Below are 58,732 nucleotides of genomic sequence, written 5' to 3'. Positions count from 1 at the left end.
AGCTCTCTTTTCACCGCTATCACACAATGTTGTATGTTTCCTAGGGTTGGGCATCGAGAATCAAGAACCGATTGGAGCCGGGGCAAACGTTCCAGTTCTCCCTGAATTGTTCAAATTAAAAAATTTCGGTTCCCAGTTTCGATGCCTAGTCTGCCGAACCCGAAGAATAGTGTGGCGAAAACCAACGAAGAAGAACGCGTACGAAGACATGCTTGTGCCCAACGGCGGCGGACAAAAGTGTCTCTTATCTTTGTTCAAATTAATGAACGAATTAATTTGAACAAAAATGAATGAATGTCGCCTCAGTGCAACATTTGGAATAAGATTATATTGTGCTAAGGAGGCTTTCATGCCGTGCTGCATCTGACGCGTGGAGCTTCAGTGAAGTCAACTATCAGTCAATTGGGTGACTGAAACAATAAAATACGTTTTATGCCAACATTGAGAAAGCTAACAAGAAAAACGGTTGGTTGCATTTCTGCACTGATTGTTTTTAGCATTTATTTTATTCTTCAAACCAACGTAAGAGCCGATGACAGAAAAAAAAAACCTTAACATTGAGCTAAAACTTCACCCTAGCAACTTTACATCACAATGAATTGGGACAAAATTCACATAAATGTCGTCTCACAGTAACTAACCTTGTGCCTCATCGTTGAGTAGAGAAAGGAATCAATGTTTTATAGCATTTGGTTCCATCCATTGAACATTTTTTTTAAATCACTGGTGCCATGTGAAGTTACTTTTCTTGCCAAAATGCTGAGTTGCGGTGCATACCCTTCAAAATAAAAGGCTACAAGCTTAAAACAGGAAGTCAAGTTAAAACTTGCACATATAAACCATTTGATGTGATAAAACAGTCCTAATTAATTATTTTAACAATGCTATATTTAACTTTTAGCTGAAACATTAATTAATTAATATTAAGTCAATTAGGTTAGTTCCACACACATTGCCTTTTAGTTCATAGGTTTGATATTGATAATGGTTATAAACAACCCAGAGTCAAATTTTAATTTTAGACCTGGGGTGCCCAAACTTTTTGGCTCAGGGGCCACATTGCCGTAAAAAAATTGTCATGCGGGCCAGCATTAATTTTACATGCTACCGACGAGAGGAATGCTTTTTTGTATTTTTATTTTACTCTTTTACTATGCTGTCTGCTGCTAGGTAGATCTGATAACTGCCTGACCTGGATAAATGAAGGTTAAAATAAAAATTAATGAAATGCAAAATAAAGTATTTTTATGAAATTTGACTCAAACTCAAACTTTTTTCATCAGAATCAACAAACATGTTTGCATAAATGTGAAGGGTGATACTGAGATCTTGACTGCAGTAAATGGGGCAGGTCTGGCTCAAAAGCGGTGGTTTTAATGCGCAAGATGTCACGCAGGTGGGAGTCACTTAGTCTTGTCCTCACGCGGTTCTTATTCATGTTCATGACTGAGAATATCTTCTCACACAAGTATGTCGAGCCAAACAAGCTCAACATTTTCTTAGCAAATGTACGAATCTCTTGGAATCTGTCTTTATCCAGCTGCTGGTAAAAGTTGAGAAGAGGGAGTTGTTGGTACCGGCTGCGACACTTTGTGTCACACTGCAGCTCAATGAGCTCCAGCTGCAGGTGGGCTGGAACGTCACTGAGATCCACGGAAACAGTTTGGCACATAGAACTTTTTGGTGAATAATACAATGGAGTTTTGTAGCTTTACCTCCTTCTTCGCTTACTTTGTTACACACTAGGGTTGATAATCCACTGTGCTCGCCAACCATGGCAGGTGCGCCATCCGTAATAATCCCCGTGATTTTATTCCACTTTAATTTTATGTCATGTACGGCGGAAGAAACAGAAGCAAATAAATCTTTCCCTCTTGTTTGGTCCTGAAGGCTCTGGAGGTCAAGTAGCTCTTCACGCATGTTCATTTCACTGTCCACTCCTCTAAAAAAAATCAGTAACTGAGCGCTGTCGGATGCATCCGTGCTTTCGTCGCAGGCTCACGAAAAAAATTCAAACTCCACTCCTTTTGCGTCCAACTGTCTCTTAATATCAGAAAAAACTTTGCAGTGCTTGGCAATCAGCGTTGCCACCTCATAGCTTGCCTTTGTTGTATTTTCATTCGACTTACTGGTTCTTGTGAAAAAATGTTGCTGTGCCGTTAAACCAGCTTCCAGTTGAAAATATATTCAGACTTCCATTTGTCCTGGAAACGTCGGCCCTCGCTATCAACTTTCCTTTTCTTACTTCCAGTTGCCATTTTAGAAATGGGCAAAAACAGATCATGAGCAAAACGGCCCCGCGAGAGTTCAGCCACAAGTTTACTGCCATCCTGTGGTGAAATATAAAATTGCGCGTGTATTTTGTACTGCTGGGCCACATATTATTGGTTTTATGACAGAGGCTTCGGGCCAGTGGAAATATGAACACGGACCGGATTTGGCCCAGGGGCCGGACTTTGGGCATGTCTGTTTTAGTCTATGCTGCACAAATTGATGTTCGTAATTTGGACAACCTTTATTTAAACCATGCAAACTTTTTTGACCCAGCCCCCTAAAAGAATCAGAATCAAGAATCGTTCAGAACTGGATTCTAAATAAGAAAACGGAATCGGAATCGCTCAAATTCAAACGATACCCAACCCTAATGTTTACATTTTAATGTGTTGATATTTTGATGTGGACATATGCCTAATAATGGCTCTCTTTGACAAATTCAATGAGTTGTTTGTTTATTTGTGTGAGCACACGTGTTTGTTGTGTTGACAGCTCTGGCTCGGGAGAAAAGAGGTAGGTGGAGATCTTCGCTAGTGATGTAGATAAGCTTAAGAAATTCAAATGACCTGATGTCAGGCCTCTCGGCAGAAAAGTGTCTGGAACTCAGGAATGCGTGGATGATTTTAATTCATATTTCACGTTTACTGTGGCACCGTAGCAACAATATTACATCCCAAATACTCGAAAAGTTTGGTTGAGGAAAATACGGGACCTTTAAACATGACCATATACAACATGTTGCCATTTGTCGCTTGGCTACATACTATTAAAAGAACATGCAGGAGACCATAAAGAATATACTTCAAATTAATTTTTAAAAGATTAGATTTTCTTTCCTCCATGCTTTCGCTGTCCGATGAAAAACATAGAAAATTTAGATTCATTTATATCATCATTCAAAAACGTCTCGTACTCACCATGTCCACATTTTGTTTGGTGTGACAGATTCAATGCATGTGTTAGTCTGTTACACACTGTATGGTTGGATTAGAGGAAGATTAAGGCCACTCTTACATGACTGATGGATCTGGATCTGGCCCCTACCCGACACCACCCGCACTCCTATTGTCTTTGCATACTAGTCAGATACTGAAAGGGGGAAAAAAGGATTCCCTACAGCAGACATCTATCTTCAAGGTTCACTCGGAGAGCCCTTTCATTTATGTGATTTATGTTAAACCCTAGGTTAGTTGTCCCAAAAGACCATCTCTGACAAAATTTGACAATTTAAGCACGGCCCTGTTCCATTTGTGTTTTTATGCAACAAGCTACAAGCTTCCTTTACACAGATGCACAAATGTATTTTCTTATTAATTTCATCTGTTTTGTAACAGCTTATGGTCATTGCTTTTACGAGAAAAAAACATATCTAATCAAACTGATCGTTTCATTAAATGGTCTTGCAGCAGATAAGTCTAATTTTTCTGTAAGTGCATGTGTGTGTGTGTGTTTGTAAGATCGTTACCAGCCCAATTTGGAAGACTAATCTTTATCTTAAAGAATCCACAAATCGCAAACGTTGCTCTGTCTGACTTCCCAATAAATATCACAATACAAACAACCAAAGAGGGAGTATTTTGAATTCATCAAAAGAGGGTGAAACACTTTGAAGAAAAGACATGACACCAGGCAACACAAAGACAGATGACATGTAGTGACAAATAAGTCAGTGAACTAATCCATTCGATGCTTGACTCATAAACCCCAGACCGATTACCTTAAAAGTTTAAATTATTAAACACGGGAGTTGAGGGTGGCACGGTGGATGACTGGTTAGCACATCTACCTTACAATTGTTCAAATCCCGGCCCCGCCTGTGTGGAGTTTGCATGTTCTCCCCGTGCCTGCATGGGTTTTTTCCAGGCACTCCGGTTTCCTCCCACATCCGAAAAAACATGCATGGACTCTAAATTGCCCGGAGGTGTAAATGTGAGTGTGAATGGTTGTTTGTTTGTATGTGCCATGTGATTGGCTGGCGACCAGTTCAGGGTGTACCCCGCCTCTCGCCCGAAGATAGCTGGGATAGGATCCAGCACGCCCGCGATCCTAGTGAGGAGAACTGGTACAGAAAATGGATAGATGGAAGAGTTGAGGTACTGCCCACCATATATATAAATATCCATCCATCCACCCATTTTCCAAACTGCTTGTCCTCACTCGGGCAGACATGTAAACACCAAAGGCATGAAAAAGGTGACAAAAATATATATATATATATTGTAGGGGGGTCTGGGTGGATTCCCCGGGCCCCCGCAGATATTTTTTTTAATTTTAACATAACTAAGCAATCTGGAAGACTCTGAAGAGTACAATAAGGCAAAATAAATTTTCTTCATGCAGAAAAACATTTATTTGCACCGCTCAAGTACAACCCCAATTCCAATTAAGTTGGGACGTCGTGTTAAACATAAATAAAAACGGAATACAGTGATTTGCAAATCATGTTCCACCTATATTTAATTGAATACACTACAAAGACAAGATATTTAATGTTCAAGCTGATAAACTTTATTGTTTTTAGCAAGTCATCATGAATTTATAATTTTACGGCTGCAACACGTTCCAAAAAAGCTGGGACAGGGTCATGTTTACAACTGTGTGACATCACCTTTTCTTTTAACAAAATTAAATAAACATTTGGGAACAAATGACACTAATTGTTGAAGCTATGTAGGTGGAATTCTTTCCCATTCTTGCTTGATGTACAGCTTCAGCTGTTCAACAGTCCGGGGTCTCCGTTGTTCGTATTTTACGCTTCATAATGCGCCACACATTTTCAATGGGAGACAGGTCTGGACTGCAGGCAGGCCAGTCTAGTACCCGCACTCTTTTACTACGAAGCCACGCTGTTTTAACATGTGCAGAATGTGGTTAGGCATTGTCTTGCTGAAATAAGCAGGGGCGTCCATGAAAAAGACATTGCTTGGATGGCAGCATATGTTTCTCCAAAACCTGTATGTACCTTTCAGCATTAATGGTGCCTTCACAGATGTGCAAGTTACCCATGCCATTGGCACGAACACAACCCCATACCATCACAGATGATGGCTTTTGAACTTTGCATCCATAACAGTCCGGATGGTTCTTTTCATCTTTGGCCCGAGGAGACGACGTCCACAATTTCAAAAAACAATTTGAAATGTGGACTCGTCGGACCACAGAACCCTTTTCCACTTTGCATCACTCAATCTTCGATGAGCTCGGGCCCAGAGAAGCCGGTGGCATTTCTGGGCATTGTTGATAAATGGCTTTTGCTTTGCATAGTAGAGTTTCAAGTTGCACTTACAGATGTAGCACCAAACTGTATTTACTGACATTGGTTTTCTGAAGTGTTTCTGAGCTCATGTGGTGATATCCTTTACAAATTGATGTCAGTTTTTGATGCGGTGCCGCTGAGGGAATCGAAGGTCACGGTCATTCAATGTTGGTTTTCGGCCTTGCCGCTAACATGCAGTGATTTCTCCAGATTCTCTGAACCTTTTGATGATATTATGGATCGTAGATGATGAAATCCCTAAATTCCTTGCAATTGTACGTTGAAGAATTGTCGTTAAACTGTTGGACTATTTTCTCACGCACTTGTTCACAAAGAGGTGATCTTTGCTTGTGAATGACTGAGCAATTCAGGTAAGCTCCTTTTATACCCAATCATGGCACCCAGCTGTTCCCAATTAGCCTTTTCACCTGTGGGATGTTCCAAACAGGTGTTTGATGAGCATTCGTGAACTTTCTTTTTTGACACCTGTCCCAGCTTTTTGGGAACGTGTTGCAGCCTATAAAATTCTAAGTTCATGATTATTTGCTAAAAACAATAAAGTTTATCAGTTTGAATATTAAATATCTTGTCTTTGTAGTGTATTCAATTAAATATAGGTTGAACATGATTTTAAAATCATTGTATTCTGTTTTTATTTATGTTTAACACAATGTCCCAACTTCATTGGAATTGGGGTTGTACATGTTGATGTAGAAATTTAGGATGAAAATAAATTTGCCTCATTTCGTTGCTTTTTTGTTCTGGCCTCCAACTTTAGCCAGGCCCATCTCCACCTCGACCTGATGCCTGCTTAAAGCTGTGCCACATGAATAGCATCCTCCTCTTTAAGCACTCTCATTCTGGAAAAGAAGTGACTAAAATCATTGTCTGTTTCACTTCATTTTTCACTATTACTAACTTCAAAAGGTAATCCCAAATGCATTCTCCAGGAAAGTAATAAGTACAATATTTTTCTGTTTTTATTGGCCATTTCTGAATTTGAAGTTAGTTCATTCTGTGTTGTGACATAATCCCTAACATCGCTGCGTCGCTTAATACATTTCACATTAACATCCGTAACCTAATTAGATAATAGTAGGCACGTTTCCTAATTCATACAAGATGTACTAGCGGATCAACTCTTGTCGCAGATGTTACGTGTGCTTCGCGCTTGTGTCGTAGTCTCGTGCACGAAATAGTTGATAAACAATAATTGATAAATAAAAGTAGCGAGCGACATTTAGATCATTGTAACGGAGTCAAAGTACCATTACTTCTTAACAGCAGAAGCGGCGGTGTCTTTTCTGGTTTCGTCAACTCCTGTGACTTATCCAAAGTAGGTCCTCAGCACACAGGCAGAACCTCAGGTCAATGCGCTCATGAAGTAATATTCACAATTACATCTGTGTGTGGCTGGTGGATGTGTGGAATTGATCTAGCCGCCAGCATTCAAGGACTACGAAACAGCCGATGACAACAGCAATATATATATATATATATATATATATATATATATATATATATATATATATATATATATATATATATATATATATATACACACACACACATATATATACACACACACAGTGGGTACGGAAATTATTCAGACCCCCTTACATTTTTCACTCTTTGTTATATTGCAGCAATTTGCGAAAATATTATTTTTTCCTCATCAATGAAAACACAGCACCCCATATTGACAGGAAAAGAAACGGAAAAAAAAAAAAAAGAGAAAAACTGAAATTATTATTAGTATTCAGACCCTTTGCTGTGACACTCATATATTTAACTCGGGTGCTGTCCATTTCTTCTGATCATCCTTGAGATGGTTCCACACCTTCATTGGAGTCCATCTGTGTTTGATGTTACTGATTGGACTTGATTAGGAAAGCCACACACCTGTCTATATAAGACCTTACAAGTCACAGTACATGTCAGAGAAAATGAGAATCATAAGGTCAAAGGAACTGCCTGAAGAGCTCAGTGACAGAATTGTGGAAAGGCACAGATCTGGCCAAGGTTACAAAAAAAATTTGAAGCACTTAAGGTTCCTAAGAGCACAGTGGTCTCCATAATCCTGAAATGGAAGATGTTTGGGACGACCAGAACCCTTCCGAGAGCTGGCCATCCGGCCAAACTGAGCAATCAGGGAAAAGAGCATTGGTGAGAGAGGTAAAGAAGAACCCAAAGATCATTGTGGCTGAGCTCCAGAGATACAGTCGGGAGAAACTTCTAGAAAGTTAACCATCACTGCAGCCCTCCGCCAGTCGGGGCTTTATGGCAGAGTTGCCCGATGGAAGCCTCTCCTCAGTGCAAGACACACGAAAGCCCGCATGCAGTTAGCTAAAAAACACCTGGACTCCAAGATGGTGATAAATAAGATTCTCTGGTCTGATGAGACCAAGATAGAACTTTTTGGCCTTAATTCTAAGGGATGTGTGTGGTGAAAACCAGACACTTCTCATCGCCTGTCCAATACAGTCCCAAAAGTGAAGTATGGTGCTGGCAGCATCATGCTGTGGGGGTGTTTTTCAGCTGCAGGGACAGGACGCCTGGTTGCAATCAAAGGAAAGATTAATCCGGCCAAGTACATGGATATCCTGGACAAAAACCTTCTCCAGAGTGCTCAGGACCTCAGACTGGGACAAAGGTTCACCTTCCAACAAGACAATGACCAGAAGCACACAGCTAAAATAACGGAGTGGCTTCAGAACAACTCCGTGACTGTTCTTGAATGGCCCAGCCAGAGCCCTGACTTAAACCCAATTGAGCATCTCTGGAGAGACCTCAAAATGGCTGTCCACCAACGTTCACCATCCAACCTGACAGAACTGGAGAGGATCTGCAAGGAGGAATGGCAGAGGATCCCCAAATCCAGGTGTGAAAAACTTCATCTTTCACACCAAGCATCATTCCCAAAAAGACTCATGGCTGTATTAGCTCAAAAGGGTGCTTCGACTAAATACTGAGCAAAGGGTCTGAATACTTATGGCTGTGTGATATTTCAGTTTTTCTATTTTAATAAATCTGCAAAAAATTCTACAATTCCCTTTTTTCCTGTCAATATGGGGTGCTGTGCTGGTTGGTTACATTAATGAGCGAAATAATTAACTGAAATGATTTTAGCAAATGGCTGCAACATAACAAAGAGTAAAGATTTAAGGGAGTCTGAATACTTTCTGTACCACTTCATATATATATATATATATATATATATATCACACAATGAATTTCTCTTGTAAAACATATTTCACTTCTGACCAACACCTCCCTAGAATCACAGAATGCGCCCCCAGAATGGTGTCCTGACAGTAGAGGTACCTGCCAGTCCAAGCAGAAAATTGAGTATGATAGTGTTTCTTACGCCTCTTCACCCAATAACCACCCCATCCACTCATCTGCCTCTTTCTCTCTCTCTCTCTCTCTCTCTCTCTGTCTCGCTCTCACTCTCTCTCTCTCTCTCTCTCTCTCACACACACACACACACTCGCGCGCAGCTACACACATACACGCGCACATGCACAAACACACACACATTTTTTTGTTCTGATTATGCGACATGATTGGATGTTTCACTAATGTTGGAAGCTCCAGGCAGCTCATTCACTGATCCTTATGTGCCAACTGAGAGCTCGGCATGTCTATTCTGAGGCAGGAAGGGGTTTTCCCATTTGTCACGTTTATATGAAAACACAAAACACCACTTACATGAGAAATAAGAATAGCATGATAACAACATGTTAGCAATACATTTAACCAACTTAATTCCCCTTCCATGTTTTAAATAATATGAGTTTATTTTGCCAATATATACAGTATGAGCTTTATATATTGTACTCCATATTGCAATAGATTGCTCAGAAGGCTGAGCATGACCTTAGAGTTGAATAAGGAATGAACAGTAATTCCCCTGCCCCACACCTGCACATGGTAGGTGCTGACTCAAGAGTCAAATCCAAATTGCTTTTTGATTGTGATAAAATACTGTTTAAGGTAGGGAGAATTTCTGCACAATTTAATTTGTATTTTTAAAAAAAATGTCGTGAAGGAATGTCTGCAGGACCAGAGCTTATCTACAACCATTGCCCATTTTGACTTGATTCCCTGATATTAGTTATTGATTGAAAATGTGTACCATCTGAATATGGTAGCCAAGTCCAGCCAAGGAGATCATGAAGGAAGTAGAACTGGATTAAAGAATAGACATGAAAAACGGGAAAGTACATTCCTGTAGCAAAGGTTACACCAAAGGTCAAAACAAGCAGCTTAAACACCATGATTTTGTTCAATTGATATATTCCACATAAAACTACTACTTTAAAGCAGAAGTATTAAAGCAAGTCAGAGTTGCAAAGCATTTAAGTATCAGATTAGTATGCGAGCATTTTGTTTTTATTGTTTTATTTCAGTTTAGCAAGTGATGAACACATTTTAAAGAAGGACAATTTGGCAAAAAGGAAAATGTTACCAATAGTTTTTTCATTTGTCTTTGTTGCACTCTTGTGCATAATCAAAAATCTGATTTGTTTATTTTGCAAGCTTATAAAAGCAAGAAAACATATTTTGTTTACCATTATGTGATCTAAGATCTCTCTCATAATTAGAAAAAGATAATGTGAATTCTTACCCCTTTGCAATTCTTACTTCACGTTTGAGATTAAATCAATAATTACAAATGTGTTATTTGTGAGTCCTGATGGAATAGCACATTCTGCTGCACTGCATTCTTTGTTATCACGCTTTCTCCCAACAAAAAAGGCAGAATGTGCCAAGAATGACGACATCTTCGCCGGCTCTGATGCTCTGTCCCCACTCAGTCAAGTGAAAGCAATCCATGACAACTCACTCAAAATAACATTTTACATTACTCAGCAATATGTGTCTTTCCTCCTTCTTTTATATGTTATTATGCCCTCCCCTTAAGCATGGCAGGCATTGGAAACCAAATTGTAAATTAATCATTTAACATTTAGTTAACAATAGTGGCCAGCAACTTCATCTTAACCGCAGTTTGCATTTTTTTGAACAGCTTTTTAAATATGAACATTTAATGTGAATAGATTTTTTTTAAGCTGTAAAACTTCTTCAAAGGTGAGCTTGATTGCTCAACCATTTGATAGCTCTCATAATATCAGCCTCAAGACTATTCTTGCTGCTTGGTCAGTTACTTCAGTACCTCCACCTTCAGCTGCAATGAAGCTGATAAGAATTATAAGAGATGATTGGGAGTGATAGAAACTCATGGCCCTGCTGCCACCAGCAGGATTTAAAAACCTAATTTCTCCCTGAATGATCCACGCAGATGTCAACAACACATACTCACTATCCCTCATTGATGAAGGCAGACAACTACCACAGCAGATGGCAACACAGTCCATTTATCCATCCATCCATCCATTTTCTGAGCCGCTTCTCCTCACTAGGGTCGCGGGCGTGCTGGAGCCTATCCCAGCTGTCATCCGGCAGGAGGCGGGGTACACCCTGAACTGGTTGCCAGCCAATCGCAGGGCACATATAAACAAACAACCATTTGCACTCACAGTCATGACTACTGGCAATTTAGAGTCTCCAATTAATGCATGTTTTTGGGATGTGGGAGAAAACCGGAGTGCCCGGAGAAAACCCATGCAGGCACGGGGAGAACATGCAAACTCCACACAGGCGGGGACAGGGATTGAACCCCGCACCTCAGAACTGCGAGGCTGACGCTCTAACCAGTCGGCCACCGTGCCAGTCCATTTATGTCCAAAAAAATATATTGACTCAATTGGTACACACATATTATGCATTTACCCCTAACAAGGAAGCAATTTCTTGCACTCCCGAATCGATGATCTAAATGTGCATAGACACTGCACAGGCTAATTAAAGTTCTTCCCAGGAAACAATAATCATAATTGTTTAAAGAGAGATCCAGGACACAAGCGCATCAATTAACACATGGCTAATTTAAAACAGCTTGAACAGCCAAGAATCCATTCAGAAATGTCTCCTCAATTTACACACATGCAAACTATTCACACAATATGTGTAAACCTACTCAAAACATCTGCTGCTCTGCAAGGTAATTTGACAGCGATAACACAGGGCTTCAGAGACCAACAAAAAAAGGCAATGTAATATGCAAACGTTATGTAATGGTGTATGATGGAAGTTGTAGAAACCTGCCACAATGAACAGCATTAACTCTGTATGTAAGCACAAAGTACCAAATCACAATAACAACAGTAAAATGTGAAAAGTATTGGAAAGTGCAACATGGCGTTTCACCTTCTCAGGGCACTAGACTTACTACTGCCTCTGAAGCGTGTAAGAGAAAAACTACTACTACTGACGGGAGAATACGCACAATACCCACATTTTAGGGTTGTTCCACCCAGAGCGCGTATCGGGTAAGAAGGTGCTTAAATGACAGACTTAAGTTGATGGAAGAATCTCTTTTCCTCTAATGCATATGGGAGAATATGGCCCATAATGACTACGCCAGAAACTGGCACTGCCAGCACCCCAAGTAATTTATTGCCTTCTTGCAAGAAGAACACATATTACCTGACAATTATGCTTCATATTTTTCAGTGGACTGGGACGACAATAAATACTTGGTTTTCTGAGTGAGCGACTACTACTACTTCTTTCTCAACAAGGGGTTTATTTACCTGTGGAAATATTTCAGACTGAGACACACAAGGATTGTGTCACAATGTGCAATTAAGCCAGAGACAAAAATGGTTCCCACTGATAGGATAGTCAACAATTTCCTAATTGAGATGCAAATACTATGATCTTTGCTCTTCCTGTTCTGATTTTGGATCGCTCTGTCTGCTTTACTAATAGATGTTTCTTGCTATTATCTTTATTCTATTAAATGTGCTAAGAGACTATCAATGTGTAGCCACATTTTTTTTGTTCCACAAAACCATGATAAATTGATTCACAACACAATTATTGACGAACACCACCCAGGGTCCATTTGGCCGGAATTGTAAAGTGCCCTCTGCAGATGGACTTGTTTCATGACGTAGCATGTGAATACATGTGGCTGTATTATGTGAATTTGTCCTGCAAGGAGAAGGCTGACTAAGCTGAGAGGTATTAGTCCAGAGAGGTATTTGAAGATGAAAATCATGCTTTCTCCCAATAACGACTCAAGCTGCAGGGATGCAGAGATAATGTTGGGCTTTAGCCTCGGAGAGATTGCGAGAACAAAAGGGGGAGACTGGTGGAGTAAGACAGCCATGGAAAGAAAATGCCAGCATGAAACAGAAGTGTGTCTTGTGAGATGGGGTAGTTTGATGGCTACCAGGACACCCCCCAAAATTGAGCTGACGCATGGATGGATATGGATATCTCGGCAGGGGTGTCAAACTCAATCACACATGCGGAAAAAACACAAAGCACAGTTTAGGGTGAAGGCTAAACAGGATTAACAAATGTTAAGAGACTAAAATAAATGTTTTTGAACATAAATGTGAATCGTAATAAATCGTGATATAATATTATTACAAAATAAATCATCCATTCATCCATCCATTTTCTGAGCCGCTTCTCCTCACTAGGGTCGCGGGCGTGCTGGAGCCTATCCCAGATATCATCGGGCAGGAGGCGGGGTACACCCTGAACTGGTTGACAGACAATCGCAGGGCACATATAGATTGACAGTCTCTCTAACCAGTTTTCTTCCCGTCATCAACTCTGTAGAGACGTCAAGTTCTTGGTAATATCAATTCCATACAACTTTTAGAAACCGTACCGTAAGTTTCATATTTGTTAACAGTTAATTCACATGCCGAGAACAAGATTATCATGAAGCATTTTGCAGTTGTGTAAATTATCTTTGGGAGATAACCAAGGATATATGAAAGGGTTAGTTAATTCCAAATATGACTTAGCCATCTTACAGTTTACAGTGCTGATGTTGGCAGTGTACTAATTAAAGTTATTTATTTACATTTAGTATTGTTCTGTTTCTTTGCCTTGAGCCATATTTTGGGTATTCTAAGAATTTGTGTTCATGTACAGTATATAGACTGCGTATTTCAATGTTCTTATTTTATATATCGGTCAATTTTTCAATTATCGGTCATTATGTTGCAGTGATTTCTAACTTGTGGGCCGCGGACCCGTTTTGGGTGGGTCACAGATTGGTCACAGTATTGGTATCGGCCACAAAAATCCCATATCAATCGGCCTCTACTTTAAATGGTGGCAGGTGTGTGCTGAACCCCAGTTAACATTCATTCATTCATTCATTTCCCGTACCGCTTATCCTCACTAGGATCTGGAGCCTATCCCAACTGACTCTGGGCGAGAGGCGAGGTACACCCTGAACTGGTCGCTAGCCAATCGCAGGGCACAGACAAACAAACAACCATTCACTCTCACAGTCACACCTACGGGCAATTTAGAGTCTTCAATTAACCTACCATGCATTTCTGGGGGATGTGGGAGGAAACCGGACTACCCGGAGAAAAGCCACCCAGGCACGGGGAGAACATGCAAACTCCACACAGGCGAGGCCGGATTTGAATCTGGGTTCTCAGAACTGTGAGGCAGATGTGCTAACCAGTCATCCACCGTGCCGCCGCCATTTAACATGTGATTGGTTAATTCTGAAGTGAAAACAGCCGCTACCCGAGTTACTGTATAACAGGGTGTGCAGACTTGTGAGACCACATGAAATCAGTTATTTATTTTTACTTTCCATGTCAAAAATATTTAAAGACACGCAAAGGTCATAATCATTTAATAATCACATAATAATTTGTTTCTAAATAGATCAAGTAAGGTTGAAGATAAGTATTGAAAACGTGCAAGGACTGACAACAATATAGTACTGAATTGTTGAGCTAGAGCATAAAACTATTTTTCACCGTCTTAGTTGTCTGGATTTTTTGGCCGGGGCTCAAACAGGGCCGCGCTGACGCAAGCTGGGAACAGCATGCTATATAAACACCAAGCGCCCTTACTCCATGGAGTGGCCAGTCGGCAGAATTGCCACTTGCTTATTCATAATAACTTGGCCCAGTTCTACAAGTATAGCATGTAGTTAGCCATCAACTATGCCCACAACTAGAAAACACACACATACGCACGCACGCACGCACACACAAACACACACACGCACAAACACATGACTGTATACATGAGCCTTCATGTTGAAAGTGGTGGGAATGTTACCACCTGCAACCTGCTGATAAATAAGCTTTATATCTCAGTCACCTAAAGGCAGCCATCTGTGCTGGGCTTTCTCTGCTGCACTCACACAGGCACAGGCATGCGCAACTACACACTTAACACACGTGTACGCACACACACACACACGCATGCATGTGTGCGCACACACACACACACGTATGCACATACTTGACTACTAGGACCAGGGATGCTTTTTGTGATTTTCAGATCAACTATAAAGGCAGATTATTTTTAAAAATTAATGATGTATGTGTCTTTATAACATAGTTATTCACAAAGGCAACCTATGTATCTCTTAACAAATAAAATGAGCAGGAACACGGATTTGTCATTTTTTTAGTGCCACCATACCATGGCTGTATATATGAGCCTTCATGTGTCAAGGGCACAAGAAAGCCAAACAAAGAGGACAAAAATAATATAGATATAAAAATACAAACATTTTTTTTTTAATTCTGTAACCTTAACTACATCTAAGTCAGTCACAAAGATGAATCAAAAGGAGAGGCAATCGTTCAGCTACCTGCTTATGCAAAAGTAGTGAGAGCAGGAGAAAAAGAGCGATGGTTTTGAGGATGAGAGTGATCATTGTCACAGGATCGCACATGAAGCCATGACAACCATGCCTACTGTTGGCCAACACTGAAAATGAGCACCAGGCCAAAGGGAATGAAAATATGAAGACGAGTTCTTCACCCCCGACATACGCTTGCTCACTCTCTCTCACACACCCACAAACACACAGACTAATTGTTCATTCAGCACAGCCTCGCGCCATTCAGTCATTGGACACACCATGGTTGCATTGTTCAACTTAAGTCTCGTCGCTGAGAACAGAAAGCTGGCCATTTATGGTGTTAGAAATGGCAGAGGTGAAGCCTGATGGCCAAATTAGCTTACATGAGCTCTACCGAAGCTGTTTCATTGTGTGAATGAAAAATAATTCAGATAATTTTACACTTTCAAAATAGGGTATTCAATTAACTACTTAAGAATTTCAACTAAACGCCACAGCACCAAACCATCATTAACAATGTAAGCGGAGACCGCCATAATGAATCTATGTGGAATTGCTTTGTGTAATAATATCAATGGAAAAAAAATAGAATTTACAAGACCGGATGACGTTTATTTCAACAAGCTAAAAATAGCCTGTTCCACAGCCTCAGAAGTCCCCTGAGATTATTACACACACACACACACACACGCACGCACACATACACATACACACAGCATTATGGAGGACGGTTTAATGATATGCCGTACAGGCCTCCCCTTACTGCCAGCTCAGCACTGGAGCCTTCAATTCATATAAACAGCCACCAACAAGAAGAGGTTCCCTCTTCTTCAGCCCGCACAGCAGCTGCCTCACGAGTACTTGCACATCCTTTCATGTCCCCATGTAGTGAACACCCTCACAAAACTCGCACGTACCGTGTGAACATGAGGGAACGCACAAAACATTTCCACTTAAAGATCGCTTCAGGGGGATAATGGGTAAAAAAAAGTTAGGTTTAACTTTTAAACACAATAAACCAAATTAACAAAAACGTGAATGAGAGCTGTTGAGAGTGGTACCTCGAAGGTAAACCACAATTCATTCAGTGACGTCAGTCGAATTTCCTTTTGATCAACGTTCCAAAAAAATTCCTGTGAAGATCAAGTAGAGTGTTATCCTTGTTATATCACGGTTCACCTATTGCGGATGCAGTGCATTGCAGATTATTTTTCATATTCATATCACTTTTCAGTGTAACGTTTTGTTTTTAATGTCATTTGACAATGACAGGAAAATCTCGGGAGTTGGTTGACATGATGATTAGGAGAAAGGTTGATATATTGTGTGTCCAGGAGACCAGGTAGAAAGGCAGTAAGGCTAGAAGTTTAGGGGCAGGGTTTAAATTATTTTTCCATGGTGTAGATGGGAAGAGAAATGGAGTCGGGGTTATTTTAATAGAAGAGTTAGCTAAGAAGGTCTTGGAGGTGAAACGAGTATCAGATCGAGTGATGAGGCTGAAACTTGAAATTAATGGTGTTATGTATAACTTGATTAGTGGCTATGCCCCACAGGTAGGATGTGACCTAGAGGTGAAAGAGAAATTCTGGAAGGAGCTAAACGAGGTAGTTCTGAACATACCAGACAGAGAGCGAGTCGTGATTGGTTCAGATTGTAATGGACATGTTGGTGAAGGAAACAGCGGTGATTAAGAAGTGATGGGTAAGTACGGCATCCAGGAAAGGAACTCGGCGGGACAGGTGTTAGAGAGGAGGATGCAGGAGATAGGCTTAAATGGAAAAAGATGACACGCTGTGGCGACCCATAACACGACAAGCCGAAAGGAAAAGAGGAAGATGGATGTTTCAGAGTAAAAACTCTTTGCATCATAAAACCCTTATTAACTACACAGGCAATGGTTTAAGTAATATTCAGGCTCAAATGTGCAACACCAGTCACAGTAAAAGTCCTTTTGTTTACAAAATCTCGGTCAATGCCAGCTCCGACTGAGGGTCCAATCAAGACAATAGGAAAGGGATTAACAATAGGAAGTCAAAACCTACCAAAATAAAACAAGCAACAATGCTTAACGTGGCAACGGAGCCATGACTTCTGCTCAGTCATTTACTACCAGCCTACCAGTATTCATCTAAAAGTGATATGACAAAGGTACTAGGACGCTGTCTTTCTTCTTTTAAATGACTCTGATTGCTTCACAGTAACTTCTGGTGTATAAAATATAAGTCACAAAACAAAAATATTAAACACGCACAAATAGTTAATTCTTTGATGCTGGCAAAAATGAGTGCTAATGAGTTGTCCTGACATGCTATGCAGACGTCAAGCATTATGACAGGTCCAAAAATTGTATTGAAGACATATTTTTCCGTTGTTTATACGGCATGTTTTATGAGCATTAAAGGGGACATATTATGGAAGATTGGCTTTTTATGTGCCTGTATATTATCAGCTGGGTCTCTTTAGTCCCTGCACAGCCATCAAGTGTGAAATTAAACAACCAAGTAAACCTTTTGTTAGTTACCTATTTCTGAAAATGTGTCTTTGAGCGAGCCATTCTTCATGTAGAGAATTCTGTCATGATAATTCACATATTAACTCGCACAACAAATTTCTCAGTGCTGACTCCCCCTACCCACCAAAAACCGACCACTTTCAAACTGTGGCCAGAATGTCATTTCAAAGCCAAAACCTCAGCAGAGCTGCAACCACGTTACCTTCTGATAAGTGAAACACAAAGAACTGGATTGCACGGTGGGTGAGGGTGGGGGATATTTGTGTCCAATGCATTACAAATATCCCACTTACAGACTGAATCACCAATTCAAGTAATACTGTATGTAAACGGTAAGCATCTTGGCCTGATAATTAAGCAATATCACCCAAGAGGGAGTGATTTTGTACAGTATATCATCACGGCTGTGATTAGGGCGTAGGCACGAGGCCGCAGTATCACATCATCACGATCTCGAGTGTGACATTACGATATGAGATTTATACAACAATTCTATAAGGAACAACAATTTGATGATTGAAGATGTCTTTGTTTATTGAACAATTTATTGTGCTCAAACAACACAAATAACAGCAAACTGTGGCATTAGCCGCAGAGTTATCCATTAGCATGACATGCTAACTAGCCAAACCGTCAGCGTCAACAGTGACCAAAAAAATTGAGTAAATAAAGTTTGTTTTTCTGTTTCATTTTCACAGCGCAAGTTGGACTAGTCTTCTCGTTGAGTCGCATCATGCTATTTACGTCAATTAGTGGGCACGCCACAACGATCAACTGAGCCCTAGTTAGCCACATTAGCTTGTTGGCCAAGTGTCCACTCTTGTTTGTACATTTAATGTGTCGTTTATGTAGGTATGTTACTAAATCCAGAAAAATGGCCACCCTTTCTTTCCATTTCGCTGTGCCAGATTTCAGGCACTTGGATTTAGCCGAGGTCCACCAAAATAAAAAAAATGTATTGTTTCGCACAAGGTCGTCCTTGTTATTTTCCAATGACATTGTTGGGAAATCACTTTACCACCTAATTTTTTAAAATGCTCAATTCAGATGAGATTTTCTGTGGTTCTGACAAAGTGTTCTTCGATTTCAGCGTCCAAAATGACACATTCATAGGATTCGGACACGACGGAAAACTATATGGACGTGATGAACTATTATTATTATTGTTTGCTGTGAAATTCTGACAATGCTCTTGCTCTCGGTTTGCCCCGGAAAATGACATGGCTTGAACGGACGCCGCCATTAAAAAATCTGAAAATGGCCTGTTTAAAAATTGCATTTTCATCTCAACTAATCCGGTCTCTTTAAACTCTCACAGTGTGTTAAAATGCTGGGTGTCATTTTTTACTCTGAGCTTACTTTTATTCCACATATCAAAAATGTAACTGAGTTTCTACCATCTTAAGAATATAGCCAGAATCTGTCCGTTTCTCACTCAGGCTAACAAGGAGGTGCTGATGTCCTGTCGTTTAGACTACAGCAGCGCCCTGCTCTCTCGTCTTCCCAAAAAGGACATTTACACACTACAACTTCTCCAGAACTCAGCTGCTCATGTGCTGACGAAGACCAGAGGGAGGGTGCACATTACACTGGTTTTAAAATTATTCAAGTTTATTTTTATTATTTTATTAAATTTTTCAAGACTCGACCTGTTTGGTATACAGGGGTCTAGTCTCACTTCGATATGCGTCCTCTTTAGCCCGGCGAAGTTGCTTAAGTTTGGCATGAACCAGGGCATGTTGTTATTGAATGTGCGAAATGACTTTGTTGGTACACACACACACCTCTTCACAGAAACTGATATGCGTCTCCCACCCAGTCTTTGTGGTGGTTCCTGTGGTGGCATCCTCTGTGGTTGCGAGCTGTGGCACCTCTCGGTGTGGATGCCTCCCACAGGTTTTCTTCCGTAGCCTGGATCCTCAGTGCTTTATCATGTTTCCATGTCTCTATACTTTCTCTACACTTTTAGTCAATAGATGCTCTGTGTGTGTGTGTGTGTGTGTGTGTGTGTGTGTGTGTGGGTGTGTCTGCATTTATCTGTGGGCATGGGAAGGGTGAGTTTTTTCATCCTGAAATTTTGTCTGTTTTATCTTGTTTTTAACTCACTTTGAGTTGCATTGCTATGTATGAAAAGTGCTTCACAAAGAATAGCAAAGAGTTAAGGTTTCGGTCAAACATTTCTTATTGATTTACATTGATTTCTGAAGTGCATTTGGACCAATTTGACAAAAAAAAGTGGCATAAAATCCTTAATCCTCATCAGATTCTTACAAACTAGGTCTCATTTTATCCGTGTTTCTATCCTCTATCCAATGATGTACTGTATTTTGTAAATAATTTTAGTAACATACCTATTTAATGTGTCTTTTAATCACATGAGCACCACCTGAAGGTTTGCTGTGACATCTCCGGGCTTCTCTCCATGCCTTTGTCCTCATCAACTATTTCAAATGTTAGTTCTGGAAATATGTCCATCTTCAAAAGTCCCAGTACTGTTGTACTGTACTGTACTATCACTCGTATAATTTAATGTATGTTTAATGTACAGTATATGATGTGATAATACTTGTGAGCTTTGGTAGTATTGAGCACATCGTCTTTGTTGGTCACAAAAAAAAAAAAAAAAAAATTACACCTTTTGGTTTCAATTTGCCACAGTGTAGTTTAGGTAAAGCCCTGGAGCAAAATATACAACTCTTCCCTAATGTTGCTTCCTAGAGCACAAGACAGCTGTTACACCAGGATTAATTGGAATGATTCAAAGAATGCATCAATAGTGTATGGTATTCTAAATGTTGCATTTGGATTGACAATAATAGATGTGAGTAGTTGGAGACCATGACCCTGTGTTACAAGCAAAGTAGAAAGGCAGTGTGAATGTAACACATTCATTCATTCATTTTCTACTGTTTGTCCTATTCACAATCTAAGATTTATCATGCTGATTAACATGGGCAATGTTCTAATCATGACTTTAATGCACACATCCACAAAACCTGGTCAAAAAAATATTATATAACTATTGTAAGATAATGTTACAGTCATTAAATTCCAACTATGAATAGAAAGTCGTTAACCAGTTGTGAATTTTTCATCTACCCAGGGGAAGTAATGCAGTTCAGCTTCTACATGCTGGGACTGCAGGGAGATACCTTGAACATTTCTGGCTGCATGTTTTAACAGATGGCGGGACAGCTGAACCTAACCTGAGCCAGCCATACAATGTGTGATGCAGCTGCACTAAATGGATGATAGCATGATGATGAAGACAGTTACAGTGTTTGTACTTGTCATGCTGTTACAATCCATCCATCCATCCATTTTCTGTACCGCTTATCCTCACAAGGGTCGCGGGCGTGCTGTAGCCTATCCCAGCTATCTTCAGGCAAGAGGCTGAGTACTCCCTGGACTGGTCGCCAGCCAATCGCAGATGCTGTTACTACATATTGTTAAAACCGAACCCCTGAAATTGATAAGCCTTTGTTTTGAGACAGTCATTTTAGCATAGAAAAAATTCGGAGCGACATGAAAGCTTGTCCAATGAGATCTTCAATTTAACCACTTTATTCTGTGCCAGTTTTAGTATCACTCCACTGTGACGTGATGAGGATATTTGAAATCAATCCACAACCCGAAACACCGCAAACATAACTACAGTGGACACGCACAAAACTATGCCTCAAAAGTCAAACAAACAGGTTGAACAAACAGCATGCATAATGTCATACCAGATGTCAGAAAATCGTGTGAGACTTTTCAGTATCTAGAGCACAGATGTCAAACTCAAGGCCCGGGAGCCAGATCCTGTCCACCGCACCATTTACAGAATGTATTGAAATATATTTATTGTGATGTGGGAAAGGGTCTATCTGCTCAATACAACATCCATCCATCCAACCATTTTCTGAACCGCTCATCCTCACAAGGGTCGCGGGAGTGCTGGAGCCTATCCCAGCTATCATCGGGCAGGAGGCGGAAAACACCCTGAACATTCACAACTAGGGGCAATTTAGAGTCTTCAATTAACCTACCATGCATGTTTTGGGGATGTGGGAGGAAACCGGAGAGCCGGACAAAACCCACGCAGCCACGGGGAGAACATGCAAACTCCACACAGGCGGGGCCGGGGATTGAACCCCGGTCCTCAGAACTGTGAAGCAGACGCTCAAACCAGTCGTTCACCGTGCCACCTCAATACAACATGAGTAGTCCAAATATCAATTATTTAGATAAATTAATTTCACTAACATGAAGCTTAAACCCCTCCTTGAGCCGTCACCTTATCGTGGTGGAGGGGTTTGTGCGTCCCAGTGATTCTGGAAGCTAAGTTGTCAGGGGATTTTTGCCCCTGTTAGGGTCACATAGGGAAAACAGCTCCTAGGTGAGGGACCAGACAAAGCACAGCTCAAAGAGCCACGATGATGAGTACACACATTGGAAGACGTTTTCCCTCGCCTGGATGCGGGTCACCTGGGCCCTCATCTGGAGCCAGGCCTGGAGGTCGGGCTAGATAGAGAGCGCCTGGTGGCCGGGCCTGCGCCCATTGGGCCCGGCCTGGCACAGCCCTAAGAGGCAACGTGGGTCCTCATTTCCATGGGGCCCCCCCAATCAGAACTGGAGCGGTGTTTTAGTATTGGACTTCTGTGCTCGTCACATACTGTCCATAACAAACACCATGTTCAAACATAAGGGTGTCCATACATGCACTTGGCACCAGCACACCCTAGGCCGCAGTTCGATGATCGACTTTGTGGTCGTGTCATTGGACTTGCACCCTCATGTCTTGGACACTCTGGGAAGAAAGGGACGGAGCTGTCAACTCCTGATTGAGTGGTCCTCAATCCCCGGGCCGCGGACCACTACCACGGTGGTCGTCAGCACCCCCGTCGACAAATGTTTAGCGGTCCACAATTACAAAGGTCGGTCCATGCGGTACACATGTACAGTGGCCAAACATGGTTCTGGATGCAAATGTTTTTTTTATTATTATTATTATTTATTGTTTTGAGGCAGAAATCTTTGTGTCAACCAGTTTTTGTGGTCGACTTAGCCCACTTAGCTGATTCTTTTTCTCAGCCTATTACAATGAATCTATGTGCCCTGCGATTGGCTGGCAACCAGTTCAGGGTGTACCCCGCCTCCTGCCCGATGATAGCTGGGATAGGCTCCAGCACGCCCTCGACCCTAGTGAGGAGAAGCGGCTCAGAAAATGGATGGATGGATGGATGGATGGATGGATATTACAATGAAGCGTATAGCTATTTGGTTTTACACGATCATTATTTTTGGGGCCGGTCACGGATCAGCGAGTTAAAAAAAAACGATAACCGATCCGATCACAATATTGAGGAATGTAAATACAATTATTAATGTATCCACTTTTTGTAACAATTTTGTTTGTTGGTGTTCCGTGAGATTTTTCAATTGTAAAATATGTTCCTTTGCTCCATAAAGGTTGGAAATCACTGCTCTAGTCAGATCGTGTATTCTAATCAGTCAGGTCAAACCAACATTACATTTTTACTTATCACTTTTTAAACACAGTTCAGTTGTATTTTAACATTTTAGTACAGTACAACACATTTGCAAATCATCTTTAAGTAGTTTATTTTGAAACATTTAAGTATGATTTTTGTTTGTTTATGAGAAATATTTTTTTATTTAATCATCATGTATTTTTTTTTTCCTTTTCCTATATTTAAAGGCACTGTCCATTTTCAAACTGTGCATCCTGTTAAGAGTGGACTTACAATAATAAATACATATTTATGAACACTTGGGCCGGCTACGTTACTGTATTTTAATGTTGGTCATATGATGGTGCTTGGAGAGCTAAGCATTTTTTTAGGTAGTATTAGGTACTTGGTGTAAAAAGTTTGCGAGCCACCAGTCTAGCTCATACAAAGGCTCCCAAATGAGCCGGATGTATTCAGCGTGCGTCAGCCTTAAGTGACAGCTGCACAGTGCAACAGCCTCTGCAGAGAGCAAACTTAGCACACTGCTAATGTGACAAATGGATGCAAAACGGAATTAGATTCAAGCAAAATCACAAGGGCCCGTTATCACCAAGCACTCTGCCTGACAACAAGGATTAAAGGCACACTACCAGCAGCACGGTCATCATCGCCACAATGAGTGCAGCGTCTGTGTACTCGCGCAGCGCAGCCGCAGACGCAACATTGATCTGCAACATTCCCGGCGTTCCTCACATCCAATGCCCCACATCACCGCAGCCACGAACAGCAGCATTGCCGATACACATGCAATGTCAGCAAGGCAGGTCGGTGCTGAGATGACGAGGACCAACGGTGCAGCAGCATCCACCGCTAACGCTACTAACCTGTTTGTCCTTTTCCCAGCGTCTTCTCCAAGCGGTAGGGTCCCACATAGTTGGCGCAATGTCCGCTACTGGCCTCCTTGCCCGATGATGACATGTTTAGGCGTGAAATGACACGCGGGAGGGGCGTATATATCTTGTCCAAGTTGGACGCGTTTCTAGGGAGAGAACCGCAATTGTGCTGCGCAGTGGAGTTTGCCCCTGTCGGCGTTACCCAATGTCCGCCCGCTTGCGTGTTGTGTACCCACGTCCCTTCCTCGATGTCCTCCGGTCTCGTCGTCCACGATGCGGCTCAGTGTAGGGCTTTGAACCTGGGGATCATGGGAGAGCGGTGCGCTGCAGCGCCTGTCGGGTGTGAACTGATGATAGGACAGCATCCGTTGTCGCTTTAGCGTCCTAGTCAAAAGCCAAGTTAATGTGGTCTACTTCCGGTTGTTTCTTTCAAAATAAATGCTATAACCGCCCTCATTCACGAGTCATTCTTCTGTTTAGAATGTGTGACGACTGACGACCAGAAGTGGATAGAGACAACAAAAAAATGGTCGCTATTCAAGTAAGAGTACTGTTACTTTAGAACAATATGTCAGAAATGAAAGTATTCAGTGAAAAATAACTACTCAAGTGCTGAGTAACCGGTGAGTAGTTTTTGATGTATTTCTTTAATCGCCGCATGAACAGTCACCGCATCAACAGTCAAGAGACACAAATCTAAAATAGGAATTTGCAAATTCAGATATTGCCCAAAATCACTTTTACTAACAGTTTCACAAACACAGTATTTTTGACAAACTAAGGCAAATTCATCCGCAAGAAATAGTCTTTTAATTCACCAAAGACCAATTTCACCGGGGGTCCGCGCTGGGGCCAGGGGTTTTGTCAGAGGGAAACAGCTTGAAACACGCACACTCGCACGCGCACACGCAGGGCTGCCCCTCCCTATAACGTAGAGCCCGCATTGTGCGTAGGGCCTCATTCTCCATGAGGGACCACATTTTGCGCGAGGGGACTCATTTGCGTATATGCGCAAAGGATGCCCCATATGTGCTCCCATGAGCTCCTCCACATGTGGCAAAAAAGGAAGGAGGGAGCCAATATGATAGCTGCAATGACAGCACTCAAAATCTGGCCAGTCAGAGGAATGTATCTTGCACCGGCACTTGCAGACTGCAAAGCAAAGAGCGAGTCAACATTACCAGGGGCGGAGCTACGAGGTGGCCAGGGGTGGCCACTCCAGAAAGACAGCCAGTCCCCACCCCCGGCAGGCGTGGCCACCCCACCGGCAGGGAATGGCACCAATAATGTCTTTATCCCGGAGCTGGGGATAAAGACATTATTGCTGCCCAGAGCTGTTCTCCATCCCCAGGTGGATGGAGAGCAGCAACGGGGTGGTGCCCGTTGGCCCCACTCCGGGCGTCTCGTCCTGGTTTCCGGGTGGGATCTTGGGGGCCATGCTGCTGCGTCACCACAAAGTACACAGCATAGTTTGTTCAGAAATACAGTCCAGTTAAATTGAGTTTGAAATACAACTTTAAAACAATTCAGTGCAATTAATTCAATCAGTCATAGTCTCAGTTCATTTAACATTTATAAGGTGCGAATACTTTTTTTAGTGTTATGATTTATGCCACTGGTGAGCAGATCCGCCTCACAGTTCTGAGGACCGGGGTTCAAATCCCGGCCCCGCCTGTGTGGAGTTTGCATGTTCTCCCTGTGCCCGCGTGGGTTTTCTCCAGGCACTCCGGTTTCCACCCACATCCCAAAAACATGTATGGTAGGTTAATTGAGGACTCTAAATTGCCCATAGGTGTGAATGTGAGTGCGAATGGTTGTTTGTTTATATGTGCCCTGCGATTGGCTGGCAACCAGTTCAGGGTGTACCCCGCCTCTCGCCCGAAGTTAGCTGGGATAGGCTCCAGCACGCCCGCGACCCTAGAGAGGAAAAGCGAAACGGAAGATGAATGAATGAATGATTTATGGTGAAAAAAACTTTTATTATTTTATTACCACACCGACTGGATTTTATGACTTGACCTTTGACCTGCTTAAACCAAGTAATGACTTGACTCGACTTGCTTGAAATTTAGTGGCGACTCGACTGGAGACTTGTTTGAGACTTGAAGGTTTTGACTTGAGACTTGCACAAATGTGACTTAATCCCACCTCTGCTGAATGAGTCGGACAAACGACAATTTGCATTCACGTGCTGTGGTTGATCTGCTGGTTTTTATTCCACGGAGCATTACATTTTAGCAGCATTACCCCTCCTTGAGCAGTCACCTTGTCGTGGTGGAGGGGTTTGTGTGTCCCAGTGATCCTAGGAGCTAAGTTGTCTGGGGCTTTATGCCCCTGGCAGGGTCACCCATGACAAACAGGTCCTAGGTGAGGGACCAGACAAAGCACGGCTCAAAGACCCCTAATGATGACGACAAACAATGGACTTCGTTTTCCCTTGCCCGGATGCGAGTCACCGGGGCCCCCCACTGGAGCCAGGCCTGGTGGTGGGGCTCGAAGGCGAGCACCTGGTGGCCGGGCCTGCACCCATGGGGCCCGGCCGGGCACAGCCCGAAAGGGTAACGTGGGTCCCCCTTCCCATGGGCTCACCACCTGTGGGAGGGGCCATAGGGGTTGGGTGCAGTGTGAGCTGGGCGGTGGCCGAAGGCGGGGACCTTGGCGATCCGATCCCCGGCTACAGAAGCTGGCTCTAGGGACGTGGAATGTCACCTCTCTGGCAGGGAAGGCAAGCTGTGTGTGTCTAGTCGGAACTTCTCGACCTCACACACCAGCTCGGGCTCTGGTGCCAGTCCTCTCGAGAGGGGTTGGACTCTCTTCCACTCTGGAGTTGCCCACGGTGAGAGGCGCCGAGCAGGTGTGGGTATACTTATTGCCCCCGACTCGGCGCCTGTACGTTGGGGTTCACCCCGGTGGACGAGAGGGTAGCCTCCCTCCGCCTTGTTTGTGCCTATGCACCAAACAGCAGTTCAGAGTACCCACCCTTTTTGGAGTCCTTGGAGGGGGTGCTGGAGAGCGCTCCCGCTGGGGATTCCATTGTTCTGTTGGGGGACTTCAATGCTCACGTGGGCAATGACAGTGAGACCTGGAAGGGCGTGATTGGGAGGAACGGCCCCCCCGATCAGAACCCGAGCGGTGTTCTGTTATTGGACTTCTGTGCTCGTCATGGATTGTCCATAACGAACACCATGTTCAAGCATAAGGGTGTCCACACATGCACTTGGCACCAGGACACCCTAGGTCGCAGTTCGATGATCGACTTTGTGGTCGTGTCATCGGACTTGCGGCCACATGTCTTGGACACTCGGGTGAAGAGAGGGGCGGATGCTCTTTTAAGGGAGTCCAGTCAGAAGACCATTACAATAGTCAAGTCTACTTGAGATAAAAGCATGGATGAGCTTCTCCTGGTCTGTTTGGCACATGCAAGCCTTCACTCTGCATATGTTCTTCAGATGCTAGAAGGCAGTTTTAGGAATTGATTTTATATGACTGATGAAAGTCAAGTCGGAATCTATCAGAACACAAAGGTTTCTGACTTGGTCTTTGGTTTTTAAAGCGAGTGACTCCAGGTATTTACTAACAGCAATCCTCTTTTCTTTATTGCCAAAAACAATTATCTTAGTTTTGTTGTGGTTTAATTGAAGAACATTTTGGCTCATCCAGTTATTTATCTATTTTAGACAGTGGCACAACACCTCAATTGTAATGTAGTCATCTGGAGACACTGCTAGATATAACTGTGTGCCATCTGCATACCTATGATAGTCAAAATTAAAGTTCTGAAGAATTTGACCCAAGTACAGCATATACAGGCTGAACAGGGGGGGTCCAAGAACTGACCCTTGAGGGACCCCATAGGTCAGTGCCATTCGATGACATTGAACACTTCCAATGGTTACAAAATAACTCATTTCCTCCAGGTAGGACCTCAACCATTTAAGAACTGTTCCATTTAGTCCTTCCCACGTTTCCAACCTGTTCAGCAGTATATTATGATCTACCGTATCAAAAGCCGCACTGAGGTCCAACAAGACCAGAATTGACACCTTTCCCGAGTCAGTATTCAACCTTATATCATTTAGCACTTTGATAAGAGCAGATTCTGTACTGTGATGAGTTCGGAAACCTGATTGAAATTTGTCAAAAATTCCATTTAAGCTCAAGAAATTGCTGAGTTGATGAAAAATAACTTTCTCAACAATCTTGGCTATGAAAGGCAGATTTGAGATGGATCTATAGCTTGCTCACATGGGAGCATCCAATGTTCTCTTTTTTAGAAGAAGCTTAGTGGCAGCTACTTTAAGAGCTTTAGGAAACTCACCTGACTGAAGTGAGCAATTGATTATTTGCTGCAAATCAGCTCGCACAGACTTCGTAATAGCTTTGAAAAAGTCAGATGGTATTGAGTCAAGACAGCTTGTTGATGGTTTCAGCTGGTGAACCGTTTTCTCTCCAGTTTTTTGGTCAATTGTATCAAATTCTGACATGGTAACAGAGGTTTTCCTGGGTGGCTTCAGATGTAGTATCATTTTATCATTTTGCTGATTTGTGCTAATATTTGACCTGATGGATTGTATTTTTTCACTAAAATAACAAGCAAATTCATTGCATTTATCAGCTGTTAGGAGTTCTGGAGCTATCTGATTTGGGGGTTTGTGAGCTTGTCAACCACAGCAAACGGAGTGCGAGTATTGTTGAAGTTCTTACTGATGATTTCAGAAAAATGTTGCTGTCTAGCCCTGACTAACTCTTGGTTAAAATTACAAAGACTTTGTCTGTAGAGGTCATAGTCAATTTGGAGTTTATTTTTTCTCCACTTAAGTTCTGCTTTCCTACACCCTGATTTCGTGGTCTTTACCATCATTGTGCTTCTCCACGGTGTTCTAGGTCGCCTCAAGATCGTCTTAGTTTCAATAGGACCGGCAGCATTCATTACATTCAATGCCCTGAGAATTAAATGACCTGGATGAATGAGAACATTCATAGGCACATACTCTCATTCCATTCGCATATCAGTTAACATAACCCGCTCATCTTACTTCCGCCTATGTAATATCAACCGATCAACTCGATTTCGTGGTCTTTACCATCATTGTGCTTCTCCACGGTGTTCTAGGTCGCCTCAAGATCGTCTTAGTTTCAATAGGACCGACAGCATTCATTACATTTGAGATTTTCCATGTGAAATTATCTAAAAGTTCATCAACTGTCTCAGCATTCACAGTTTGTGGCACAGCAACGGTCTACATAAACTTAGTGGCGGTGCTCTCATTAATGTACCTTTTCTAAATAGACGTAGCGGTTGTCTCAACTTTTGGAAGAATGTGTAATTCAAAGAATACACAAAAATGGTCAAAAATAGCCATATCCTTAATGTCAATTGATAGAATTTCAACATCCTTAGAGATGGCCAGGTCTTAGATGTGACCCTGAGTGTGGGTTGGACTCTTAATATATTGAGAGAGGTCAAATGTGTCTAGTATAGCAGAGAATTCTTTAGATTTTTTTTTTTACATGTTATTGCCAACATGAATGTTAAAGTCTCCCGTTATGAAAAATTGTAGTAGTCAGTACAAATAACTGACAGCAGTTCTGAGAAGTCCTCCATAAATTTTCTGTTGTATCTTGGAGGCCTATAAATTATTAAAGCAATAGCCTTTGGGTCACCTTTAACTAAAAAACAGAGATATTCAAAAGAGTTAAAATCACCCAGTATCATTTCTTTACACTGAAATAACAACTTAAAAATAACAACATCAAAATATCCCCTCGCCTGAAACCACCGTCCACTAAGATGCGAAGTGCCCCTCCCCCACCCATGAAAACCTTATCTGTGAATCTGACTGATATCTGCGGGGTCTTTTCCAGAATAAGTCAGACCCCTACGGAGATCTTGGCGTGGTGTGCGTTGGATTCCAATAGTCATTCTTCATCCTGTCCATCACACCTAGCAGAGAATTTAGGCTAGTAGAGAGTGAGTTTTGCGTTGCACTTTGAGCCATTGGGGCAGGGAGGGGTGTGGGAGATCTAACGTACTGGCTCATCTCATTTGTCATTCGCTCCTCAGATTGTTTGGATGACCCTGATGAATCCGTCTGCGCCTCGTGTCGCCTTATCTCCTGTTCCTGTTTTCTTTTTGGGCCGCTAAATGACGTACACAGTAAAAAATGTTGGCAGCCAAAAACTTAACCCCTTGTCTATTTAGACAGAAACCGTCTGCCTTGTAAAGATGTCTGCGCTCCCAAAAAATGCAGAAATTGCAAACTTTTTGGCTCAGGGGCCACATTGCCGTAAAAAAATTGTCATGCGGGCCAGCATTAATTTTACATGCTACCGACGAGGGAAATGCTTTTTTGTATTTTTATTTTACTGTTTTACTATGCTGTCTGCTGCTAGGTAGATCTTATAACTGCCGGACCTGGATAAATGAAGGTTAAAATAAAAATTAATGAAATGCAAAATAAAGTATTTTTATGAAATTTGACTCAAACTTTATTCATCAGAATCAACAAACAACATGTTTGCATTAATGTGAAGGGTGATACTGAGATCTTGACTGCAGTAAATGGGGCAGGTCTGGCTCAAAAGCGGTGGTTTTAATGCGCAAGATGTCACGCAGGTGGGAGTCACTTAGTCTTGTCCTCACGCGGTTCTTATTCATGTTCATGACTGAGAATGTCTTCTCACGCAAGTATGTCGAGCCAAACAAGCTCAACATTTTCTTAGCAAATGTACGAATCTCTTGGAACCTGTCTTTATCCAGCTGCTGGTAAAAGTTGACAGGAGGGAGTTGTTGGTACCGGCTGCGACACTTTGTGTCACACTGCAGCTCAATGAGCTCCAGCTGCAGGTGGGCTAGAACGTCACTGAGATCCACGGAAACGGTTTGGCACATAGAACTTTTTGGTGAAAAATACAATGGAGTTTTATAGCTTTACCTCCTTCTTCACTTACTTTGTTACACACTCGGGTTGATAATCCACTGTGCTCGCCAACCATGGCAGGTGCGCCATCCGTAATAATCCCCGTGATTTTATTCCACTTTAATTTTATGTCATGTACGGCGGAACAAATGGAAGCAAATAAATCTTTCCCTCTTGTTTGGTCCTGAAGGCTCTGGAGGTCAAGTAGCTCTTCACGCATGTTCATTTCACTGTCCACTCCTCTAAAAAAAATCAGTAACTGAGCGCTGTCGGATGCATCCGTGCTTTCGTCACAGGCTCACGAAAAAAATTCAAACTCCACTCCTTTTGCATCCAACTGTCTCTTAATATCAGAAGAAACTTCTTCGATCCTTCGTGACACAGTGCTACGAGCCAGGAAAACATTGGCGAACTGTTGCTTTTTGTCAGGACAAATGTTCTCCACCATTTTCATCACACAGTCTTTAATAAATTCACCCTCAGTAAAAGGTTTGCAGTGCTTGGCAATCAGCGTTGCCACCTCATAGCTTGCCTTTGTTGCATTTTCATTCGACTCACTGGCTCTTGTGAAAAAGTGTTGCTGTGCCGTTAAACCAACTTCCAGTTGCTTCAATTTTTCACTGCGTTCGTTCCCAGTTAGCTTGTCGTAATTAGCATGTTCCGTCTGGTCGTGCCTCTTTATATTGAACTCCTTGAACACAACCACAGTCTCTTGGCAAATTAGGCAGACGCAGTTGTTTCGAAACTCAGTGAAAAAATATTCAGACTTCCATTTGTCCTGGAAACGTCGGCCCTCGCTATCAACTTTCCTTTTCTTACTTCCAGTTGCCAGTTTAGAAATGGGCAATAAACAGATCATGAGCAAAACGGCCCCGCGAGAGTTCAGCCACAAGTTTACTGCCATCCTGTGGTGAAATATAGAATTGCGCGTGTATTTTGCACTGCCAGGCCACATATTATTGGTTTTATGACAGAGGCTTCGGGCCAGTGGAAATATGAACACGGGCCGGATTTGGCCCAGGGGCCGAACTTTGGGCATGTCTGTTGTAGAGACTCACTGTTGCTGGGTTTGGACTCATTGTTTCCATGACATTTTGATCCCGTGACTCACATTGTCTCAAGTGGAAAATGATCTATGGTTAAGTATAGAATGGTTGAAACAAAGTTTTTGCTATAATGCAGTACCCTGTGTGGTATTTTCTTATTTTCATTACAAAATATAATGGAATGCCCGAACGCCAGTCTGTATTGATTTGTAAAATTAAATTGAATTATTAATTAAGACTATTTGGTCGGTTGTGGGTGGCTCGATAACTAATTTAAATTTAGGAATCATATCTGTGTGTGTATGTGTGTGTGTGTGTGTGTGTGTGTATGTAGGTGAGTCCGTGTGTGTGTGTAAGAGAGAGTGACAGAGTGAACGAGGGAGAGGACCAGCATGAGAGAGCGAGAGAGAGAGACAGACAGACAGACAGAGACATAGAGACAGAGACAAAGAAAGAGACAGAGAGAGAACTATGTCCTGGGGCACATTTACTGGATTTGGCAGTTGGTGGCAACATCGAGCTCTATAGCTCATCACTCCTCCACAACAAAAGGCAACACACTTTATGGCAGATGGATCCAAGCCCTTACTACCACCCCCTCTGTCCCCCACCCCCATCTGCCTTCTTATCTACCCACAAATCCAACCACCCCCCTTCACAACTGTATCCCTAACAAAGACCACCATATTACTATGTCAGACCCAGTTGCCAAGAGACAGCTTCTACCCAAATGGTTTCCTGCTAATTAAAAGTGACACCAACAATGCCATTGAACACTCAGCCCACCCCAGCCACCCAAAATGTGAGTTGGGGGATGTAGTGACCCTCATGCACTGATCAATTAAGAGTTTTCTCCTCACTTCAGGACCCAGTGTGTGCTCTCCCATGGTGGTGGTAATGTTGTCTGGCAGTGGCAGACGGTGCATGGACAGCTATAAAAGTGAAGCATTCTAATCACCTCAGTGTGGAATAATCTGTCATAGACATCCCGAGCCGCTAAGGGGCCAGACCGACTGTCTGGGTAAAGTGTCTGTGTTATCGCAACAGCTGAGTTTTCTTAGGGAACCAGGGAGGTCCACTTATGGTTTATATACAGTAATAGCACCCATACTGAGTTTTCCCACCCATTATTTGGCCTCGAGGTTGGGCGAAGGTCAGAGACTTGCAAACGACGGACAACTATACTAGACAAAAGCACTATCATGTCAAAGCCAAACGCTAAATAGAGCTGAGTAATAAAAAATGCTAAACAGGGTCCAGCGTTAAGACTTTTTGAGTGGTGCCCCGATAAGGCCACCAAGACCCAAGTTATGGTGGCCCTGTCAGAATCTGTACTGGCCCTGTATATTCATGATAAAATATGTTAAGTTTTAGTTGCTTATTTCGTAATTAGCCCCTTTAAGAAATTATTAATACAATTACATTCATGGCGATGACTCTGTACAAACCTTACTAAAATCAAGGCATTGCATTTGCACAAATTAATAATGCTTTAAAATGATTAAAATATTTACTTAGCACTGACATTCCAACAATGCTTTATCTTGATGTTGTGCACACTATGTATAATTAGGGGTGCTCCGATCAGTGTTTTATGCTGCCTATTCTGGTACCGATAATCCATGAGTGAGATCTGACGATATCAATCATATAGACTAGCTGTAAAAGTTACAATTTATTTATGGCAAGTGCTATTGGCTGTATGATCTGACATGTTTGTTTGAGTTTGCTTCTCAGCTCTTGCTCGCGTGGGCAGTGTGAAGGGGAGAGGGGACGCTACACTAGGACTGGGTGATTATGGGAAAAAAATAATCACATTAATTTTGATTGATATTGAAATATCAACAACTGCTTTGTTGCGCATTTGGCACTGAGAATGAGGAGATACACAGGAGTCATAAAAGGGGACGAGGAATAGTGTGGCTTACATGAGACAGGGGAAGCGTGGAACCGTTTGGAGAAGTTGCAATACTTTGGCAAGGATTTTTGGGCTCCGGCAGGCTTAAATGCAAGTGGTGACGAGGGCTGATTGGTGACAGGTGGGCGGCTTGAGGAAAGAGGCTGGAAAGAGGTGGGGGGGGGGGGTGAGAGAGGGCGAGAGCGTGCAAAGTGCCACCCAGGTTCCAACAATGGTACTGCAGGGCAGTTCACATTCTATTCTATTCTGTTGTATTTTATCAAAATGATCTTAAGACAGCAATATTTAAACAGCAAACACAGTACGTCCAGTTAATGCTCTTATTTTGAAACTCAAAATTGCACTTCTTGTTAGTGGCGGACTCCAACTTGACAAAGGCCCGACATCTTCACCTTTCACATGAACGTCATCCATCCATCCATTTTCTGCACCGCTTTATCCTCACAAGGGTCATGCGTGCTGGAGCCTATCCCAGCTAACTTCGGGTGAGAGGCGGGGTACACCCTGAACTGGTTGCCAGACAATCACAGGGCACATATAAACAAACAACCATTCACACTCACATTCACACCTATGGGCAATTTAGAGTTGTCAATTAACCTACTATGCATGTTTTGGGGATGTGGGAGGAAACCGGAGTGCCCGGAGAAAACCCACGCAGGCACGGGGAGAACATGCAAACACCACACTGACGGGGCCGGGATTTGAACACCGGTCCTCAGAACTGTGAGGCAGATGTGCTAACCAGTCGGCCACCATGCCGCCACATGAACGTCACACATGAGTAAATCACGTAAGACTCCTCAAACTACATTAGAGGCAGACAAAATTAATACGTTTAAAGCACTTAAATGATAAAGATGACCATTAATAACTTCACGGCCATGCACAGTCTCATTGCAGACAGGAGATCAGACAGCCACCGGCATGAAGCAGCAGCAGAGAAGACAGTTTTGAGGAAGTGACGGATTTGACTTGTCCCTGCAGCCTGAAAAGGGTATGTACAAAAAGGCATTGTACAGACCTCTAGTGGTGTTTTTTGCATCCACAAGAGTGATAAACTACTTCACCTCAAATCTCCTGCTCCAGCTGTAATTTCCTTGATTTTCTCTATCACTTTTCTCTATATCTATCTTTCTCTATCTATGAAATCGTGAATTGGGGGGACTCAAGTCAAATGACTTGACTCGAGTCGACTGGAGTTGCCAGTTTTATGACTTGAGACTTGATTGCTTGCTACCCAAGAGACTTGACTTGACCTACATGACTTGATAAATTATGTTGTTTCGGGTTGTAAATCTGCACTTTGAGAAAGTTTGCCTTCTTTTGTATTTTTCTTTAAGTAAGAAACTTTTTTTTTTTTGCGGGGGGGGGGGGGGGGGTCATGGCAACGCAGTCTGCGTTGTTGCGCATTTGGCAGTGTGATGTAGACACCTGCATGATGGAAGGAGCTCCAAAGATAATCAAATTTGGATTCAAGGATTAGCTAACTGGTCAAACATTAAGTTTCATAGACTATTTTGGGATGATTACAAATTAAAATGACGTGATTGTGATCGTTTTAGTACAGCTAAGTAACATAACTAGGGTTAAGATGGTTTGTGATCATTGTCCGAATCTATGGTTTCGTTTCATATGCACGCAAAAGTCTCTTTTTTTTCTTCTCTCGCTCATGCGCTCTACCGCAGAAAGTCGCACGTAAAATATAATGCCCACCTCAGAATGCAGAAGAAGTGAAGCGACATTGCCAGCGTTTGCATTACGATCACGGCGATAAAAATTTTGACAAACGTGTGTTCCACTATTAGTACGTACAGTACACATTTTGAGTAGCTCCATGTGTATATAATTTTCATACTACTGAATATGTTTGTTGAAGTTTCACCATTACGGCTCTGTGATAAAGCTGCCAGCACTAGCCATCCATCCATCCATTTTCCGCCAGTGTGCTGGAGCCCATCCCAGCTGACTGGGCGAGAGGCAGGGTACACCATGAACTTTTCACCAGCCAATCGCAGGCACTATGTTTTAAAATTAAGACCAAAGCATATGAAACATAACCTTTCCTCTAATGAGAATGGTCAATTGTCCAGATTCAGTGCTTATAAATCAATTAACAAACCAGAATGAGTAATTTAATTAAAGTAGAGGACACAGGAGGAATGCAGATTTTGTTCACGTCCCATTTTTTGAAGGATGGCAAAATTTTTGTGTCATGTATTTTTCCATTAATTATGAATATATTTCACAATTATGAAATCTACTTCATAATGGGCTAATTAGGTACACATCTAATTACATTTGACCAACAGAAAACAGTCTTGGCTTTTGCTTAAAGGTGTTCTCTTAAGAACCGTAGGAGCTACAAGGCTGTCATCACAAAGTACACAGCATAGTTTGTTCAGAAATAATTGAATTTGAAATACAACTTTAAAACAATTTAGGGCAATAAATTCAATCAAGGCAGGGTGGATGACCTCGCAGTTCTGAGAACCCGGGTTCAAACCCAGCCTCCCCTGTGTGGAGTTGGCATGTTCTCCTCGTGCCTGTGTGGGCTTTCTCCTATGGTCAGCCCTAGGTTTAGTTCAAGTCAGCCACTAATGTTTAAAATACGCCCTTTGCACAGTGGTCATTGCACCGGACTATTGCAATATTAGTCATTCGAACTGCTCTAAGTGCTAGAGGACTCTGCATCTTTTTGCACAATTGTCAAAAAGAAAATGTACCGGCATTACCAGATTACCAGATAACTAGCAACCCTTTACTGCTCAGTGACTGTTTTTTTTTTTTTTGTCAATGTCTTCATGTCTCAAAAGGGTTCTCTGTCAATTGACTGTCTGTTGTCGTACCAGAGCGGCTCCAACTACCGGAGACAAATTCCTTGTGTGTTTTTTGGACATACTTGGCAAATAAAGATGATTCTGATTCTGAATACACCACCTAAATGTCCCTAACCCCCCACTAAAATTGATCTGGTACCGCCACTAGAAAATGTGCCATTGTTTTTGTTTTGATTTCCTCCAGCAGCATTTGTTTTGGGAAATCTTGGAAGTATATTCGCTGTTGACGAAAGTACAGAGCGAATTCAAAAGTCTAACTTCAACTCCTAGGGAGTTAAATAAACAACTTTGAAAGTGTCTATATGGGTCCACTCTAGATCGAGTTAAAATTACACTTTTGAAAGTGTTAAACCAGAAGTATCAAACTCATTTTTGTGACGGGCCATATCGTAGTTATGGTTTCACTTGGAGGGCCGTAATGGCTGTGAACCCATATGAATGTATGATCGCCTCATATTATTTTATATATATATATACAAATTCAATAATAAAATATTTTGAAATCATAAATCTGTAAAAACTGTTCAACTACAATATTATTCAATTCATTATAAAAGGGGGATTGGTAACAAAAAAATGCTTACAATAGCTCAATATTTTTAAAAATGAAGACAATTTACAATTTTGGTATTTCAGCAAGAAACACAAAGTCGATGCACGATTTGCTCTCGCAGCCCAAATGACGGCCATAAAATGATGTGGCAGGCCGTATCTGGCCCTCAGGCCACTGGTTTGATGCAGGTGTGTTAAACAGTTAACACTGTGGCAGAGTTGGAACAACACTCTGAATAATTGAAATTCAACACACGTCAGTGTTGAATTCACTTAACACCTGTCTCGTGTTAAAAGTTAACACAATCAGTGTTTTTTTTAACACTAAAAATGTTTCAACTATATTAACACTATGAATATTGTAAAATAACTCACCATGAAAATGTTTTATAGTTGATTATATTTTGAAAATACTACTGCGAGTCCATTACTAAACCCCAATTTCTCTCCCAAAAACAATCCATCCCACTTGAATTTACAAAGAAAACCACATACTGTGATTTGCAGTTTGATTCAAAACAAGCACAACAACACTGTCTTCCCAAGTAACACAATGTGACAGTGTGGCACAATGTATGTTTTTTCACACCTCTCACTTGAAAACTGTTTGTCATAGGGTCTGTAATAAATAAAGAAATCCCTGATAAAAATGTAACAAAAAAACAGAAAACAAATCTGCCCTCTCATTGACACAACATTGAAATGATCGTCAAAATAAAGTGTCCACTCTGCAAGTAAAAACAAAAGCTTGCTCATCATGTATAAGGATGTTGGTGACCTTTCTGAAAATAGGACGGTCCATATTTGTTCCAAGAAACAAACATATCAATCTGATATTCTGTCCCATAGTTCTTCACCCAATTAGTGGTTGATACTTCACAGTGTGTCGTAACAGAACTTTCACCCTCACCTCCCTCCAAGCTATCAATAATTTCTTTCTTCCTAGACCAAACTCAAATCTGAAAATCTAAATTCTCCCAGTGGTAAACTAGCTGTCTCTGGTGTTGTTTCACTAATGCTTTTGTGATATTTTTTAAGGCGACACGGTGGCCGACTGGTTAGAGCGTCAGCCTCACAGTTCTGAGGACCCGGATTCAATCCCCGGCCCCGACTGTGTGGAGTTTGCGTGTTCTCCCCGTGCCTGCGTGGGTTTTCTCCGGGCACTCCGGTTTCCTCCCACATCCCAAAAACATGCATAAATTGGAGACTCTAAATTACCCGTAGGTGTGACTGTGAGTCTGAATGGTTGTTTGTTTGTTTGTATGTGCCCTGCGATTGGCTGGCAACCAGTTCAGGGTGTACCCCGCCTCCTGCCTGATGACAGCTGGGATAGGCTCCAGCACGCCCGCGACCCGAGTGAGAAGAGGCGGCTCAGAAAATGGATGGATGCTTGGCCTCAAACCTCATGCACTATACATGAATGAGTTGACATACTGTATTATTCCAATAAAACGTGGATAATGCGTCTTGAAATTATGTTTTGGAACCAATCTTTTCTGTGAAAACATATCAAAAGCTGCCAAGGATGTCTGTGCCTTAAAAGGGATGGCCTTCAGCTCAATCATGACATATTATCTTTGGAGTTTCTTTTGACCAAAGCACAGGAGGAAGGGCCGTTTCAACACTGGCTCTCATCTATAACAAAATGTAAAGAAGAAGAATGAAATGTAGTGCAGCTACATTCAAATGAATAATCAAGCCAATAGAAAAATGCTTCAACACAAGAAGTACACTACTACTTGAATACCTGAAAATACCTCACAGCATTGTTTACAGCTTCACATGAGATGATTTTAGCACTCGTCTTGTGGCCCTTGGAGGCAAGTGGAATTTTTGTCAGGTCACTGTCCTAGCCTAGGGAAAAAAAGACGAGAAATACAAGACACATTCACATCATAAATAATGGAGATGTTTTGAAGAGAAGCATGAGCCAAAGTATCCAGACCCACCTGAATCGTGCTGCTCAGACAAGAGGTCTTCAATATGCTCTTTAGAAGTCATTGTTTTGCAGCCTGCCCAGATCCTTGGTTTGAAAAAAGTAGGCCAATTTGCTAAAAAAAAATCTGCCTGACACTTCCTCTCCAAACATCATCATGAAGTCTCGGTCAATCTATAGAAGAACAAAGGTTTATACTTATGCAACTTAGAAAGTGTATACATTGGGTAACAATTCACACAGTTATGTCGAGGAATCGTGGGAAGACATCAAAGACCGTTGAAGAGCACCTGAACCAGTGTTTGGTGGTAATGAAATATAGCCCTCATCTTCTCTTTGATTAAAAACTTTTCATCTTGCCTAATCATTGAAGAATCACCTTGACCAGACTAAAAGAACGGGTAATAGAGGTTTGAACGGTCGGCAGGCTAAACCCGGGCCGCAACTTTTATTTGTTCTCTTTTTTTATACTTCTAACAAAGCTTTCAACTTCGTCTGGAGTACTCACTGCTCATGAGCCGCTTTCACGCACTGCACCGTTCACGAAAGTACATCATTCTGTAACTTGTGTGGCGTACATTACCAAGTAATGGGTACGGTTAAGCTAATGCTTTTTTTTGTACTGTTGATAAGTGATATTCCTGCCACTTGGCAGCTGCTGAAAGAAAGAAAAAATAAAAATAAAAAAAAATTAAAAATAAAAAAATTTAAAAAAAAGTTCCTTGCAATCTAACTTAGTTACTTTTGAAATCAAGTAACCAGTAGAGTCTGCAATTGGCTGGTGACAAGTTCAGGTTGTACCCCTCCTCTCGCCCGAAGATAGCTGGGATAGATAGATAGCTCAAGCACGCCTGCGACCCGAGTGAGGATAGCCGGTGCAGAAGATGGATGGATGGACATGGCAGCTTTCATCCGATTGACTTCAAACTTGGGATTTAACATCTCTAGACCTGGGATATTAAAAGTTGTTAAAAGCTTTTCATTTCGCCATACTATATGATGCAGGCGGGCTATCAATTTTTTTTGTTTTTTTATTTCCTTCGGGCGGCATGGTGGGCGAATGGTTATCACGTCTGCCTCATAGTTCTGGGCACCGGGTTCAAATCCCAGCCCCGCCTGTGTGGAGTTTGCATGTTCTCCCCGCGCCTGCGTGGGTTTTCTCTGGGTACTCCGGTTTTGCACTTAGAGTCGCCATATACTGGCTCTCCTCCACCTTCTGTAAACAAGAATGTGAGAAGCCTGTATCCGCCTCTGCCAGCCACACTTGCACATACAAGAAGTAAAACTGGTGGTGTGGGTAATTGGAGTAGAATGATGGGTGGAGTATTAAGTCCAGACTCCTCTCCCAAATTGAAAGATTTAACTGAAGGGGACCTGTATCCCATGATCGAAATGGCAAATCCTGAATATGAAGGTGAAGGAGGCAGAGAAGGCAGAACAATTCTTGTTTACAGACCCTGGTCAAAAGAAGAGTGTGTGAAAGCGGTGGAAAGCTTAACACCTTTAAAAAAAAAAGTTGTAGAAGGGTGGTGCCATATGCATCAACAGGTTAGCACAGTTTCAAAAAAAGAGGTTTAATATACGGGCAGAGGTCGGGTACACAGGCAGGCAATCCAAAAAAGGCAACAGTATCCAAAAACGTGAGGCAAAAAGGCAAGGTTGATAATCGGAACAAGGTCTCGTCTTACTGTGAGTCTGTGACGTGGAAACAAGGAATGCTGGAACGCGACGACAAGGTACAACGAACTGGCAACTAGAAAGAATGAGACACGAGGTTAAATGCAAGGGGTAATGAGGGTGAACGAGGCACAGGTGGTGAAGATGCTCTCAGGAGCAGGTGTGTATGAGACAGGGGGAAGACAACAACCGGAACACACACTCATGACAATAATCCCTGCCTCTGATGTGATTTCAGAGAAACAGACACAAGAAACAATAAGAGGAATGTAGAAGAGCCACATCCTGAAGTTGCACATAGTTCTGTTGAGGAACATTCTGGACATAGTGACACACAAACAAAAGCATTCTCTTGTCATTCACATAGACTTTCTTGCATTATGGTCCAGAACAACAATACCAACAACCATCCTGTCAAGTATAAAATAAGCTTCAAGCAATGTCGCTGCTGGCAGTGTTTTCAGTACCAGTCAAAAGATTGGACACGCTTTCTCATACTCAAAAAAACAATTGTTGGCTTCACACAAAATATTGTGCTGACCCATCTATCCATCCACTTTCTGTGCCGCTTATCCTCACGAGGGTCACGGGAGTGCTGGAGCCTATCCCAGCTATCTTCGGCCAGGAGGCGGGGTACACCCTGAACTGGTTGCCAGCCAATCGCAGGGCACATACAAACAAACAACCATCCGCACTCACATTCACACTTACGGGTAATTTAGAGTCTTCAATTGACCTACCATACATGTTTTTGGGATGTGGGAGGAAACCGGAGTGCACGGCAAAAACCAACGCAGGCACGGGGAGAACATGCAAACTCCACACAGGCCGCCCGGGGATTGAACCTAGGCCCTCAGAACTGTGAGGCAGACGCTCTAACCAGTCACCCACCGTGCCACTTGTGTTGGCCATATCTATATCTAATTGTATGTAACCTGTTAACAGTTAAGTGAAAGTCACTGGTTCTTCATAGTACATTCACATTTACTGCTTGTGAGACAAACTGAACAAAGATAACCAGAAAATGCCAAGGGACCTGCTCTTCCTGTTTCTCAAATGCTTTCTCTTTCTCTTTGCTAACTTTATAAGTACCACAAAAGAGGGTCAGCTTCAGAATACTGCTGGCTGACATGTAAGGTAAGTGAATTTTGATGAGGAGAAATAAATAAACTTCAAGAAATTATTTTCCATTGAATAAAGTTCCAGTCATATTGGTAATTTACATTGATTTACAGAACTATCAACAATTAATCAACAATAATTTCGGGTGTTAAAGAGTGTTAAAAGAGAAAGTAGAGTCCTAATTAAATGATATTGCCTCAAGGTTTTTCAAGACGACGAAGGAGAGGGATGTCAAACCATGGCTACAGTGAGCTCTGTAAGACAGAACCCAACAGGTACAATTCTTAGATGAAAGATAAAATATTTTATATGTATAATTTGAAGAAAAGGGCAAGCTTGGTGGCCTTGTGGTTAGCACATCTCCCAGACAGTTGTGAGGTTAGGGGTTCGAACCGCAGCTGACCCTCATGACTTTTCAAAACGGAGGTTGATTGTCAAGCTGGGCATTTCGGTGCAGCAAGAGTGTGTCAAAAAAAAAAGAAAAGAAAAAAAGACAATTAACATTTTGTCAAACTTGACATGTTTATCGCCGTAACAGGTTTATGGCTTTGACTGGAGAAAACCCACGCAGGCATGTGGAGAACGTACAAACTCCACACAGGCGAGGCCTGAATTTGAAACGCTGGTCCTCAGAACTGTGAGGTAGATGTGCTAACCAGTCGTCCACCGTGCCGCCTATTATTATTATTATCATGTAAAAACAATCGCATTTTGGAGGGCCATAAATTACCGGAAAACGAGTTTTTGCACGCATGTCGGGTCTGGCGAAAAATGTGATATTTTAAACTTGTGATACGGCAGTGCCCTGCGATTGGCTGGCGACCAGTTCAGGGTGTACCACACCTCTCGCCCAAAGTTAGCTGGGATAGGCTCGAGCACGCCCGCGACCCAAGTGAGGATAGCCAGTGCAGAAGATGGATGGATGGACATGGCAGCTTTCATCCGATTGACTTCAAACTTGGCGAGTAACATCTCTAGACCTGGGATATTAAAAGTTGTTAAAAGCTTTTCATTTCGCCATACTATATGATGCAGGCGGGCTATCAAATTTTGGATACTAAATTTCCTTCGGGCGGCATGGTGTGCGACTGGTTATCATGTCTGCCTCACAGTTCTGGGGACCGGGTTCAAATCCCGGCCCCGCCTGTGTGGAGTTTGCATGTTCTCCCCGTGTCTGCGTGGGTTTTCTCTGGGTACTCCGGTTTCCTCCCACATCCCAAAAACATGCATGGTAGGTTGATTGAAGACTCTAAATTGCCCGTAGGTGTGAATGTGAGTGTGCATTGTTGTTTGTTTATATGTTATGGCAGTGCCCTGCGATTGGCTGGCGACCAGTTCAGGGTGTACCCTGCCTCTCGCCAAAAGATAGCTGGGATAGGCTCCAGCATGCCCGCGACCCTCGTGAGGATAAGTGGTAAAGAAAATGGATGGATGGATGCAAATTTCCTTCGTCACAAAATGGGAAATACTTAACTCCCCTGTACATGTTCCTTAAAAATCCCAAATTTCACATTTCATTAAAATCACGCCCTGAAGACATCTGTATGACAATATTTTGCTATATATAGCGCCACCATGCGGCGACAACAAATGTCTTCCCTCACATTTTATATGTACTGCGCCGAGTATGTTGAGCAGATCCACCTAAAATTTTGTCAGTTAAGTCTCAAGACGTTTTGGCAGAAGGCGTGGACGTGGCGGTGTGGCAAATTTGGATGATTCACCATGGCATCAAAAGCTGTTGTAACTTGACTCCAGATGGTCATCTCTTCAAAATATCACACACTTGATGACAGTCCACACATAAAGGGATTTATGGGGGAAAAAAGTATCTTACTAATAGCGCCACCTACTCCCACAAGGAAATTACATGTTTCACACTTTGTTGTTCTTCTGTTAGCAGGTTAATCCAATCTACTTAATATTTGCTCAGAAGACTTCAGGCCTTCATGATAACACAATACAAAGTTTATGAGTTTTCAACAAACGCTATTGCCGTGGCAACGTGCTGTTCACCGCGCTGTTCGCCAAGAAACCAACACTGTTTTGAGGGTCTAAACATGCATGCAAAATCATGTAACTTTGCAAACACATCAAGTCAAGTGAACATTGCAGTAGTTTACAGTTTTTCTGTGCAATTTGTTAAAAAGGGCTGTAGCACCCACTACAAATTTTCAACAAAGCAGCCCAGGCTGTACGTTTCGTCTAACAAAATTGGTAGGCATATTGAACAACCCAAGACCTACAAAAAAAGTCTCTTTGAGCCATACCCTTAACCCAACAGGAAGTGCGCCATTTTGAATTTACTTTTACATTTGTCCTTATTTTTTTTTGCCTTTTATAGCCTTCATGTTTTTATGATCTCCTCTTACAGATTTTATCCATTTAACAACAAACTTTGGGTGTTTTATCTGTGGAACATGAAAAGTTATCAAAAGCCTGTTGTTGTGGCGACATGCTGTTCGCCGCGCTGTTTGCCAAGAAAGCTACGCTGTTTTGAGGGTCCAAACATCACAAAACTAATGAAACTGAGCACACACAAGCCCGGCCAAATTTCAATATTTAAAATGTTTTTTGTGCAATTTCAAAAACATGGCTCAGTCACGCCCGCTACAAATATTTAACAAAGCGGCCCCGCCTGCACATTTCACCTTGGTCAACCAAAATTGTGGCAACATGCTGTTCGCCGTGATGTATTTCGCAATGTGCCACTATCACAACGTGCCAGTACTGCAACATGGCTGTGGGTGCGAGGGCCATTTCTAGCTGGTCGCAGTTCCATCCATCCATCCATCTTCTACCGCTTATCCGAGATCAGGTCGCGGGGGCAGTAGCTTCAGCAGGGACGCCCAGACTTCCCTTTCCCCAGCCACTTCATCCATCTCTTCCGGGTAGGATCCCGAGGCATTCCCAGGATGTAGAAGGATGTAGTCTCTCCAGTGTGTCCTGGGTCGTCCCCGGGTTCTCCTCCCGGTGGGACGTGCCCGGAACACCTTACCAGGGAGGCGTCCGGGGGAGGCATCTGAATCAGATGCCCAAGCCACCTCATTTGGCTCCTCTCGATGTGAAGGAGCAACGGCTCTACTCTGAGATCCTCCCGGATGACCAAGCTTCTCACCCTCTCTCTAAAGAAGAGCCCGGACACCCTGCGGAGGAAACTCATTTCGGCCGCTTGTATCCGGGATCTCGTTCTTTCAGTCACGACGCACAGCTCATGACCAGGTGAGGGTAGGAACGTAGATCAACCAGTAAATTGAGAGCTTCGCCTTTCGGCTTAGCTCCTTCTTTACCACAACGGACCAATCCAAAGTCCGCATCACTGCAGACGCTGCACCAATCCGCCTGTCGATCTCCCGTTCCATTCTTCCCTCACTCGTGAACAAGACCCCAAGATACTTGAACTCCTCCACTTGGGGTGCAGTTCTAGTTATTATTATTGTTGAATGGACATGAAAAAGTTGTATCACCCCTCATGATCCCCCACGTATGTTCATGCTCACTACGTAAGAGGAAGACTTTACAGCAGAACAAACTTATCAAGAAATGCTAAAAAAAAATTCCCTTGTACGTATGGTACTTCCTAAATTGACTTTGTTTGACAGGGTCACTATACACATAAACAAAAGGATGTCAAACTCATTTACATCACAGGCCGCTTTGTAATTTCACCCCTGTCAATGGGGATAGTAGAGGCTGAGGTTGTCAAAATCCATATGATGTTAAATCTTCCCTCTGCTCAGATGAAAATTATTTTTTGTGTTTTAAAGTTGTATATGTATGTCTAATAGTCTTGTTGAGTACTGAAACACAAGCCCTATAAAGCTCTCCCTGCATGTACATGGATAATAACTATAAAACAATAGCTGGACAGTTAAAAAAATACAATAAAATGTAGGTGTTTGTTTGGCTGTAGTTTAAAAAAAATATATATATTTTTTTTAGCATGAGCCGTACCTCGTGACTTCGCTAACAGCGACATATTTTGCCACGGAAAAGTTGTTCGACCGGGCTTCTTGAGTTACCCACTCCAACTGCTCAGCAGTACTGGATGAAATTCTCTTAGCAAAACCGTTCGGGGTTTTGCTGACTCTGTTTTTCTTTTTTTCTCCGGTGCTTCGTTTCTCTACGTTCTTCAACGTCCGTCCTCCTATATTTTTCACGCGCCTCTCTCTCCTCCCCCTTCTCTTCTCGCAAGACAACATCTCTTCTCACCTCTCCAACCCATACTACACTCAACAATACACACTAATTCGAATGGCTTCGCACAGGAAGAGAACAACCTCATATTTACAATACTATATACCGTAATTAGTCAAACCAAAAAATCCTCATCAGTATAAACCTTTATAGAAGGGTGATAAAGGAGTTTATATTTACCCTTGAAGGTCTGCAAGATTTTAGTATCCCGAATTACCACCTGGCTACATTAGTAAGGTCAACAATTTGTTTTTCATTTCTTGTTGAGGTTTATTGCTGATGCATAAGATTCCAACACATCTTGTTTACTTATTAATTACTGCAATTAAATACAACCCCCAATTCCAATGAAGTTGGGACGTTGTGTTAAACATAAATAAAAACAGAATACAATTATTTGCAAATCATGTTCAACATATATTTAATTGAATACACTACAAAGACAAGATATTTAATGTTCAAACAGATGAACTTTATTGTTTTTAGCAAATAATCATTAACTTAGAATTTTATGGCTGCAACACATTCCAAAAAAGCTGGGACAGGGTCATGTTTACCACTGTGTTACATCACCTTTTCTTTAAATAACATTCAATAAACGTTTGGGAACTGAGAACATTAATTTTGAAGCTTTGTAGGTGGAATTCTTTCCCATTGTTGCTTGATGTACAGCTTCAGCTGTTCAACAGTCCGGGGTCTCCGTTGTCGTATTTTACGCTTCATAATGCGCCAAACATTTTCAATGGGAGACAGGTCTGGACTGCAGGCAGGGCAGTCTAGTACCCGCACTCTTTTACTACAAAGTCACACGTTGTAACACGTGCAGAATGTGGTTTGGCATTGTCTTGCTGAAATAAGCAGGGGCGTCCATGAAAAAGACGTTGCTTGGATGGCAGCATATGTTTCTCCAAAACCTGTATGTACCTTTCAGCATTACTGGTTCCTTCACAGATGTGTAAGTTACCCATGCTATTGGCACTAACAACGTCCACAATTTTCCAAAAACAATTTCAAATGGGGACTCGTCGGACCACAGAACAATTTTCCACTTTGCATCAGTCCATGTTAGATGAGCCCAGCGAAGCTGGCGCCATTTCTGGGTGTTGTTGATAAATGGCTTTGTATTCTTCATTGTATTCTGTTTTTATTTATGTTTAACACAACGTCCCAACTTCATTGGATTTGGGGTTGTATACAAACACAAATCTGTGTAGTATGTGGATAAAGTGAGCTATTAAACCCTCTACATTGTCTGAACATACTTGGCACTGCCACACCATCTCCTTTCTGCATTTGCCATGTGTACTTGTAGCAATCAACACAGTGCACAGTGGCGTGATTGTTCTTGCACCAAAAGTTCACCTGGCACATTGCTCTTTTCCCTTGGCCAGGTGTGGGAGTTTGTTGCCGAAGAAGGTCCTTATTCGACTTCTTGGCTCCCACGTGACTGTGCGAGTTCGCTTGCAAGCTCCACAAGGAAGTCCACCCGACTCTCCTTCATGCCAGTGCATGCCTGATAAAGGACATGTACATTCAGTGAGTGTCCCAGTTTTTCTGACCCAGCGTCACACAGTGATCGAAGTTTGATCACCCCACACAAGAGGTGGATGACAATGAACGCCATTAGTTCATGGAGGGACATAAACCAACTGTCATGCTCTGTCTGGCATCCATGCTGAACAGTCCACTCCTGAATATTTCGAAGCATGCCAAGAGTGACAAAGCAGAGGAAACTCTGTAAGCGACTCAACACCGTTCTTCCGACAAACACAGCTGCCTCTCCATCTACGGCGATTCAATTCAAGATTCAGATTCAATTGGGCTGTGCAAGAGATGGCTTCCGAGCTGTTCTTCACGCCCTACTGTACCGTCTTTTGCCTTCTCTGTTGGCCAAGTGTGTGTCTCCAGTTGACCTGTCTTTTCTGGTGGTGGTGAAGTCTCCTCATCTATAGGGTGATCATATTTTTAAATGTGAGCAATAAAATATCCAAATGATGTGAGCAATAAAAACCTCAACTAAGGCTGGAAACCTACCCAAAGATATCATTCATCCATCCATTTGCTGTTCCGCTTATCCTCACTAGGGTCTCGGGCGTGCTGGAGCCTATCCCAGCTATCTTCGGGCAAGAGGCGGGGTACACCCTGAATTGGGCGCCAGTTGTTTGGGCCCCTTGAAAATTGCAGCCTTGGGCAACTGCCCATATTGCCCATATCAAAATCTACCCCTGGGCACAGCTAAGGTGGATAGTCAGGGTGTACATACATACATACATACATACATACATAGTGCAGTGGCACCTGGAGCCAGTAATATTGGAGCAGTGCTTGTCCGCCCAGGAAAGTACATGGGATTCCATCCATCCATCCATTTTCTGAGCCGCTTATCCTCACTAGGGTCGCGGGCGTGCTGGAGCCTATCCCAGCTGTCATCGGGCAGGAGGCGGGGTACACCCTGAACTGGTTGCCAGCCAATCGCAGGGCACATACAAACAGACAACCATTCGCACTCACATGCACACTTACGGGCAATTTAGAGTCTCCAATTTATGCATGTTTTTGGGGATGTGGGACGAAACCGGAGTGCCCGGAGAAACCCCACGCAGGCACGTGGAGAACATGCAAACTCCACACAGGCCGGGGGGATTGAACCCGGGTCCTCAGAACTGTGAGGCTGACGCTCTAACCAGTCGGCCACCGTGCCGCCACATGGGATTCCTAATAATGTCAATCTCAGTTTTCAGCTGTATGCGTATTTCCTCCATCTAACATAACGGGAATGTGCATGAGAACAGCCAATCAGAGACATCCTTGTCCTGCTCCACTTCTGTGTGCAAGTAGCAGGAGTAAACAGAAACTGTACCTGCTCGGCTCCCTGAGCCTGTAGGGAGCTTGAGATGCCGACTTAGCCGTCCTCGAAGCCTGCTGAGTCGGCGGCGGCCCATCCTCGCCCATGCGACGGAGTCAACGGCGGTTGTGTGGGGGTGAAGACGTACCACCCAAGTGATTATCCCCGAGAGGGCATTTTGTTTATTTTGTATCTTGTACCTCAAAAAATACAGCAGCACAGACCCAGCTCTTTTAGATCCACCGGGCCTGCTCTTGTCTGTGAAACTACCAAAATCCGATCTAACCCGCCTCCATGCAGATTTACCCCGTCCGCCATGTCGGATTTATGCTGCTCACGAAAATAGGGCCCTTGAAATCAAAGTAATTCAGTTAGGACCTTGCAGTTAGATATGGGTGTCCTGTGAAATACCCACCCCATCTCACACACCCCAATCCACTCCTCAGGCAGGGTTTTGTCTGCTTGTGACTTTGCATGCAAATTTAATCATTTTGATTTAACTACTCGAAATGCATTCAGAGGCATGCATGTCAATCACCATTTGAAGTCTAGATACAAAAAAAACAGATATGCTTTTTATTTTTAAATAATCTTGTCTTTCTCTTTGACAGACCTGTTCGACTTCCTCTCCAACCTTGGACTACAGAAATATTATCCGAACAAACTCACTCTTCAGTCTCTTTTGGAAGTCAACAAAAGCAGCATATACGAAACAGTTGTTTTATCAGCAGATGAAATACCATTTTATTTCCTCAGAAAACTGCTTAAAATCGATGCAGGATGCAGGAACTGTACGCAGATATTAAGCAGTCCTGAGGAAACCGAAGACAGCCTTGACCAACTGGACATTTACACAGCATGTGACTCAGAAAACACAGTTCATCCTCTTGACCTAATAGTAGGTCTATTTATTTGTGCTGATAGCTTTTTGCAACAGGAAATGGCCCTCAAGATGTCGTTATGCCAGTTTTCTGTCCCACTGTTGTTACCCCACTGCAACAACAATCAGTGTACTCTGATGCTATGGGCTCTGAGAGAAATTGTGAAGGAGTGGTGTCCGCATGATTTGTGTCAGGCCAGAGGATTTGTTGAGAATAACATTGTGCAAGCAACGATACCATTCTTTTCCTTTGTGAGGTTAAAAAACAGCAGTTTATCCAAATCTCAGTTTTTAAATCACATCCTCAGCTGTGGCCAGCAGAATCACAATATATTTATACACAGAGACATGGAAGGAGGGGCACGGACTAGAAAAATTTCAAATACGTTGGTGGAAGTTTGCTGGTTCCTTCCTTGTGGGAGAGAGAATCTTGACATATTCCCAGAGCCAATTACATTTGCTAATTTGCGAGGAGATATTTGTGAGTCACTCCAACAATTTTCTTTTCTTTATGAAGTGTCCAATGCAGTTTTTGTATTTTTGGACAAAATTGAAGACAAGGAGCACAACATTCTGACAGCTCTTCAAGATGCAAAATCCAAACTTCATTTTGTTGTTAATCGCAAAGAGGGTGCCTGTGAGGATATGATGTCTCTCAAGAAAACACTGAAAACGCTTAATTTACCAAATAGCAGTGTAAAAATCAAAGACTCAAGAGTGAACGTGGCAGAGTTTTCTCAGAAACTTTGTGGAGCTATCAAGAACTCACTGTTTAACATAAAACATACAATGAGTATAGAAAAAATGCTTGACAAAGCAATTGAATTGGGTCTGTCTGTAGATGAAAAGGAAACTCTTGACCAGAAAAAAACTGCTGAAGATATTATGAGGGGTATTAGTGTACGAAGTATACCACACTACAAGAAACAACAACTTCCTTTGCAAGGAGAAAATTGGAAGAGATTATCACGACTGGAGATGAAAGAATGCAGAATGATTGATGTTGGCACTGAGGGTACTGAGCATTATAAAGCTCAGCTACAGGCAGAGAAAATACACATTTGGGAAGAGCAAAACAAGCAAAAATTGTCGAAAGGAATGCAAGATTTTATTGACATCTTATCAACAAGCAACAAAGAGAAAATACATGTTTTCTTAAAGTGGATGAAGTTCATATTTAATACCCATTCTCGTGAAAAATTGACTGCCCTGCGTAACAAGTTCAAAGAGCAATGCAGAAATAAGGATGCCAAACTCATTGCAGAGATTGATCAAGATTTGCTGGATAGCTCTTTAGGAGTAGAGCATTACATGAGAGAAATGGGACTAAACTATGAGGTTTCCATGCAATCAGGAGATCCCTCAGATAAATTCTCCTATTTGCCTGCTGTAGCTGCTGAAATGCTGTTGGACGGTTATCCATTGGAGCTTTTGGATGGAGACGCTTCAAACATCCCAGAGAAGTGGGTGACAGCCGTGCTAATGGAGCTTCACAAGAAGGTTCGTGGGAACAGCAGGCTGATAGTACTAGCCGTGTTGGGTGTTCAAAGTACTGGAAAATCAACTCTTCTCAACACCATGTTTGGTGTTCATTTTCCGGTCAGCAGCGGCAGATGTACAAGAGGGGCCTATATGCTTTTCCTCAAAGTTGGAGACGATACACAAATTGAGTTGGGTTGTGACTTCATCCTCCTCATTGATACTGAAGGTCTGAAATCCCCTGACCTTTCACAACTGGAAGATAGTTATGAGCATGACAACCAACTGGCAAGCTTTGTCATAGGCTTAAGTGATGTGACCATTATCAACATTGCAATGGAGAATGCAACTGAAATGAAAGATGTCCTGCAAATTACTGTCCATGCCTTCATGAGAATGAAACAAATTGGAAAATATACAGTTTGTCATTTTGTGCACCAAAATGTTGCTGGAGTTTCAGCTCATGCCAAAACCTTGACAGAGAGACAACATCTATTGGACCAACTAAATGAAATGACCCAAATTGCAGCTGAAATGGAGAGACAGCCTTCGATTCAAGCATTCACAGATGTGCTCAACTATGACTTGGAAAACAACAACTGGAACATCCCAGGACTTTGGCATGGAACGCCTCCAATGGCACCAGTAAACACTGGTTACAGTGAGGCTATAGCAGAGTTCAAGAAAAATCTTCTGGAGTCAGTAGGAAAAGAAAGGCGTAATGATGTCTCAAAGATCCCAGAGTTTCTAGAATGGATGCGTAGTCTGTGGAAATCGGTGAAATATGAGAACTTCATCTTTAGTTTCAGAAACACACTTGTGGCCCATGCTTATGACAACCTGTGCAAAGAGTTTGCCGAGTGGGAATGGAAAATGCGAAAAGAAATATTCTCTTGGCAGACAGCAGCAGAATTAGAAATCTTAAATGCTAACAATGAGGCTGGATGGGAAACATGGGATACATTAGTCAAGTTAAAGAAATCGGAACTATCCGTAAAAATTGAAATACAAAAAAGTAAATTCAATGAGAAACTTTTTGACTATTACAGAAAGAAAGACAGACGTGTAAATTTGATAGAGAAATACAAAACTGACTTTTTTAATAGTATCACATGTGTCTCAAATGATATTCAACATTCAGTGAATACTAAATTGGACAAAGTCTTTGAGCTAAAAATTGGTTTGAAAAAGGCACAGGATATACAACAGGAGTACCGTGGTGTGATTGAAGAGAGAGTCATGGAACTTCTGCATGACTTCAAAGACTTGAGACTGTCTGATGACCAACTGAGAGAGGAGTTTGACAAAATGTGGGCTACAGCTACTGCCAATGTACCTACACTCAAAGAGCAAGATATACCTGCATACATTCTTACCCAACTGAAGAAAAATGTCTCACATCGGAAAGTGAATGAGAACTTACAACATATTGAAAACCTAAAGGGTTTTGGAATGGACCCATTTAAGACCAGACGTGACCATGTCAACTCCTTTATGGCGAAAGTTCAAAATTTATGCAAAGGAGATTTACAGATATTTGCAGACAGTGTAATTGAGACAGCCACCCAGTTTATTCTTGATAAAACTAAGTCAAATGGTGATTACCATGATTCGCTTTCAAGAGATCTTCTGCAGAGGGTTGATGAATTGCTTAATCAAGGTTACAGTTGTCACCAAACCAACACTCAGTTTGAGATTGACCTCAAACTCCATATTTGTGGCATTGCTGCAAGAGAATTCCTCAAGCTGCACCAAAGATTTTTGTCAAATAATGATCCCCGAACACAGTTGGAAAAGTGCAGGCACCAATACTTGTCAGACTTTCTGGATTTATACAACAATACCGATCATTGCCAACGCAAAGCAAATGATTTTGTCCAGCTTTGTATCCAACCGGCTGTTGAGGATTGCATCAACAGATCTTTGGGAATTGAAATTGTTGATGAAATTTTGACAAGCAGTCATTCAATGATGTACAGTTCACGCTCTTGTTTCCAATACAACCTTCAGAAAGAATTACTGCTGAAAGATGATTTCAAGAGTTTTGTCAAGTACATTTGTCACTATGAAACATACGTTAAGGATCAGATACTTCTTCACATCTGTCAAAAAATGGAAAAGGACAAGACATTGTACAAATTAAAGAAGAAGAATCTGGAGGTTGTAGTTTCTAAATTAATAAATGCAATAAAGCAGGCCTCAAATTTTACATCAGAAGACCATGCGGACATTCCAAATCTGGTCAACGAAATGCGTAAATATCTAATTAAAGACATCGTAATCTCAGAGGAGGCACAAAAACGCAGTCTGTTTCAGATCCAAAGCACATGCCATTCATTTACACAAAGCTTCATTGCATCTTTGAATACATTAAAGGACACATTCCTTGTTGAATTCGCCAACACTGAAGACATAACTGAGAGTCTAAAAAAACTTGCAGTAAAACCACAGAATGAGCTATTCGAGAGAATATTTGGATGTGGAGAGCAGTGTCCATTTTGTAAAGTTCCTTGTGAAGCAGGTGGCAAAGAACACAAGAAACATCACGCGGCTGTGCATCGACCACAGGGGCTTGGAAGATACAGAAATTATTTAACTGAAGTCCTGGTTGAATCTCTGTGTACAACTGATGTGCAGAGTGATTGTACATTTCGAATGTATGGGACACCTATGGAGTGGGTTAATTACAGAGACTATAATACCTACTATCCTGACTGGCACATACCCCCAGACCTCACAATGGAAGCGTCTGATTACTGGAAGTATGTACTGGTACGCTACAATTTTCAATTTGCTAAGGAGTATCAGGCCAGGCCAGCAAATGTTCCAAAGGCCTGGAGAAGAATCACAAAGCAGCAAGCACTGAAGGGTTTGAAGGATTCTTTCAGCATAAAATAAGGTAAAGCAGTCTGTAAAAGTGTGAGGTAAAAAGGATATGCAGTGTACACGGGTAGTGCAGTGGCTGGCCTAAATGGCGCCCTGTGTGAAGTCGCCCCTCGGCACCTAGATAGCGCGCCCTCAATCTAATCGTCAACACGGAGGGTGCTGACAGAAATCTTACCACGTTTTAGTCCTGTCCCATAATCTGATGATCAGTTTCAGCAATAACTTTTACCTTCAAATATGATCATCGATGGGTGGGGGGTCGGATGGGAGTTTGGAGTGCTGATGTAAATGTTTAAATTTGTTATATTACATTTTCAAACAGAGTGTTGCCTTGTGAGGTTGCACACTTCGCACATGCCAATTTCCGCCACTGTACCCCGGTGAGGATTACAGAAAGATGCAACAGAAGAAAAGAGAAATTTGCCGCACTGTCAAGAATGGAATTTGCACTTATCATGAAATGTTTTAGAAACTGTGAACATATGCATCATTATGCCAAGGTAGTAAATCATTGAGGATGTTTTTTTTGTGTTTTTGTTGTTGTTGTTTGATACACCCGATAAAAATATGAATGGATCAAATGAGAATGTTTTTAATACAATAAAATGTATAAAATAAATATTCAAACGTTCTGTTTTACACAAACCTTATTCTTCACACCACTACTTTAAGAGATCATGTAACGTGTGTAGTCAGACAGATAGTGTTATTCAATTGAATCATGGAAATTGTTCTGCTCCTTCTGGTGTGTCTGCCTTGACCACCAGGGTACAGTACATTATACATACATACAGTACATACTTATAATACACATTACACATAGATTTAATGATGCATGAAGAAGACAAAGCTCTGGTAATAGTTGTCATTTTTCACAGAGCATAAAGAACATACAGTATGCCTGTGAATATTGTGATATGCTCTGTCTGTAGGTGTTGCTGCATCGTGTGTGTTTAAATATTCATTCATTTATTCATCTTCCGTTCCGCTTATCATCACGAGGGTCGCGGGTGTGCTGGAGCCTATCCCAGCTATCTCCGGGCGAGAGGCGGGGTACACCCTGGACTGGTCGCCAGCCAATCGCAGGACCCATATAAACAAACAATCATTCGCACTTACATTCATACCTACGGGTAATTTAGAGTCTTCAATTAACCTACCTTGCATGTTTTTGGGATGTGGGAGGAAACGGGAGTGCCCGCGGAAAACCCACTCAGGCACGGGGAGAACATGCAAACTCCACACAGGCAGAGCCGGGATTTGAACCACGGTCCTCAGAACTGTGAGGCAGATGTGCTAACCAGTCGCTTACCATGTCACCTTTCTCACCTCCAGTCAAATTAAACTGAGACGGATAGGTACATTTTCCGAATGTGATGTGGATGGGACACGTCCGATGACTCATTGCTCTTGCAGAAAATGTCTTTCCGTTGGCTGCTAGAGTAGAAATTAAATGTTAATCTTTTTTTATATTTATAATCATACAGACTGTTATAGCGGCACGGTTGACGACTGGTTAGCACATCTGCCTCACAGTTCTGATGACCGGGGTTCAAATCCCATCCCCGCCTGTGTGGGGTTTGCATGTTCTCCCCATGCCTGTGTGGGTTTTCTCTGGGTACTCCGGTTTCCTCCCACATTACAAAAAAATGCATGGTTGGTTAATTGAAGACTCCAAAATTGCCCGTAGGTGTGAATGTGTGTGTGTCCTGCGATTGGCTGGCGAGCAGTTCAGGTTGTACCCTGCCTCTAGCCCATAGCCCAGCACACCCGTGACCCACATGAGGATAAGCGGTTAGGTGAATGGAAGATGTGCTAACCAGTCATCCACCGTGCCACGCTGACGACAAAAAATTAAAATGTTAATTACAACACTGCCTGATGAGTTAACAAAGGTTCTATGACAGCAACATTTTGGTACTGGAACAGATCAATTCAATTACTATTACTGTACTTGTATGTAATTGATGTATTGTATGTAGTGTATATGTATACGGTTTACATTAACCTTGTGTCTGTTACGCAGGTCAAACCGGTCGTTACATTCTAATCTTGAAATTACGGGGCACAGAGAGACAGCTAGTTGCCGATGAATGTCCGCTGCAGCATCTGAATAAGTTTGTACAGTTGGCTTCAGAGGTTCAGTTCTTTCTGCGACGGACTGGTCCCAGCCTGAGTGATGGGCAAGAGAAAAAATCCAGAGTCATTCATCCTGCTCTGTTCAAACCACAAGACTCAGAGTCCCTCCAACAGAGGGATCCAAAGAGGGCTCTCACTTTTAGTCTTGGTGCATCAACACTTGCCAGAAGGACTAAATCAAACCAGGTTTGGGCCTCTCCCAGGGCCTCACCTGAACTGCGCGCTTCCCGTGTAAATTTTCTTGATCCTCACTACCCACCAATGATGAATGGCACTTCCTCCTCCTCTAAGGATGAGCTATTTAGACAGATTCCGCAGCAACAGAGGATGTTGAAAGACTTGCAACTTCAGCTTCAAGATCTGGAAGATGAGACAGAATGGTGGGAACAAGAAAAGGCGTCTGCTACAATTCCTGGATAGATTTGTGGCGCCACAGATGAATTGGACATACTGGAGCAATGGTTCAGAAATAATGAGGCAGAGCTGATGCAAAATAAACTATGGAAAGAAAGGTTACAGGAAGAAAAAGATAGAGAACAAGGTAGGATATGAATATTTATATTGTCAGAATTTCTGTACTTTTGGTCATTTTTCAAATAAAATGCATTCATTCATTGTAAACAACAGAATTGCGGAGTGGTTTACACCAGATACAGTTATCAGTAGATGATCATAGTTATCGCGTCGAATAGCTTCTAGTCCATTCTTCACATCTAGAACACAACATACAACTTGGAAACTCCCAGGTGGACACTCAACATTCTGAGGAGATATTGAGGCCCTGAAAACTGGAGCTCAACTATCGCATGAAGCAAAGAGAAGAACTGGATGACACGCTGTCAAGGACTTTGAAAGAGCTACAAACTACAGAGGAAAAGCTTAGGGTATGAATTTTCATTTCTTTTTCCCCAATCAGAATACAACCCAGCAAAGTGGGTAGTGGGTGTGGTGGTTTTACCTACCCATGCTGAAATTCACCGGCATTTGGCGAGTTGGCCGGTGTTAATGTCAAGCCCTGTGTGACCATTCTTTTTGTTTTTCGACAGATTCCAGACAGATTTTACATTTTCTAATGTAATCTACATCATTCTTTAGGGGAAATGGGAGACATTTGAGGTGCTGAAAAGGGAGCTGAGACAATGTAACTTGCAGCATTTCATCCAGCAGACCAGTGGCGCTCCACTTGTAGACCAGACAAACTTGTTGCATGTCACTGAAGCTTTCCTCAGCAATGCTGGCATAATGGAATGGGACTAACCTGGTGATGTGATTTTAAAGTGAATAAAGTGTTTTGGTCATCAACAATTATACATGTGTAACTCATTAGATAGATTCACTACACACAGAGTGAACTATGCCATAATTCTTTTTTTTTTAATATATAATTTTGATTATAAATTGACAAAAACCCAAAATTCACCATCTATTAAATTATGACATTATAATTTTTTGATTATATCAGAAACAATCAATATGAAAAATGAATTCGGTAGGAATTGGCTTTCTGAAATGTATGTTTCATGAATCTATAAAATGTGAGTTTCACTTTTTAAATTAAGCTACTGCAATAATAAACTTCATTATATTAATGATATTCTAATTTAATAATGGCGGTACGGTGAGCAACTGGTTAGCACATCTGCCTCACAGTTCTGAGGACCCAGGTTCAAATCCGGCCTCGCCTGTGTGGCGTTTTCATGTTCTCCCCGTGCCTGCGTGGGTTTTCTCCGGGTATGCCGGTTTCCTCCCACATCTCAAAAACATGCACGGTAGGTTAACTGAAGACACTAAATTGCCCATAGTTGTGAATGTGAGTGCGAATGGTTGTTTGTCTCTATGTGGCCTGCCATTGGCTGGCGACGAGTTCAAGGTGTACCGTGCCTCCCGCCCAAAGACAGCTGGGATAGGCTCCAGGATGTCCGCAACCCTAGTGAGGATAAGCGGTACACAAAATCGATGGATTATCCATCGGGACCAACTGGGAGGATTAATAATGAGGTTCTTATAGAACAGAACCACCACAGTGACAACAGGGGGGAAAATGCAGCGTTCCAAATTATTATGCACAAAAGAAAAATATTTGTATATGTAACAGGTGTGTGGATAGGGTTCAATGATGATGCATCAATTGACTGGTTTCCAGCATTGATTTACTCATGCAGGAGACACTACATTGTTTGCCTTCTGAA

The 58,732-nt window shown here is 42.2% G+C and overlaps 2 protein-coding genes and 1 pseudogene across 11 annotated transcripts in view; 2 read left to right on the top strand and 1 right to left on the bottom strand.

Annotated features, from left to right (window-relative positions):
* Window positions 1-24,438, bottom strand: part of LOC133399205 (serine/threonine-protein kinase BRSK2-like) — a 156,399-nt gene extending 131,961 nt beyond the window's left edge. For all 10 annotated transcript variants that reach the window (XM_061670540.1, XM_061670541.1, XM_061670546.1 and 7 more), the window contains exon 1: window positions 24,098-24,438. In XM_061670540.1, coding sequence (XP_061526524.1) covers window positions 24,098-24,191 — 94 coding nt within the window. In that variant the 5' untranslated portion in view covers window positions 24,192-24,438. The remainder of the gene's footprint in view (window positions 1-24,097) is intronic.
* Window positions 24,439-42,092: 17,654 nt separating this feature from the next.
* Window positions 42,093-55,227, top strand: LOC133399204 (up-regulator of cell proliferation-like). Its single transcript, XM_061670539.1, has 3 exons — window positions 42,093-42,132; window positions 42,320-42,392; window positions 49,771-55,227. The coding sequence occupies exons 2-3, from the start codon at window positions 42,356-42,358 to the stop codon at window positions 54,414-54,416; spliced, it is 4,683 nt and encodes a 1,560-aa protein (XP_061526523.1). The 5' UTR covers window positions 42,093-42,132; window positions 42,320-42,355; the 3' UTR covers window positions 54,417-55,227.
* A 958-nt stretch (window positions 55,228-56,185) lies between these two features.
* Window positions 56,186-57,800, top strand: LOC133414899 (ras association domain-containing protein 8-like; annotated as a pseudogene).
* The last annotated feature ends 932 nt before the right edge of the window (window positions 57,801-58,732 follow it).

Source organism: Phycodurus eques, chromosome 2, assembly GCF_024500275.1.
Source record: "Phycodurus eques isolate BA_2022a chromosome 2, UOR_Pequ_1.1, whole genome shotgun sequence".
Classification (NCBI taxonomy): domain Eukaryota; kingdom Metazoa; phylum Chordata; class Actinopteri; order Syngnathiformes; family Syngnathidae; genus Phycodurus; species Phycodurus eques.
Note: the sequence above shows the minus strand (reverse complement) of the source record. Positions and strands in the feature narration are given on the sequence as shown.

What these genes read in the sequence shown, in the direction of transcription:
- LOC133399204 (XM_061670539.1), top strand. Translation starts at nt 42,356, where the DNA reads ATGGCTACAGTGAGCTCTGTAAGACAGAACCCAACAG. An exon ending in TGTAAGACAGAACCCAACAG is followed by an intron (nt 42,393 to 49,770) that starts GTACAATTCTTA and finishes TCTCTTTGACAG; the next exon opens with ACCTGTTCGACTTCCTCTCC.